Below are 66,120 nucleotides of genomic sequence, written 5' to 3'. Positions count from 1 at the left end.
GTTAATTCGAACCATCATATTCATAGTGATTTACCTTCGCTATCGAATACACGCCACGTATAAAAAAAGAAATCAATGCGAATACCAATCGCAGAAGTAGCCACTGCAATGCATTGCCAACACGCTTCAGGACAGCTTAGTGCTGTTTTTGCTCTCAAGGGCGCTTTGTATAAGACCCTAAGTCAATAATGTTGTGTGAAAATCTTTAGTAAAATATGACAGTGCGATAATGCTTATCGTTAAAATATTTTCTCCTCGCTGCTGTCGCTCACAGATTCGTAGAATTCAGATTATGTTGGTATGCTAGAGAATAATTTTGTGTAGCCCCTGAGCTAAACTTTCTCTTCCTGATACCTTATGTATATGTTAAACAATGAAGAACAAGAAAATAGGTAATATTAGGAGAAAGGATAATGCGTCATGTTTTAAGCAAGGACAATTACCTGATGACCTTGTTTTCAAGCACGGATGCGTCAACTAGGTCGGGAAAAGCGTGCGACACCTCTCTAATGGCTCCTAGCGTGCGAACCATGCAAATTCGCCGAGGTGTTTAGCGCTGGCACTTAATTGACCTAGGCTGTACGTATATATAGCGCACGTCGGTGTCGTCAAACGGTGCACGACTCCCTTGATAGAGTCCGCATAGAGCTGTGGTCATTAGACACGTGTTGAGGTTGTTACGAGCACGGGCTCTAGCGTGTCCTCTCGCTCAAGCGACCGTAAAAGTGTTCCAGCGCGCAGTAATCATGTTCAAATGGGCTTCGCCAACGACAACTATACGCGCACAGCTTGTGTCATTGCAGAACGTGACTGCAGCCATAGTAGGCTTGTCGTAGCGAATTCTCTTTTTGTATGGCAGCCTTTTTTTTTTCTTTTAGAGACTGTGAAGATAGGTGTGGGCGCGTCACCAGTGAACTAACTGCCATTTCTTTTGTCGGAAGTAGAAGAATATGAGTTGTGAGGGCTTAAAAATGTACTACGTGCCAATTATCTTAGCACTGCGCGAATAAATAATTTTTCAATGAGAAAGGCCGTCGAGTCTGAACTAAATACGGGTTGTTTTAAAAGGGTCTTCAGTCATAGCTTCCGACGTTGCATAAGAAATCTAGTTTTTTCAGAAAAAAAAGTCGACGCACTTCCTGTTGGATTGTTTCATTCTAGCATCAGGCAGGTGATTCTACAGACCGAATAGAAATAAAAGATTAGCCCTGTGGATAATGCCACTGAGACGTTAGCTCTAGAATAGCCACCATTCTTACTTATACAGGCGTGTGACGAGACACTTTTCCACGATGCACATGAGGAAAGCATCTGTTAAAAGGAAACGAGGAGAAAAATGTTGCAGTGGCTTAGCCCGGCTATGCCAGGATAATGTAGCGTTAGCAAAGGTTCAGCTAATTATTCTTAGCTTTCCTGATTGTCTAGGATTAGCTTGATTATCATGCTTACTGCTGCTCCAATGACACACACACGGTATACGTATTATGTGGCACATGTATATTTATTTAGCCAGGTAACTTCTTCTGGATCCGAGGAGTTAAGCTTCTCCGCTCTTCTGCGCCGTTGAGCAGCATTTGCGCTCTCCTTCTCCATGGCTATACCACACTGGTAAACGCCAGTCAGAGGCGCTATCAAGCGGCTCCAGCGCAGTGTCAGACGGCGACTGCACAGCGAAGGCGAATAGCTGCGCGCTCGCCGGTGCCAATACGTCTGCCAAGGCTACGACGTCACTCCTCTGGAAAGCGTAGAAGCGCAGACCGGCGGCGGCGAGTCGCGCGCGGCGGCGGCGGCGGAGTGCGCGGAGGTTGCCGGCTCCGGTGCGTGACATCAACGATTCTCGCGAATGCGCAGCACGGCTCTTGCGGATCGACGCGAAACTGGCTCGGCTAGGCCAGTGTAGCTAACGCTACAAAAAAGCAGAGAGAAAAAGACGCACGTGCTTTTGAAAGGGCCGAGGACGACGCCATCGAAAGGCACGGCGACTCCCACTATGCCCGCAGGGCACGGTGTTCGTTTGATTCGTCGGCGCCATGTTAGTGCCCTTTATCTTCTCGGGCATTGGAGAACCAGAGGCATCACCCAACTACGCCTTGTCTTTTTTCGATCTCACTCCCATTCACAAAAATGAACCTTGAGCATTCGGCGGCATCTATTGAGATCACATCTGCCCTATAGTCGCACACAGGATCCCCTCTCCCCCCTCAGTCCTTTTTAGTGCAGCGTTCGCATTGACAAGTACGCGCGCGGCTCCACCGCAAGGGCGGTCCTCCTTAATTGGGAGTGTCCGTGTGCCGTCTTTGTCGCCATTCAGCGTGCGAGCGCATCTCTCTTCTTTTGTCCCTTTGTTATTCGATCCGTGTTCTGCGCGCAGAGTATTCGGCAGTACAACTCCCTTGTCGGTATAGTAGACTGCATGAAGTCATGCGTTCCGGTCTTTCCTCTTGACCTTCTGGGCTGTGCACGCCAGCAAATGAAAGAAACCTTCAGGAGCGCGCCCGAATGCTAATATTAATAAATCGTCGGGGCATTTTCGTGTGGAAGGCGCTAAAGAAGCGGGTTGGTTGTGTGACGATTGCTTTCTGTAGGTATTACCTCATTTCTTGTTTTGTTTGCAAGTAGCAAGCTGAGCAGAGTACGCTAGTACTTAATATAACTTGAGATAGATCAAACCTTGATATAACTTAATTACAGTCGTCTCGACTTACACTTCTGCTCGCGAGCTGTATCAGCAAAAAAAAAAAAAAAATCGAATACCACAGTGCAGGGAGAAAACTGGCAGTTCATTGAAAATCTATGTTAGCCATACTTTCTAAATGCTCCGTGCGGTTTTCAAGCGACGCTCAGAAACATTATTTAACAGAATGTGGCGTCGGTAGAAAAAAGGGTACATGGCCTGTTTACGAATAAGTGGCTTTTTTCATCGTCAAATAATATATTCACACTTTCATAAAATGGACGAAGAAAGGCAAAGTTTTCTCGCGGCTACCATTACTACATGAATTAAATGTGCACCGAATCAGCGCGTATGAATCTTGAGCGTGCTACCACGCTTTATAATGTGAAGCATAAACAAAAACAGTGTTGAAATACCCTTTTAGTTTACTTAGTGTGCCAGGGTGGCCTACAGTGCTTTCAGTTGGCATATATATATATATATTTTTCTTGCATTAAATGTTGAGATCCCATCTCAGTGGGTTCACGCCATATCGGAATAAAGTAGGGATTGCAGAAGCGTAGACATTCATTTTTATGTACCTTTGATCGATTGCGGTTCAGCTCACGTATTGATTACACTTTTTGAGCATGGCTGTACCTTTATAGCAGTATCACACGAGTTTTATTATTATTTTTATGTGTGTGTGTGTGTGACGTGCGTGTAAGAGGTTAATTTGCATCATATCATATGCCCAACAGTAATTCTCGCTTAGGCTAACAGGTCACGGCAAAATGATCCGACATCAAACAAACAAACAAACAAACAAACAAACAAAGACAGGCACAGCAAATAATAAAACCAGCTCTAGGAAGCAAATACACCGCACGAGTTATCGGAAAGGCCCCCAAGCGATGTCGCGGCTTGGATTACCTAGGTAGCTTGAGTTCCATAGTAAATACCGCAAGGTATCGACGAACATATGTAACTGGATTGCCCATGCGTTTCACTGTGAACTTCTGGAATTCGTGATATGAAACTGGTGTGCTCCAAGGAATTCGTTACAAGTCAACACGTGTTGAGTGCTAAGCGCAACCGTTAATTGTTAACTGGAACCGTCAATTCCCGTATGTGCCATCAAGTAGTTACTTAAACACTTCATTAACGAACGGTTAACTCATTCATTACATAATCAATATGTCGTCGATGCGATTATCATTGTAAAAATATTGAAACTCTCCGTGCGCGTCCTCTGACTTAATGTCGTAAATAAACTGATTTGACATTTCAATTTCTAGCGCAACTTATGTCCGCTTGAGTAATTCAGCAACATGACTAAAATTGTGCCATCTGTGACATTTGATTGTCGAGAATTGTGTAAAAGTAAACGAATAGCAGCCGGGATAATAATTAATTAAAGGAAACATATCGGGTCAATAAAATAGCTGTTATAGTACGGAGCACCGCTGAAACAACAGTGGCTAGATGAGGCTGCCAACAGAGCGGGCGTATGTGAAATAAGCCATTGCGCAGTGAACACGTCTTCTCTCTTTTTTTTTTCGTTTTCTCCCCTCTTTTTCTTTCTGTCGCTCGTCGTGGTTTCTTTCTCTCCATCCTCCATCCTACCTGACCAGAAAGCAGGGTAGTCAACCAAAATTACGCCCTGTAAACCTCCTCGCCCTTTAACAAACAAGTCTTAATTCAGTCTCCCAGCTATGACATTTCTAGCTTCCTTTCGCTGCACCACTATATTAAATCGTGAAGGATTCTTCAAATCCCATAATGCGGCTGCCGACCCCTTGGAGATGATTCACTATCGAGGCAGCGAGAGCACGTGTTTCCCTGCAGCGGTCAAGTGTCGATACAGTGCGTTCACCACTCAGGAGCTTCGGCAACTCCTTTTGCTTTCTTAGCATATGGCTATAAAATACGTCGAGTAGATAGTGTAATGAAGAGGCAGGCGAATACGAGTGGGCTTAATGGCTTGCGCGGGCGAGCGAAAATGCCGCAATATTGCAAGTGGTGAAAAAAAAAGAAAAAGAAAACGACCCGAAGCTGTCACATTTCGGAAGCAAACTTCTTGATCAAAATCATATTGCCTTTAATATTGCTGGCAAGGCACATACGGAACACTCGAGAAGTCGAGTGCGTCCCCTAGCCACCGGATATTGCACACCGTGGCTGCGTGGCGTGCCCGCCGTCTCTGATTGGTTGCTCGAGCTCCTGCTTGGTGCCCAGACAAGAAGCGCCAAGGCGGCAGTTCCTGTCTTCCTGCATGGACAGCCCCGCTTCAATAAAAATAGATCTTTCCCCACACGCCTTCAAAATTCGCGGCGGTGGCACCGATTGCAGGCTCCTCGAGAAAGAGATTTCGAAAGTGAATGAAATGGAAGCGCGATTTTTTGTGAGTGAGCTTCTTAAGGCAGTTTGAATTTTATGCATGCGTGGCAGGAGGACCGTGCTGCCGAGTCAAGATCTTTTGAGTTATTAGTTTCACTTCCTGGGTGCATTGCATTATTCTCACCCACGCTGTCACGGAGTGCAGCCATGTCTTTATTCCTGCATTTGCCCGATCCATGCGAGACCAAATAATGTGATCGAATTGCCAGTAGAATTGTAGTCACACGTTTGTGCAAATAACGGGGTTTTGAAGTGCGTCATTATGGCCAGCAAACCATACAGAAGGTCTCTAAAATTATATGTTTCATAGAGCGGGGGGGGGGGGGGGTATGTTTTCGTGCTGGGCAAATATTATATCCATCCACACGCAGTAAAGTGACGCATGCATGTAACTGGCTGGTACCATAATATCAAAGCTTATTAGTTATTTTTGGTGAATTCTTAATACAATTAAACGCAGCTTTTTTTTTTTCATTTCAGACAGAACAGCTCATTTATGAACAATGTAATCATAAACGTATCTCTACCGGATAATTAAAAGGTATTAAATTAACGTCGAGGCAATGATGGTATACGGCGGAAGTGATACGGTAATTATTATACTCTTTATGAGCATATATATGCCAAAATGGGTAAATCCATAAATGGTTTAACTTGTGCGAAATTTTCGACTTCAGTTTGACGATACGAGTTTATTGTTGGTTTATTATTGAGAGTGCCTGCTCACGGATCTGTTCTGTCTGTTGTGTTTTCTGCAGCCTCAAGTCACGGAGGAGGCGGCGGCCGCGCGCCGCGCATCACGGAGCAGCCGGTGGACGTGGTGGTCCGCAAGCACGAACCGGTGACGCTCAGGTGCGGCGCCGACGGCGATCCTCCTCCGCGAATCGCGTGGTTTCACGACGGGAGGCCCGTGCGCAACTCAGCCACGCGCATGGTGTTGCCCGAGGGACAGCTCTTCTTCCTGCAAGTGCAGCACAGTCGCCGGGAACAGGACACCGGACTCTACTGGTGCACGGCCACCAACGCACTGGGCACGGTCCGCTCCCGAAACGCAAGCGTCGAGCTCGCTGGTGAGTGAACCCCCGGCCTTATGTATACTTGCAGGCAGTGGAAGGATTGGTGGTTGATTTGTGCGCGGTCAACGTTCATTAAGAAAGGTAGCACTACCGTTTACGCTTCTGTCTGTCTGTGCTCAAATCACGCTACATTCCACAAAGAGAACCAAAATTTCAGCCTTCTACACGCGTGCATATTTGCCCGGTTGACATTCCTAGAGGACTGCCTTTTGTTGCGATTGCGGTGCAGGGGTTTGTGTACTGCTATAGAAAAGTAGCTCCAGTTCTGACGTCACCGGTGACCGCATTCCCTTCGTTGGCCTGCATGCATAGCACACGCCTTGCAACTTACGAATATCAAGACATCTTTTAAGGATAGAAACGTGCACCATTCGAATGAAATAAACCGGAGTGCGCTGCGCTTGTGTCTCCTTATGGAAGAAATATAGCACTTTCGGTTTTGTTCGTAGAGTAAAAGATATTCTGAGCGTTCCTCAACATTCGAGAGATCGCTGCGTACTATACGATCTATATCGTTCAAGAAAACATTGCGTATTTTCCTTTCCTACCTCAATGGTGGGTTGTAAGCTAATAACACCCAACTTTATGGGGAAGCGTGCATAGTGAAAGTGCTCTCAATCGACGACATATTGCTAGGTTTGATCTAAACAGCGACTTGAAGTTGCATTGCAGACTTACATACATTTCTGGCCTGACACTAGGACAAAAAATTCAGGTCTGTCAAAGGTTTGCTGTGAGATACAATTCTTACGGACCATGATTACGTATTTTGTCCACGGAGGGCCGGTGCGTGCGACGTTATAGCAGCGTGATTTATGCACAGTTCAGCAACCGTTCGCACAGGTGAGGTCAAATGTCATGAAAGCGAAAACCCACTCCAGGTCCCTAACCAAGGTTATTCACGATGTTGACAGTGCAAGAAGAAACGACACACAACCTACGTAACTACACAGAAAAAGCAGTATCTCTGAAAGAGCGTGCACTCACCCACGCACGCTCATGTATATACATGTATGCACGCACGCTTGCATACGCAATCGGAGCTAGAGCGCTTAGGTTGGCGTTTTACGGCGTCACCCGACGCGTCGCGTGGTCGCGACGAGATCGCGCGTATAATCGGCGTTAAAAAGTCCGCGTTGCTTTTTCGTGCGAACGGGATTCCCTTCTTGGTCAGGGCCGGTAGCGGCAATAAAGGAAAAGAGAACAGAGCCCGCGAAGCGCCTGGCCGGCGGTGCCATTATTGGGCACCGATAAGCTGGCGGGCGTAAAAGCGGCTTTGAACTCGGACGCCCTTCTCGTGTCGTACGCGCTCGTTCCGATCGCTTTTTACGACGCCGCCGGTGACGACCTGCCTGACTGGCTGTGTCCTGCTGCTTGCTGCCTTTGCAGCCGCTCATCGCTACACGCCCACTCCTGGAGAGAGCGACCACTGCCCTAATCTCGTTCGGCATCCTTGCCTCGACGAGAGCTTGACCTGCGTACATATGGCTGTGGGGACATGAATACGCGAGCGTACAGATATAGAACGGCTGGTTGTGGTAAAAAAAAAGGAGCGATTCGCGTCGTGTGAACGTCGCGAATGCCTGCGCCAGGCGCCTGGCGTATCTTTTGTGCCGCCGACACAGCGAGCCATCGGCCCCGGAAAGTCGCCGCGTGGGACGACCGGCCGTCGCGAAAATAGCCAGCTAGACAGGTCCGTGCAGGCGAGTGTCGCAAGAAAAATCGCGGTTGTCGATACTTGTCCTCCTTTCCCTCTGTCGACGGACGCAAGAGAGTAAGACGAACGACTGTCAACCAGCGCAGCCAAGGCTGTTTAGGATAGCTTACGTGAACGCAGAAAGTGAGGCGGAATTGCGAATCGAGATAGGAGTACGCATACCTCGCGCGATATCGGTTTTACTAACTGAGCACTAAGGCAGGCGAGGCCATCAAGAGAGGAATGTGCTATTCTCTCATTTGAATATGAGGTGGTGTTTCGAATGGTGCGGTGAAGGACGAAGACGCGATAAAAATGGTCGCAATCTGACAGACTTGTGTTCCGCGCTAACAAAAACGGGTGCTAAAACTGCGGTGTGGTATGTGCTGGACACAGGTCACATTTCTGGGGGAGATAGGCGAATATGTAGTGGTTAATACAATACGAAGCCGCCGTGATTCGTTGAAATCGACCTTGTAACTGTTTGATGCATGTTTGGAAGCAATAGTTTCAAGAAAGTTGCCCTCGGCTCTTATCACTAACCTTTTCAATGTTAGTGATAAGAGCCGTATGGCTCGAATCCGTTTGTATTTAGAATGTCTAATTAACGCACTAGATATCATCTTGTTCTTTGGCTCTGTATGCCATGTTACTTCAGTGTACTCAAAGAAGAAATGGCCCAGACTGCGATCCGCAGTTTCTGTCGTTGCGTTCATGATATGTCTGCGCAATGTCCACCTCAGCGTCTGCACTGGACTCTTAACAAAGGTTTACTCTCTCTCTCTCTCTCTCGCCCCCCGTGTTGCATAGAGGTCAAGATACTAATCGAACTGAAAGCAGTGGTTAATATTCAATAATTAAGGTGCCACAGTGGAAATATTTGCCGGTAGCCTTGTGCCTATTTTGCATCATGAACCACCAATATAGGGGCTAAACAACAAATACGGAGCCGAAATTATAGACGCGCGAAACTTGCATAGTGTCCTACATATATATATAGGACACTATGCAAGTTTATATATATATATATATATATATATATATATATATATATATATATATATATCAAGCCAAAACAAAATTCTAGCCAATTTCACGCCATGAAAGCTGTCGGGCAGCGAAGCTGTTGCCCCTTTCATTCGGTCCCTTCAAGTCTCTTTTTCGTTTTGCCCAGTTACTTCTGTCATTTCATAGATGTGTATTTATTTAAGCTGAATAAGGTCTTTAGTTCCAGTCGACGGCTCTGGTCGGTGTGGTTTACCCTAGACTCTTCTCTCTTTCTGCTAAGTGTTTTCCTTTCACCCTCAGTCTGCCTTCTGCCACTTCAGGTGCAACAGCACTCCTCTCAATCCACTGTTCGAATCGGCCGCCTTACGTAAGCACCGTCACAATCATTTCGTTTTATTGAGTTCTTTACTCCACCCTCTGGTCACGTGATCTGCGTGACACGCCTACTACTTCTACTGCTACGACGAAGGCACAGGGTAGAATAAGACAGCTTGAATGTAATATACTTTCTGCGAGTTGTAGGCTGGATACTGCTCCAGGAAACTGAGTAGTGGGTTGGATATTGCTGCCCCCTTTGCTGATGTGACCTTCGTGACTACTACTACTACTACTACTACTACTACTACTACTACTACTACTACTACTACTACTACCACTACTACTACTACTACAGCAAAAAATAATTACAGGAACACACGACCGCATGATCGACGCCCGTGCACAGAGCCGACGTCTATTGCGCAGTGAGCGGCCGCCATCACGGCCGAGCCAGGGTGCGCATTGCTGCGTAATTTATGCGGCGACCGAGCTCAAATATTGTTGCCGCAGAGGATTTTGCGTGTTTTCACTTGGCTGCTTCTTTCGCTCTCTTTTCTTTGCCACCGCAGCTCCGCGTGAAATATGAGGCCAATCAGTGAGCAGCAGCGAAGAACATTAGCGTGTCCGCCATCTGCGTACACGCGCGGGACGGTGCAAGGACCGAGGGAATGGAAACGGGCCCGCATCTCGCGGGCTCGCGTATATCTGCCGGAATTTAGCCGATTGCTTCGCGCGTCGCATACGTTATGATAGTGGGGCCGCCCATTCTCGTGTTTATTTCTCCATTGAAGAGTTCTCGCTCGTTTTCCTCGTACCTCTCGTGTTTATTTTGTGTGGAGAATATTCACTTCTGGCGATTATACCGATGACACAAGCACCGCTATCGCGTCTTATCAGCTGGCTTTGACTAGAGACCGGGCACTATAATTACCCGACAAGTATCGTAATCTTTCCTGCTACCCGGAGCTCTTGCGGGATGGCGTAGTTTATATACTACACCTGCTACCTCTTGGATCTGGGAATTGGTAACCAGGGACGCTAGAACGCGCGTTAAGTGTCCACCTGGTTGCGCACTAAGCGAAGTCTTATCAGCTGCTGCAGTTTTACTGTAGGAGTGTAGGGTCCTTCCGTGCTGATATGTACGTGTTTGGGTGGAAAAAAAAAAAAAGGCTGTTTGCGTGAAACGCGCGGGCTCCACCTTTTCTCCTTCTACGCGTAATGGTGGCGGAAACCTGAAAGCAACAATTTATTACCTGGAACCAGTAATGTCACGAGGAAGGACGAAGGACATCTTCAGCGAAGCCAGCGCGAGAGCGTCGCATAGTGTTCCAGCCAATACCGTACGTATCAATGTGGATGGGTTATATATTGTGGCATCTACCGGTATTGGACACGAGACATTCATCGAGGTCTTGAGTGAATGTGTAAAGGTGGACACTTGTTTTTTAATGGACAACAAACTCGGAATGTATTGTTGCAGTACCTCCATTACAAATGACGTTGACTTGATGTTCTGTCATACGATCCCTTACGCAAATACTTCGAACAAATATAACAACATCTGTTTAGCCAGCAATATCATATGAAATTGATCATATCGCGGTGCACTTTGTACTGAGCAGTACCGAAATCAGACAGAGCTCTATATTCCGTCGCATATTTCGCGAGCACGAGATATTTCGCGAAGCTCCGCTGAGTTGCACGGAATGCTGAAGGGCGAGAGGCCGTATCGGGTCGGGGCCATTTCCGAGATGTACTGGGCATGAGGATAGAGGAAGCAAGAAGGGGATATCGGCCTTCTTTAATTAAATGGGAGGAATTTCAAAAGAGAGAACAATGACGTGGGGAGCGACTCAGAGAACGAGGTATGCTGAGTGAACGGTAAACGGTAGTAACACGCTGATGAGAGAGAGAGTATACGACAGCAGAAGAGTGCACAGATTAGGCGTCGTCACCGGCGGAGTGAAATGTCTAGCTCATTTCAAAAAAAAAAAAAAAAAAAAAAAACGACGGTGGCTCTTGGAAAGCCAAGAGAAGAAGGAACCGCAGCTCAACCTTTCAACGGCGCGCTGGATCGCGTGCCTATGGCCCCGAGGGCGTCGTGGCGACCGCCTAAGATTTACGGCATTAGAGGAACGCTTGGAGGAGTAAGAGGAAATGAGACCAAAAATAATAAAATAATAATAAAAGAAAATCTCGCTCACTGCGCGGCACTTTAGTGCTTGAGAAAATGAAAGGGACAGGTTTCTGCGTATGCCTTTGTTCTTCTCTTCCTCTTCTTCTTCTGTGCCTCCACACTTACGCACTTCTATCGTTCTCTAACGGAGTGGGGCGCTAAAACGATATTAATAGGCTTACGCGTCGAGACACGCGAGCTAAGGGTGAACAGCCTCGCCGGATTCTCGAAGGAAAATGTCCGGATTCCGCCAGCTTTACGGCGAACAAAGCGGTATTTTCGGGATTTTCTTAAACGGGCTTCGGCTGCTTTTTACATTACGTGCGTGCGTGTGTGCTCTGAGATGGCGTATGAAAGTGCTTGGACCAGGACGGTGGGCACGTCCTCTCTTACCTTCCTGAGATTTACCGCCTGAACGACGGCATTCATTGCGCGCGCGTGTCATCGTACCAGCGTGGCACTTTCCTCGTGGCCTATTTCGTGCTAAAGAAATCAGCAACGAGCACTGGTGTCTGTAAGTAGACGGTGGCATGAAAGTGCCTCTAACAGGAATTTAAGAGTTGCCTCGTGCTCTCTGGACTGTCCCTGATATTCTTCACGCGGCGTCAACCGCGGCTTTGAATTCAGCGAACGTTAGAGCTTTCTCCGTGATGGAAATACTCGCAGGGGGCGAATAATTTTGCAAAATGACATTGACAGAAGTAGTTTCTGTAAGAGGAATTAGCTTTTACTACTATAGCTTTCACGAACAATTTGTCGTTCATCGCCTTGGGACACGTAAGAAAAGCCGCAAGCGTCGCCAGCCGGGGAACCATTCTGACTATCTTTCACTGGAATTGTAAAACGATGAGACTCTGAAAGCGTTAGTCTATACGCTCTGAGGAATCCGGCAAGCCTATAGTGTCCGATTTAATGAGCGTGATTATAAGTGGGTGGTAATAGTACTTTAAGGGACATCATGGGATGGTCGATTTTATGCCTGTGTTGTTTGTCGTCTCTGCTTTTTAGGTATACGGTTTTCTGGCAACGGGGTCGCTTAGCTGTTAATACGTTATTGGCGAACAGTATTAAAGGAGTACGAGTTAGCTTGGTATTAGGCTGAGCTGAGAGGCAGGTGCCTATTCTTTGAGGCGCGCCTCCCTAAAACGCTACTTATCCAGCTCACTTTGGCATTGCGGCACATTGGACATTGCGCCGTGAAGCTGTTATATAGATGTAGAGCGAAAACGTGAGGAGGAGTATGGAACGCACAGTACGTCGAACACAGATCAAGGAGAGCGCGTCTCATTTGACGAAAAAGGAAACATCGCTGTCAGTTTCCATAGACAGTACGTATTCACCACATGGTTTAGTGGCAACTATATATATACTGCCGCGCGGATTTCGGTAGACTAAAAAAAGCCAGTGGTGCAAGGAATGGAAGATGAGGACAAACCTGCGTTTCTGTTTCATTTCTTTTGTATTTCTCCGGGTGATCGTAGAGCGACCGAACAAAAACACTCGCACAAACACGCACGTGGGCTCCATGGGAACATAGAAGAATGCGCGCCCCATCGAGAGGGCCGATGCCGGAGGTGGTCTCCGGGGGACGGCAATTAATTGCGTCTAATTGGCGCTCCCAAAAAACGTCGGCCCACTTGCTTCACGCGGAGAACAGCCCCGACAGGGCGCACATTGGAAGGGAGATCACCTCTCTTTGTTTTGTCTCTTCTATCTCCACTTTTTCTTCCTTTATTCCGTGGAACGAAGCAACGTCTGTTCTCGCGAAGGCTGCAGCCCGCAGGGTCGGCTGCAACCAGAGGAAGAACTATCGTTATGCTTTCCACACACGTAGGGCACGGTGTCCACGAGCACACGCACACAAAAACACACATAACGCGGCGCTCGAAACTCCGCCCGCGTGTCGGCGGCGGTGGGCTCGTTCTCGGGGCGGAGTGCGGACCTCGGCACTCGACCACGCAGCTCTGCGCGGCCACGCCAATTTGGCCCACGTATACTACCACAACGCGCGAGCCCACGCACCGAATCTGGCCTCCTCCTGAATGGCACAGGAAATTGCGATCGTATAGAAAGGTCGCGGCCGTGCGCTTAGGTTGCAGAGCAGCTGCTGCTCCAATTTCTTCTTCATTTTTTTTTTCTCTTCCCTCACTGAGCGAGCAACCGCGTTAGGAAGAAGGCGTGCAGAACGGGAAGCAGTGTTGTTGCTGTGGCCGCGTGTTTGTACGAGGAAAGCGGTACTCACTCCGCGCAGCGTACCACCGACTCTGTCCAGCGACAACGCCTCCGGGCGTGCACACGAACATACATCAAATGGCTATCACGCTCATCAGAAAAGGCGTGTCTCTGCCCGCGTGCGGCTGATCTCGGGCCCCCGAGTCTCCCAGATGTTTCGCTCTTCTTTTCCGTGTATACGTACACGGCGGGTGCCGCGCCATGCCGCTCCGATGGGTGCAAAAGCCTCGCGCGTGCACTCGTCTTCTCCGGGCGCGCGTACGCAAACAAACACGGCGTTCGCCATAACGGAGGAGATTCATCATACGTGGTCAGCCACGCGGGCGTTGAGCCCGCGCCGCGCGCTTAGAATGCGAGCCGCGTTTCACGTGCGGCACGCATGCGCCTATGCGAACACACACACCACCGCCCAGCACTGATATCCTTCCACCCTCGCGTTCGAGCCGCACCGCAGCCATCCCTCCATATCTCTTGAGGCAAGAGGGCGCTGCCAAGAGCATCGAGTCTCGTTTAATTAGCGCTCGCGTCTTTCGCCGGCGACTGCAGCCCGCGGGCGATCCGCAAAGCTAAGTATACATCTTGGCCGCGTGGAGAGCGGCGAGCGGCTTCTTCCTGCTGTTTGAGAATTATATAGCGACCCAAAACGCTGTCGTTTCTGCGATGGGGCGTGTGTGCCGCATGCCTACTCTTAAAGGCGTTTATAAGGGGGCAAATTTTTGCTATTTTTGAGCACGACGCATTTAGCCAGCTGTGAGGAATCTATAGGCACTATGCTCTTTACGCGCCAGCCAAAGAGGGATGGTCATTAGCATATAGGAGGAACGCTTGCAGCTCTGCACTTATTAGCGGAGTTGTCGGCCTGTATATTTTCTCACGGCCTTACGTGGGTGTCCGATGGAGCTACCAAGATGGCGCAAGCATTGAGCAGTATTTCGGTCGATGACCGAAAGTTGTCGCACCTTCAGGATCTGCACCTCGTCAGGAAAAGCAACATCTGTGCATGGTCGACACTTCATAGCCTGACGAGAGGGCATGAAAGCCACGTGACGAATGGTTTTCCGCATTCGTTTTGAAGTGTCCACGCGCGCATGCTTATTGTAAGAGTGACCGCTTAAGTTGGTATAACAGACATGTTTGCGTCTAAATTATGTTATTCCAAGAAAGGGTGACACTGATTTATTTTATTTTATTTCTTAGACATCTAACCTTTTTTCTTTTCCCCTTCGAAACAGAAGTGCGGAGTTCAGCCTATTATTGTCAGTCGCACAAAACAACAACATGCAGTTCATTAGGTGTTCGGATACCCATCGCCCAAAACGCAGCCCGTAATTACTGCAAAGCAATGCTTTAAAATGAAACGCAATGAAAAGGCGTCTCATGGTTGCCGATCTGCGCGCAGGAAAGGGTATGCATTCAAGGTTGCCCTCCTTCTTTCCATTATAAACACGTGATCACAGCGATCACATTGCAATTCGAAGCACGCTACATCTGATACTGGTATACTGCCAAACTCGATGATAAAGGACCCTGGAAGTCTTTGGCTAAGTCCGCGGAATATAACCCGCGGGTAACCGGTCAGCCACGCCTAGCATCACCATCCCCTTCTTTCTCCTCCTGCTAGTCTTAAGCTTCTAGGAACTGATCCCTGGTCTAGCCGACTGCTTCCTACGCCACTAGATCACAGAAGGCATGCACGCGGAACCTGAAAGTGCGTCCAAGGCAGTAATCTCCGTTCACAGATCACCGAGAGGGCTCGCGCCAACGTGTGGTTTTCACGGTGCTGCCTATACGAACCCGACTCTTTTCAAATCGATATCCGAGAGCTTCGTGCCGATTGAGCCCGACTGCCCGCCTGAGTGCGCGTGTTCGTACGCGCTGAAGACCTTATACCACCGCGTTCGCGCATCGGTAGTCGTGGCCTGTCTTCACCCTAGCCGCTTTATACGCCGCGGGATCAATCGCTCCCCGGCACGCAAAGAGCCGGATCGAGAGAGGCGCCGCCGCAACTGCGGATCCTCCCCCTTGTGGGGATTTATATGGGAGCCGAATCTTCGCAGTGCCGAGGACGGCTGGGCTATGGAAACTTTCTTGGCTTTTCGGGCTGTCGCTATTACTACCCGAGATACGCCCTGTATGTATGGCCGGCAGATGGTCGGCGAGAACAGGTACTGGGCAGGGCCAGGAAGTTCCCTAGGCGCCGCGGCGCAGTGTACGAGACCGGGAGAGCGCAGCCGGCTCGCAAGCATGGGCTTTACCGTGTCAGCGGTTAATAGGAGCTCTTAGTGATACGGCCGCCATCCGATGAGAAATTGAGTGCCCGAGTTTTCATAGTGATTATTGCCATCCACCGAGCTTTAGCGTGTCTTGCCATTTTCATGTTTTCGAATGCATTACGGTATCATTCATAATCTATCTCTAGTATTTCATCTCTCTTAGAACTGACTACCCAGCGGATGTTTAATTCCATTCGTGAGCGTTAGCGGTGTTGTCGACTTTCCTTTAGTATGACCAGGAATTTAAAAAAAAATAATAGTATGGTCAGTGTGGGTTTCAGATCCTTGCTGTTGTGTTTTTCATGAAATATTGATGTCACGAGAGGCGTTGCAGTTTAACTAAATTGCGTTGCAGTATTTGCACCAGCTCTCGTTTTTAATAACCTGAATACTGAATGTGCACGAAACTATACAACGAATAGAGCGAAGTCCTGTTGATTGAACATGTGTCCAACTATGTGTTCTAGGAAATCAAGTTTCTGGCACATTTGCTGGCGCCATTTATTTCTTGAACTGAATTTTGCTTGATATATTAGAAAAAATTGGCCTTTTTCCGGACGTCAATGTTTCTTTTCGTGGTTATTGGGTGCCGCACATCCTCCCGCAGGAAACAGGTGAAGCTCCGCTCCTGAGGCAAGCACTGGTTTAGATTCTCTGCTTACCAGCCATCTTAAACTTTTATATCTCAAGTAACAAACCTGCAGTAACCAACTTGGAGTCACAAATGTAACTTCCCGAGCCCTTGTTATAATCGTCAACGTCTAGAGACCATAACCTGGTTCGAAATAATTTCAGACGTTAAGGTGGCATTCATAAACGACCTCATATCAACGAGTCGATGATACACCAAAGTATCAAAAGTGAAACGCAGCGGACAGCCACCGCCCACCCAGCTGTACACGTAATCTGGGCTTTCATCTCCAATATACATGCCAGTATGCTGCGCTCAGATATGTATCCCACGCTAAAACGAATGAGATGGGCGCTGGAACCAGTTTATTCGTGATCGATCAACTAGTGTCTGAATCGACGCTTGCTGATTAATTTCCTGAAATCGTGCACCTGCTGCGCAAGATGTGAGAACTGGTGCGCAACAGAGCACGCAGCCGCGTCGCACGAACTACTGCCTGTCGTTACAGGCCGTGAAGCGAGAGCGAATGTGCTTGTATGCGAGCAGCGTACGGAGAGTGCGTGCAACGTCCTATTGTATGTAATTTACTGCTCGTTTTTCTTTTTTTGCCCGAAATTTAAACTCGGACGTCAGTGAAACAAAAGAAAACGAAGAAACATGACGGATAAACCTCCACAGGCTTTGTGACGACGTGATAGACCTGCGAGTACTTATCGTATTGTGAGGTGGTTCACTTTCGTCGCTCATTCCGTACCCGAAACTAGCAGATGTATCAAATGTACGAGCGGTTGGCAGTCAAATGGAGTGTGAAACGATGCAGCAGAACAACACGCGTTGTTTGTCAGTGCTGGTTGTGTCAAGTAACGGCGATGCAGCTTAACAACGTATAGTGACATTAGAGAGTTTTAGAATAGGGTACGCAAAGCCTTGCGTTAGCGTTTGTCGCCACTGCGCAAGCGTCATACATTATCCTCTTGGGTATCCACGTCAATTTACGAAAATAGCGTAAGTACGAAACGAACGCTACCCTTGCGTACCCTATTCTAAAACTGCCTATTGTGCTGTCGTTCGCAAGTAACAGTGATAAGTGCGCTCGCTCGTGCTCGCGCTGCTTAAGCAATACGAGTCTGTGTATTCTGTATTCCAGTCCTCATATGCGGCTCTGTAACCAGGAAAACGTGGGATTTGTAATCGCAGTAATCATACGATACAAAACGAATTTGAATTGTAATCTCGCTTTGTTGTCTAGCAACGTTGGCTTGTGCTTGTTAAAATGCGCGATAACTATGTAATGTCATTGTGAAGCTTACCCGACTATATGTGAAGAGGTTGGGAGCGGCGAAATGTTGTGCTGGCGCTGGCGTCGCGTGCACACACAGGGAGAAAAATGCGCTGGCAATAAACCTCGCGTGTTCAGTTCTTCTACGCCACCGTTGTGTTTTAGTTCTTCTACGCTGCGCTGCACCAAAGCTTTTAAAAGCCGGCTTTTTGCGCGTTTTGCTTCTTTCTTGCTTTCTATTCAGGCTGCCGTTCCACTCCGAGTGAATATTTGCTGACGCAAAGGGAAAATTAAAAGCTTGGCAAAAATTGGAGAGCAGAATGAGGTGTACAGTGTACATTTTTTGTTGTGTTGTACCAGGCAAAAAACGTGCGTATATACGCTGCCGCCCAGCTTCTCGCCTGCCCTTTCTAACGTTCCCATTAGTAACCAGATTTCTTTATTTGGCCATGTTATTTTATACTGCAGTGAAGTTTAATACGCGATGGCGCCTCTGTGGATGGTTGTTGGGGAGCGATACGTTACAGCAAATGGAGGAATAGTACACACTTTATTCACGAAACAAGACGCTATAGTCAGTAAACATGCAACACCCCCCCCCCCTTTTTTTTTGTTTCCCATTGTACTTTATTTTTTGGAATTACTTGGTCTCGTGACTGTATTTCATGTAATTCATCCCTTGCTTATTACGTCGCTGTTATTCTCTCTGACACCAGCTGGTGGCACTCTCGTTCTTATGTCACCGGCCTTTTGTTGAAACTTCCGTCTGTAGACTATACGCCATGCCCAATTCGTGCAAACTGGCTGAACAGTTACGTGTCTTCCTCCACAATTAGCACTTGGTGTAGGCATACAGGCTCCAGTGCCCCCCCACCCCCCCTAATATGTGTCCTTGGTGGGCTCAGGTCGAAAGGAAAGAGTGCCCATGAATATCACCACACGCCTCAAACAGCATAGCATGGCGTGGTTTTGGTCATGTCACACCAACGTGCCCAAAACGCTACGTTACACAGCGTGGCATGTTCTCTAGTCATGCGATAGCTTTGTGACGTAGGGCGTTCCAAATTTAACAGTTTTTCCAACGGCCGCCGGCCCTTATTTCTCGCAACAGGCACGCCGCATCGTAGCGGTTGGTGTAGGCTCCGGCCGTACACGTATTACACGCGCTGCCCATTCGAACACGCTCTTGCGTGACGAAGCGAGCACTATAGAGTGCAGCCTGGGCGTGGCATGGTTCCTCTTGGCACGTCACTTATCCACGCGCCTTTAATTGCAATTGAAGTTCGAGGCACCGCCGATGGGGCATTTCTTTCGATCTTCGTGTTCGTTACGCCAGATCACGTGGCTGAGTCTGTAGGGCCCTGCAGTGGCGCTGCTGTTGTCCAAAGTTTTTTGCGTGGTGGAGGGAGCAGTAAAAAGAAAGAAGCGTGCTTGATACGAAGGCTAGAGAGAGAGAGAGAGACAGAACGACTTGGTGCAGTCGTCTCACTTTCACGGGCGTGGACCCCCAGGGGTTCTCCGCATGCGACGTGCTGCTGCTGCCAATGCTGAGCAAGGAGCGCCGCACAGTGCGACCGTAATCGACAACAAATGAAGCGGCTCGTATACAACAACGAGTCGGCGGGGAGGAAACAAGAAGCCATCGCTTCTCGCTAGAGGAAAAAAAATAGAAAAGAAACAGAATCGAAGTCGATTTGAAGCGTGTGTATCGAGCTATATAGCGCAGCGCGTGCATTGAGGCGACCGGCGGCAACCGAAGGGCGGGAAGCCCCCCGACTCCGCCGTCGGCTTTGCAGCTAGACGCTATCGATCTCGGCCACACCGCGATCTTCGGCAACCGACCAAGTCAAGAAGGAGGCGGAGAGGGCGGGAGAAATATGAAGGGCGGCAGACGGGCGCTTCCGCCCTCCTTCCCGTTGCTAGCATGCCGCGCGGTGGCTAGACTGGTGAGAGTTGGGCCCCCTGAAAACGCGCTCTCTACCGATCGCTCCGGCTTTCGGCGGAGAAGCCAGCCTTCCAGAAAGCAAAACCCGTCGGTGGGCCCGTAATTACATAGGAGGTGCCCGTCGCGGGGAAAAGGAGCAACGGAGCTGCGTCAGCCGGATTCCCGTTACCGATGCCTTTTCGTTCATTCCCTCTTTTGCTCTCTCGTTACACCTGGTCAGGCACTGTATGCACGCGTGTTGAAAATCATCAGTTGTTTACGCGCATCTTTTGTCTTGCCAATAATACAGCCCATAAGGTATCTGCACGGCTGCCGGCCTTGGTATCTGTCGCATCGGGCTATCTAACAAACGATTCAGTTCATTACTTCAAAAAGCAGAAGGAATGGTCACATTTGGAAAATAAATGAGAAATACATGGGAACGGGCTGAAGCGCGGCTACTGTCACCGTCACAGGCAAGCATTCACAGTAACCACTCCAGAGTCGACGGGCACTGGGCATTATACTTCATCTCTTGTTTTTCTTTTATTTGCCCCGAAGGCCCATCGGACATTACATAGGGGGGCAGGGGGTGCATTTTTGTTCACAAAACACTGAAAATTTTATGCACGTGCGTAACAAAGATTACAGCGGCGCCAATAATAACGATTGTTTTCCTTATGCAATGCGCCTAGAATATCACAATAACATACGGAAAGCACTTACAACAAACAATACAGCAATTTGCACATGCAACAGCCACAACAACAACAAGAACACGGCGACAACAGTTGCAACATGAGCAACAACAACGAGCTCCTTGCAGCAATGCTTCTGTCCTTATTCGTTTGGGTGCCCCAATCCTGGCGCCGCGGCTGTTGAGTCTCTCGCAAAGCAAAGCCCACAGCGAGTGGCGGGCACCAGTAGCGCCGCAGTGGCGTCACGGTGCGGCTATAAAAATCTGTGACAGAGCCAGGCACGTCGCCCACGGGTGAAACGCTCCTGAGCCAGTCTCTCTCCCGAAACCGTTCCCGCATTTGCCTGCTCAAATACCTGCTTGCTTGCCAGTGTGTGCCCCACCACCCCCGGCAGAGAGAGAGAGAGGTGGAAGAGGAGGAGAGAAGAGGATTCAGGGGAAGTCGGGGACACAATACGTGATCTGCATTGTCTAGCTCCCTGGAATTTTGCTTCCCCTTCATCACCACTCCTTTTTTTTTTGTTTTCTTCGCCGCCGCCTCTCATTTTTTTTTTCATTGCTTTACTTTAGCGTCACCGAAATGATCGTACCTTCCGCAGTCCGTACTGCATCGTCTCATTTTTTTAGACAGGAGGGTTATCTTCTTTTCGGTTGACGCCATAGCTTTCTCTCTCTCTCTATAACAGCCTCGTTCTTCTGCCTTTAATGGGGCACAGGAAATAGGCGAGGAGTCGTGAGCACGGTTAAGAGGATCGATACCCTCGAGTTGCTCTTGACGACGCCGTCCTTTGCTGTCCGAATAGTGTTTGCTTCTTCCGGCGGGAATATGACGTTATTTCAAGCGGGCCAAAGAAACAACGAAAAAATCGCCGAAAATGGCTAGAGCAAGAGGAATTCATCGTTCCATGTATGCGTAGGCATTTTATGAAGTATTTTGTCCATGCTCCCAGAGAAAGATGAAAAGGTCAGACAGAGCGAGCAGACAGACACCTAAAATGACCTCACTTTCGATGATCAAGATGAATAAAATTTATTTGAGTGGGCTGACTCAATGGTACCTTCAGAAAAAAAAAAAAAGAGCTCGGAGGCAGGGGCGCGGGAGGGTTACAGGTAATGATAATATCGGGGTTTGTGATGAAAAAACCACGATATGATTATTAGGCACACCGTAGTAGAGAGCTCCGGAAACTTCGACGATCTAGTGTTGTTTAAAGTGCGCTGACATCGCACAGTACACAGGCCTCCGGCATTTCGCCTCGATCGAAATGCGACCGCCACGGTCGGGATCAAACCCGCGACCTTCGGGTCAGCAGCCGAACACCGTAACCACTGTACCATCGAGGTGGACTGGGTTACAGGTGCTACGTAGTGAGTGTCAGGTGAAATCGTATAGAGGGCCCTAAAAGGGCTACAGGTTTTATCGACCTGTGGTCTTTTACGTCGATACTGACATTCTGGCTTTGTTACGAACGCTGCTTTACCGAGTCCTAATATTTCGACAGTCTGTAATTCCAAGCGAAAGCTTTACCCATTGATAGTATGAGAGAAAGAATAAATGCTTGAAGCCGTTTATCATTACGGACTAATGAAGTGCCTTTGGATCGTCTTCAATCTACGCTTTTTCTTGTCATAGTGAACAAGAGATATTTCAAGACTTTTGTTGCTAGTACTTCTACGCGTATTGTTATTCTTGTGAACCCTACGCCTACATGCGAATTACTTGGGCTACGCTACGTAAATTTGCCGCTAGTTGAGGCAATTTGAAAACTGTAGTCGTAGTTTTTTTTTTATGCGTAATTTTTTATGGGCAACGCGCTCTCGCAGAGAACGCTGTAACTGATTCTCGGTGTGGAGTTTCATATCAAGGAAACAAACGAAAGGTGCCGCAATAGGTAAAACTATGAACGTCATCTAATACACAGAAGAAACAAACCGGTAGATTTTTTTTTTCAATTAGTACCCATCGAAGGAGCTGGCCAATGAATGAGCACAATATCTGAATTTCCCAGAAAAGATGCACAAACTGCGTAAATGTTCTTTGCAAACGCTGTCATGTTGTGAAAATCGTATCGATCCTGCTAGCAAAATTACTATCAAACAAAGCCAGCCGCGAAGGCGCCACGCAGTACTTGTCTAATGTCGCTGGCGCTTCATCTTGGCGTGATTAAATGTAATTTGTCCTTCTCGACGCAGACTTTCGATCCAGTAGTGGGGCATATGAGTCACAGAGTTGCCTTGCCGCTGCACGCAAATCCAGATAGAGTCCACCTAATGTCATTGCCACCGTCCCCCTATTCTATACGAAACGCGCAGCAAACATGCCGGACTGTGTATATACGAGGCGAGACACATATATAAATGGACGGGGCTCCTCAACCGACCTCTTCACCGGTGCCGCCGTTCATGGGAACGTCGGCTACCGTGGAATCGAACACCTGCCACGGTGGCGCCGTCTCTTCTGCTGTTGTTTGTGCAGCTTTCATTTGGCCCCCGGTGATGTCATCGCCATGGCGAGCGCCGAAACTGCGCGCATTGGAGGGAACAGCTGAAGAGGGATGGTTACGGGTGTACGGTTGCTGCAAAGAGCGTTTGAGCGGCACTTTATCTCGAATTCTGAAGAAAACACCAGAGCGGTCCTTACTTATCGTTTAACCACTGAATTCTGAAACGCGCAAGCAGGCGGCTTTCGAAAAACGAGCCGTATACAGTAACTCTGCAGAACTTGTTGCTGGGCTAGTTGGTACATAACTTCGAGAAAAAAACCTAGACGCCTAAGCGCCACTTAAGTACAGTAACTCTATTGTTGGCCCAGAAGTCACTTTATCTCTGCCTTCGGAGAAGGCCACGCAACATGGTTCACAGAAACGTGGTGGCGCAGGCGGCGGTCACCGCTCTCAGGCGCCACCACGCCGCCTAAGTTAGGCGATTATAAAGCATTTTGCCAAGTCTCCTAAGGCAAGGAAAAACAATTTTGAATAACCTGAATGAATGAATGAATGAACGAATTTGCGCTACTACACCATATGTTAAAATGAACGAACGGGTATTTCTTTTCATCTGAGAGTCTTTATCAGAGGAGCAATGGTGAGCCATTCTGTAGTGCGCTTTCTTCTCCCTTTGCGTAATTGTAGTATTTGTAGCGCATTCGCCTCACATTCACCTTGCAGTAATGTGCGAAGTCCAGCGTCCACGCAATTCTTTACTTTCTCGAATTACCTCCCTTACCAGTATTTTTGCCATGTTCTTTGCTCAGATCCCCTGTTTCCTTAGCAGTTCACTACTTATACTAGATTTTTTCTGTTTTGTTTCTATGAATTAATATTACCAAAGACAACAATACCCAGCCGACATTTCGCCCAGTAACACTGCTGCGCCGACGCAGGAGGATCCGTCAGTCTCTGCAGCGTAATGCTTCTGTACACTCGATGTTGTTTATTTTTTCCAAGCATATGCGAATATTACCGGAATCATTCCGTTGAGCTGTGCAGGCGTTGCTTCAGCGCATATACAAACAACTAGTGCCTTGCTGCGCGTAATGCAGCGCGACAGGCGTTTACCACCGACTCGGAGGCACTTTTTCTCTTTATTACGCCACCACGTTCGGCGAAAGACCGGCGCCGGCTCTTCAAAGCCGCGTGCCGACAGGAATAGATCGTCCGGAACGGCTGCGGGTGGCAGGTGTGACAGCTTCCTCTTCCAGGCGTGTGTGTGTTTGTGTCTTTGCGTGTGGCATGTGTGCGTGTTTTGGTACGTGCGAGGGCGTGGGCTCTCACCGGCGCAAAGCCGGTGGCGGTGTGTTGAAGGCGCCACTCTTGAATCTTGATGTCAACCGTGCAGGGACTTCAACCGACTATACATGTCGGCACAGAGTACAAAGGGGACCACACTGGCTGCTGCATAGCCTAGAAACACTTAAAAATTCGAAATGGCACCGACACATGAATGGTCTTCGTTGCGCGCATGAGTAACCCTCATGATAATGCGCATCAGTTAGATTCATACACTCCGCGTGCACATATTTATGTGAATTTCCTTGCAATACCCGGCGTTCCCCGAACGAAGGATGTGTGGCAGTGGCATGACTGAGGGATTCTCTAGGAGGAAAAAAGAAAAACCGCACAACAACCTTGACATTGGGCAACAGGAAATGCTCCTGAAAATACAGGAAAACGTTTTGAGAAGCAGAGACTCACACAGAAGGTTTGGTGTGAATGTCACTGATTGATTGATTGATTGATTGATTGATTGATTGATTGATTGATTGATTGATTGATTGATTGATTGATTGATTGATTGATTGACTGACTGACTGACTGATTGATTGATTGATTGATTGATTGATTGATGGAAAAGAAAGGTAAACTAGCACAAGTCGGTACAAACAAATCTGCACTCTTTGGTCCGGAAATTCTCAGTCTGCCCTTCGAGACAGTGGGAGACCTTACTAAACTAAAGCGATGTGAATTCCCGTGAGCGATAATTGATATGTGAATTCTCCGGAGAAATTACTAGTTATGTTGTCAAGAAAATTTCTCGGGCGCACCAGCCACATAGCCATTAATTCGCTCATACAGGAGAGCTCGTGGTGTCCAGACCTGATTTGTTATATCGCTGCCTGCTTATTCTCAGCCAAGTATTTTGCTCGCTCTACATTTCGGTCGATGTTTCTGCGGCTTTCGCCGATCGAGGAATCGCGCAGCGGATCTCCGCCGTCCGTCATTCCTGAGGACCGTGCTGAGGACACTAGACAAATACAACAGCAGGGTGTGCCAGCCACTAAGCGTGCTGGTGCACTGTGTCGGCGACATTCTGCCATCTTCAGTGGTAACGATGATGCCACGTCGAAGATTGTCTGCTGTCATTTCAAAAAGACTGAAGCCCCCCCCCCCCCCCCCAAAAAAAAAGACAATACAATGAAGCTCAACAGCGCATAGCTTCTGAAAGCGCAACTTAAACGACACCAGGACAGAACACTGACAAACTCTCACACAGCAGTTGTGTGTTCTTTCGGGGTGTCATTTAGTTTGCGCTTTCATAAGCTATGAATCAGTACCCCCTATAGACCGAAATCACTGCTCTTTTGTTTAGCGGGTGTCTCTATTGCTTGTCTTAAAAACCATGAATACGACCATCACACATGGGCTGGCTTCAGGACAATCTTCACGGAAGTATTCGGCCGATCTGTCATGCGCAAGCTTCACGCAGGACAACGCTCTCGCAGCCGGTTTCAACAAACTATAGTGGTATGTTCATCAGCTAAGCCTAACCTTTGATAATCTGGCGATGACAGAGGTGGAATAAGGAGGCCCCATCTCGTACAAACGGCATTCCGGACGATGTCCTTTATATGATTCTGTCAAAAAAATCCTGCGAGTGTTTCTGAGACTACTAAGCTTTTCCGATGAAAACGTACCAAGTATTAACCTACAGCCTGTGAGTATTGGGCTTGCTGTGCACCGTCAGTAGTTAAAGCAAGGACGACGGAGGCTTCAAATCACAACAAAAAAACAACAGTTTATTTACAGCTACAGCTCATACGAAAAGATCGGCCCAGGGACACGGGACAGGGAGGCGGGGTCCATGATCTCGGGCAGGAGCAATCGGCCAGCGCGGCTGACAGCGTCTGTCCTTCTTGGCAGCCCACACGCAGCGCGCAGGATGCCCCTTTTAAACCACGAATATGGGCCACGCGCACCGTAACTGCGCAGAACGCGGCGCTATCTCGAGATAGCCGGTGGACGTGGTTCCCACAAGCCTTAGCGTTTTACTTCAGCGGAGTCTGTACAACTTCTCAAAGTCAAGTCATTTAATTTGAAACATTTATTTTCGCTTCATCACAAAGAAATGCTGAAGAGCATGCAGTTTTAATCTATGTACGTGTGCTTATAACGTTCTGTACCTGGCGTATCTCTCTAACAGCGACCGTCCCTATTATATTGCTAGGGACGAGTTGTAGGCTCCGTCTCACGCTTTCACTAAACCTCCGCCCCGCTCATCTTCCAAATTGTTGACCTTTTAACCTTTTTAAACACAGTCTTTACACTGCAACGAATAACATATAATGCATCTCCGCGCATTGCAACTGTGCAGTATTCGAGCAGTTACGTGCAGTGTGATGCTGCAAGCCAAAGCTGCTTTCTCAAAGGTGCGTGTAGGGCTGAGAGAGGCCAGCGTAGCCACTTAAGACCGTGAACTCCAGCTTCCTACAGAGCCGTCAGGATCGGTTGCGGCACGTCTAAGGACTGGCCGCCGAAAAGACGCTGCGTTTACGCGCCGTGTGCGCATTGGTGTCGGCATACGCGCCTAATGGAGGCACGGTTATTACGACTCGCGTTTCGGCGTTACGTGGGCGAAATCGGGCACTCTCCGCTGCGAAAGTGCCGCGCTCGTATAAACCCGCGTGCGTGTTGCGGTGCTCATTCACGCAGTGAATTCAGGTTTTGGCGTGGTATGAAATCTGACGTTCGTGAGAGAGGAGGCGTTTCCTATAGGTAGCTTTCTTGTCTACAGCGGTGGCGCCCCCGTGGTTCGGGCGACGGCTGAAACGCGCGTTTCATTATTCTTCGGCCGCGCTACGGGTGGCGCCGTTCGTTGGGCCTATGGGTGTCCGGCAAACAGCAGGCAGGCGCCGCCGTTTCATGCGGGGGCGACTAAAAGACCAGCGTGGTTGCGCCGCGCGCGCCACGTGAGGCGCCAGGGCGCGACTCGTACAACTCATATACACGGGGCACCACCACCGCCAGGAATTAAACGTTCGCTCGCGTTTCACGCGGAGCTCCGTTGGCTTAGCAGTGCGCACTCTGCGATGCTGCAGCCGGACATGCCCGTTCGTGCGTGCATGTACGGTGCGAGGTTGCACTACACCGCTGCTCCTCTTCCGGAAACGAAGCCGCCGGTGGCCCTTTCCTTTGCCCTCTGGTGTTAGCCGCGGAGTGACCTGCCGCAATCTCTTCACTCTGCGCCGCCCTCTGCCCCTATCGTTCTGTCATACACTCTAAGCCCGGTAACTCATACTGCAACCCATACGCAGTTTTAACCCATAAAATAAGGGTTACATCGAGAGTTGTTTTGACTTTTTAATGTTTTTCGCGATGTTTAAGGGATACGGGGTCCATCTGCTCAGAAAATATAGGTTTCGGAGCGCTTTTATAGGTTACATTAGCGAAAACTAAAGTGTAACCCTTACACAGTAACCTATAAACGGCGGCGCAACGTTCTCACGCAATAAAAGCGCTAGAGAGGCGCGCTTGCTCCCTCTCGAAGGTTCAACAGGAGACGCCATTTTGTCAGTTTCATCTCTCCTTGATGCTTTGTTTTCGTGCTTTATGGGAAGCGTGCTATTATGGCGGCGTGACGGTTGTATACGTTTCGCGCCTCGTGTATTAGTTTTCGGTGGTTTGGGGTACCTCTCTCCGCATCCATGGCCTTCACGAACAAGGACATGTTCAGCGTTTTACGAGGCCGATGTAACGAACAGGTCTGCGACTGCCGGAAATATGCAGTGACTGGTCCGTCGGAGATAAAATGCGAGTATTGCGACCATTGGCCCGGCGTCCACGGGAAGATACTCGAGCTTGGTAAGTGCCGTTTGTTCAAACTACATGTGCTTGCGCGTAGCATTTCGAATGTCGGTAGCACTTGCAAGCTCTTCTGTGTTGTGGACTGCGTCCTTAACTCTTACACAAATAGTTTCTCTAGTAGCACAGTGCGACATTGCTATGCACCGTAGCCTTTTGCAATGAGGCTGTGTCTATTTACTCATGGCGCACGTGGAGGTGGAAGTGGGCGCGCGTTTACATTTTCGGCTTTTTGAAGACGCTGCCACCGGCGCCCTCCTCACTCGAGCTTGGTAGATAGAGTTCATTACGTGTTGCGTGTCCGTTTACAGATAAGGTTTCTGTATGTTATGCCCGCTCGCCTATCTTTGCGGCTCCTGCTGCTTTTCGAAGCGGAGCCGTCGTTTGCGCCTGAGGGTTATGCAATTACAAAATGCCTTCAGAATCTCCTCTTGCCTAGATGTAATATGTATCTTGTTGAAATTTTCTCTGTGTTACTTTGCACAAACTCATGTCCTCATCATTACCTTTTGCAATAAAGATTGTAGTATTTGTTCAAGAATTCCTGAAGTGGCTGCCTGAAAGCTTGTCATCGTTTTTCGGAATGTGTACAGCCACTGCTGTAAGGAAAAGCTAGTTCGGAAAGCCAACATGAAAGGTTGTGTCGCCAGCTTCGAGCTGAAATTGCTCTATGAGTAAGTCGTATCGCTTTGATCTCTGGTCTTCTAATTTAGCTGTGAATTATTACCTATCATGACCCGTGCGAGTTATGTATTTCTTGAAACTAACCCAGAAACGTTATTTTTATGAAATATTGAGTTCATTGTATTGGACATTTTCAGTGAAAATCAGATTATTACGAGCTGCAACACAGCAGATTGCCGCTGGCAGTATGATGCGCTTGGGGAGGCACTTTCTAAAAAGTACCGACGGTTCATGTGGGAGAATCCAAAACCAGCTAGCCGTCTTCAGCAGACATGAAGCCATGTCTGTGTAAGTCAAACACTAAACACGAGCTAATAAATGCAGTCACATGCAAGTTGGTTAACTGAGTTTGTGCAATATTAAATTCATCAATTTTCAGCTTGAATGATGTTTTCCTGAAATTAATCTATTTTTTAAAAGTATTCAACAGCTATGAATACCAGTGTGTACTTGCTATTTCTCATGATTTTTATGTGTCCTTTTATTTAATTTTAAAATAGCTTGCAAAGACTTTAGAACACCCAAAATAATTGATGGATGTTTGTTTTGCAGAGTATGTTCATACGAAGACTATCAATTGCACGCAAAGCTAGAAGCCATAGGGAAAAGAAAAGAACAACAACTGTCCCAGCCTCCACAGACACCTTTGTCTTTACAAAGGAAAGTGCTGCCTCTGAGTTGCAGGTTCGTTGCCTGGCATGTTTGCACAAAACTTTTGAAGCGCCTGGCGTTGATTAACCATCCGCACATAGCATGAGGTACTATGCAGTTGGATTACTTGACATGGTACTCACAGAAAAATTCATGAATTTCAGGCATTGGATTCATCTAGCTTGTCTGGTGTGGTATATGATATGGCAAGGATGAGGCGCCTTCTGGAAATAACGCTTCCTGAACGTTGTAAGACACATGCGGATCCCTTTCCTCGGTACTTCTTCGTAGAATAAATTGCAAGTAAAGTGTTGGTATTCCTCGAGTGTTGAAAAATGCATATATTTGCGTATAAGGCTTTTCACTACTCTTTTTAGAGATTCAGAATAACAGTTGCTCACAGGATGGGTTAAAAAACCAGCCTAAAAAGAGATGCTTCTTGTGGAATTTGAGGTTTCCCAGCTCTGCTTTATTTGATTCTTTTTGCACTTCGGAAGACAATATTAAAATAGCTAAAAGGGTGCACATTTATTCATAAAAAAATGTCCCCTGTAGCAAACTCTGAAAAGGATACTGTGCAAAATATTTATGAAAGTTTACCCAAGTTTAACACGTCAACTACATCTCATTATACATCATCACTTTTGGTGCTAGGTTCTATCCCCGCCCCCCCCCCCCCTCTCTGAAATGTCCTTGAAGGCGAGAGGGACACGGCAAGAAGCAAGTTCGAACTTCGACGTCAGTTTTAACTCATCCCCCGAGGAAGGGAGGTCTCCTCCCGAAACTGTTGGGAAATAAATATTTATATCACTGTTGACAACGCCTTCGTTGTGTTATACCCATTACTCGAGAAGAACTGGCCCATTGAACCATTAATAATAATATATATATATATATATATATATATATATATATATATATATATATATATATATATATATATATATATATATATATATATATATATATTATATATATATGACTTTTTTCAAGCCAAGAAAGCAGGGGCACATTTTTATCGTACTTTGAAGTGCACAGTACTGTTAGCATAATTTTTACGTTACTTTGGTTTCATTGTAGCCAAGCTAATCGCTGTTTCTTGTTTGCTACTTTTGTCCTTGGGACTAAGTTAGACCTACATAATTCTTGTTGTCTGCGATTTTCCGAATAAAAATCTTTCGATTGTGTCACTTTGAACTCTTTTTTTAAATATGTCACACATCTGTGTGGCAAATTACGCAGCCTATATACTTAAGCTGAAATATTTTATGTGGTATATTTGTAGCAGCATACAATACCCTTTCACTGCCGCAGCATTTTCAGCAGTCACGTGGAGTGCTATTAAAAATTAGAATTGAACTCCTGATGTTCAATATATATAAATATCTGCTTATGATTGCTAGATACATGTCATTAGTGCTTTGTGTGCTAAGGCCACCCCAAAGTCTGCAAAGGTCTATTTCGATAAAATAGGCCGTATTTCAGGGCATGATAAGCAAAGCATTTATCGAATAAAGTAAAATGTAAATGAGGTTTGTCGAAAGCTGACATCCTTCTAAAGGCGATTCTTCAGTCGGGACTCATGTTGTAATTTGTCAAGTCTGAAACAAAGGAATGTGTGTGTTTGTACGAAAGACATGGCCGGCAGCTTTATATATCGGCACTTCGGCAAAACACCAAAGAAATTAATTGAGCGAGATTTTCGAAAACTATATTTCGAAGCAGTGCCCACGCCTCACCATGTTTTCGCTATAGAAATAAGATGTGACTTCTTGGCAATATCGCACTCGTTTACGGCATTATTTGAACTCAGTTCAGTGCTTCAATACTGGTGAAACTTGCTGACACATTATTTGTGTTCTGTGTACTACCTGCCGTTTTTACGAAGGCCGGTAGAAGATTGAAAAAATCATGTGAAATTTTACGCTCGTAATTGGCGCTCGAAACTGCACCAACGTTTGGGCCGTTCGCCGCCCAAAACATTAGAATATTCTACAACAACCTTGGCCATGTGTGAAAATCGTCACTTTATATATATATATATATATATATATATATATATATAGCGGTATAGAACCTACCACGCATGACGAAAAAAATGTAGCACAGATTTTCACAGAGGACCTTTGTTTTTTAAGTATTATTGCAACGTTTTGAGGGGTGAAAGACCGACAAGTAACCTCTAAAATGGGTATCTAACACGTACAATACTAAGGGTTACATATTTTCCTGTATACTTATAATAAGGGTTACACGTATATAAGTTACTTTTTAACCTTTAAAATATAGGTATACTAGGATTTGAAAATGTGCACCTATAGTAAGGGTTACCCGGCTTAGAGTGTATTCACGGCGCGTTTCGAGACCCCCTGCTGGAGGTTGTCCCGGGAGCTGTAGTTGTACGAATAGGAGGGCATGACCTGTAGCTGTCGACCAATTGAATCTCTCTGCTTGGATTTCCTCTGCATTCGATCAGTGTCAAGAGGATAACGGTGCTAAAGCGAGGTGAACTGACACGTTGACGCCATCATGCACAGCGGCATTAAATGACTGTGAAAAGTAATTTATGTAGAGTTGTAATGTCACGGTCACGTTAGAGTTCGAACGCACAGTCGTACAGAGGTGAAAGCTTATTATGAAAGGAGGATGGATCCAGGCCAGCCTCAGTGTGTATGCGAGTGTGGGAGCTGGAAGGTGGTGGAATAACTGTAATAAGGGTTACCAACAGGCAATCGATATTCGTGCTTGTTATCTATCCACAAACTCGTTCAATACCGTATCCTAGTTCCTTGGAGTGATAAAGCAAATTTGGGCTTTTGATGTGTCATCCAAAGAAAAATGGATTATTACAACGCTGGTGCCCAGATTTCTTCTGCTAGTAAAAGGTTCACTTTCTTCTCACGTGGTTCAAGTACCGTAATTACATTGAAAAAAAAATGTTTATAAATTCATTCAGCAGGACTCCTTTGTGGTTAGGTGGTATGTTTTGGGCACCACCACCACCACCACCACCAAAGCACAGGACCGGGTTGATTGGCGGAACATGGGAGAGGCCTTTGCCCTGCAGTGGGCGTAGACAGGCTGATGATGATGGTGATGATGATGATGGTATGTTTTTTATGTTAATTTACTGGGAACATTGGCTGGCGCTGTGCCACCTATAGCATTCCAGAGTCTTGCGTTCCGGGGACGTACCAGGGATAAGCATATTCACTTTCCATACCTACGCTGTAATAGCCCCACGTACAGACCAGGCGCTGCCTACACCATAGGTCAACATTCTTAAAATAGAAACTGAAGCCACAGATACTGCGGTGTCGCTGTGTGCCTTCCAAGCATGCGCGAAGTAAATCTAAGATGACTTGTACGAACGCGGCCCCGAACCGATAAATTTTCCTCTCTGTATTTATACGGTGCCTCTCGGAGCGGTGTACCTTTCGGTGTTTCTCTAGGAGCAACGCCACAGCAGCCACAGGCATACGTCGTCCACTGCGGTGTCAGGACAGCCGACGCTGGTTTCTTAAGCCAGTTATATTGTGGTCTTCAACCTTTGCCTTTCTGTCTAGTCGTGTGTATTTAACACGACCCTGTTCTTTCCAATAACCGAGGCCTTGTAGTTCGCCGCTGCAACCATCCGGCTATAATTGATTAGGGGTGGAGAACGTGGACTCACTGACTGGGCCGGTGCCTGTAAACATCTGTGTGTGTGTGTGTGTGTGTGTGTGTGTGTGTGAGCGCGCGCACACACACACACACACACACACACACACACACACGCGCGCACACACACACACACACACACACACACACACACACACACACACACACACACACACACACACACACACACACACACACACACACACACACACACACACACACACACACACACACACACAAGCTGTAAAAAACATACATACAATGCAGGTGACTGCTGGTGCTCTCAGAGCCCACGAACATGCACATGTCGTATTTTCCGAATCTTTAAAGCGACAGCTGTCGAGTAAAGAATATACGGGCCCATGATTTGCGGCCAATGTCTAACCCCCGCCGTCCGCCCCACGCCTGTCAGCATCTATTATCGCGATTCTGCAGAGCTTTCTCGGAGTGTGTGATTGGTGCACCTTATAACTTAGGCCAAATGTCGTGACCTTACCACCGTCTTGTCGTTCAAAACCACTCTATTGTATAGTGCTGAGGCGCTGCTGGCAGCGGCAGCGCATCGGAGTGCTTTCCATCGGAGTTCAACCGACGAATGTGTGCTGAGAGTAGGCGTAAAGTGTTCCGCGAAATTATCCAGGATGGAATGAATGCATTGACCCGAAGACCAGTCGGGCCTAAAAAAAAATGAAAAGGAAGTGTCTTTCGTAAGCTTGCATATCGGTGTCTACACTTCGCCGCTGGACGCGCAATTTGATGGAAGATGCTAAACAGGAATGCTAGCAATTTTGGCCCTATAACCTTGGTAATTCGCGTATTTCACTCTAGTTGTTTACGTTGTCATGAGCCATATCTGCAAACCTCATGTACAAGGAGTAATTTTTTGTACATAAATAAGAGCTGTTCGGCACAGTCATTCAGGCTCTGTATTAAACTAAGTTAAAACTTTAAGATTGTGGTAACTATCCTATAAATTGTAGAACATTGTCATTTCTTTTTTTAAATTGAGATGGAGAAATCCAGAGATACAGTATAATAGACCAAATTCTTGTCGTTAATCTAGACAAATGGTCACCACCATCTGGCTTTTTGTTGTTGTTCGTTTGATTTTTGTTGGGGAGGTATCTGAATAAAATAATTTGAAATGATTTATCCGAGAACTTTAGGCGAGTTCGTTAATCACTTATATATTCGATTTACGCAACTATATCCATAGAGAGCATCCATTAAAGAACAAAAGCTGTCGCTTCTCAACTTACATAAGCGTCGGAAATGTTCTCTCAAGTCAAGTTAGAGGTCTTAGAGTGTCGTCTAAGAAAATTGTTTTATTGATTTTTCAGTAGCCAGCAATTTACATCTACGTTAGCTACAACCCAACGTAAAATTACAAATTTTAAGAAGAAAAAAAAAGGTATTACCAAGGAAATGAGTTCAACTGCTCTTTAGTAAGAAAACTTCGGCTTTTTCCAGTTGCTCGAATGGGGAGCTTAGCTCATTAGCTGCCTACTAGAGGATACTAACTGCGAACACTCACGAATTATGATTGTCCCCGCCTTTGCGTTTTCCGTAGTGGCCAATGAGCTCGACTCCTTCGTTTTCGAAATTTTTAATCCGGAGCGAAGCAGCCTAGGAATTGGGGAGAGCTAGATGTAACGAAACAGTAATAGAAACTATATAAGATTACTAAATATTCACATATATATGTGGAACATGTTATAACTTGGTATAAAACAAGCAGTGACTTCAAGCATGAGCAGCAGGCACGCAGGGCGTGAGTTTATTATTAATCCTCATGAATAATTTACGTCACCCTTCTCTAGCTACAGGGCTAGCTCACGGAAGTTGTGGATTGTGAGTGGCCTGTTCTACACTGTTTGTGCGGAGCGTGAAATGAACGGGTGTGGTGAATTTAAAAGATCAGTAAGAAAGTGATTATACGCGTCACATGTTAACGGCAGGTTGAGTTTCTACGCTGCTCATATCAATTTTCATGCACGTGTGTTTGCCACTGAATACTTGTATCGATTGCTGATAATTATTGATTCCTTATATTTAGTTGAGTGTCGACGCTAAGCGTTCTTTATCGAGTTTATGAGCCAACAGATCGTGTTGGTCTAGCATCTTTCTTATGCTCATTATGTTTAGCATTCCTAATTGTAAAAATTGTAGAAGTGAGTAGTGTAAATGCGTTAATAATAATAATTGTTAGGGTTTAAATTCCCAAAACCACGATATGATTATGAGGGACGCCGTAGTGCAATGCTGCGGAAATTTCGACCTCCTGGTGTTCTTTAGCGTGCACCTAATTCTAAGTACACGGGCCTCAAACATTTCCAGCTCGATCGAAAATGAAGCAGCCGCGGCCGAGATTAGATACCGCGACCTTCGGGTCAGAAGCCGAGCACCATAACCGCTAGACCACCTTGGCGGGTGTATGTACATGTGTTAAGACACGATGAAAAATTGAAGGATTCAAAGCGAAAGACGTATTTGAAACTATAAAAAGTATAAAAGAAAATAACTACTTGGAAAAGCATGCGAGTGCCCTTTTGTAGAAGATGTTCAAAGTGAATCAAAGTTAGTCAAGCTCTAAGAAATTGATGAAACCATGAGCAACGTTTGGCACAGTTGCAAGCCATTTGATTTCTCTAACGACGAACGCAAGCTGCACAGAATAAATGCTTATATTCACGCAAAAATCGAGAGTTTAGGCGATTCATGCATGTTTCCGAGTAGCACACGCACGAGAAAAAGAAAAAAGAAAGAAGAGACATGTGGGTCGGCCAAAAGCAAAGGAACTAAATCTACTCTCGGGCATCATTAGACATTCTAGGGAGTGCCGTGGGCTCGCCTGCAAGGCTGTACGCCATGTCCAGAGAAAATAGCATTGGAGATCGAGGGGGAGAGCAGAATCACTGGCACACATTAAAAGAACGAAGCTGCAGCTAAGCAAAAAAGAAAAGCCGGACTCCTGCCCACCAACCCCAAGAAGTCTTTAGGGGCTCTCTACCGCCGTTTGGGCGCCATATAAGTTTTGCTGCTTCACGATGTACTTTGGTCGCCGGAAAAAGGCCAGCAAAGGCGAATATATCACCTCTCAAAAAGACTCTTCATGTGATTGACTGCTTGTTTTCCATGCTGTTTCGTTTTGCGTCTGCCTGAAGAAACGGGAAGAGAACGCGACAGTTTAAGAGGGGCGCGGAAGGAGGAGAGGGCATATAGGAAAGGGAAGAGGGGTGGAACGATGTTGGGCGAGCAGGGTCGCGGCTTCGTTCGTTCTCTGGAGCGGACTCAAGCCCCGGATAGCCTGAAGGCAGCATTGGCCAGGAACTGCGAACGATAGAAACAGTGCTCGCTCGTGCCCTCTTGGAAGAGAAAAGTTCTTGAAGATAAATTTGCTACAACTTTTTCATGTTCCTTTTATCGGTACATCAGGCGATAATCGAAAACCGCAACGCGTGGTTGTTATTTAGAACCCGTTGCTTTAGACTTTCGTGTGTTTTTTTAGGGTGCAGATGAAAACAAAACGTAGGAAATGCGAGCGAGTAACGCTTGGCTGACCGACAGACATTCCCGGCGAATACCTCGCCCAGCAGGAACGCTGGCAGTCCCCAACTGCGTTGCCTTCTACCCGAAAAGTTTATAGCATTCATATGTCCTCCTCATAAGGGAGTGGCAGTGTGTCTATTTCCTGTTGCGGCGGAGCTGCCTGTGACGGACGCGACGTGGTCTAAGCTTCCAGTCGCACCCGATATGTTCCATGGTATACATTCTATGGTATTTCGATATATTCCATTCCGCTTACGGAAGCATTGATCAGCGAGAAAGCTAAAATATCCTAACACTTCGGCGCGTACCGCCTTTATTACAGAAGCTGCTTGTAATTCAGATGCTACAATACTTAGGGCTCTTGGTGCGCTATATTGCTTCAGCTATAACGCCTATAATGCTCTTGAAGGGAAAGGGTGTTTATGTAATAAATAAATAAATAAATAAATAAATAAATAAATAAATAAATAAATAAATAAATAAATAAATAAATAAAATATCTGCTACCACAACAATAAACACGCACAAACAACTGCGGCATTTTCGGATATCTATGCTGCTTGTGAAGGACTGTGACTATAGGAAAAACAAGAAACTGATTATTTGTAACCTTTGAACAAAAGTCCCTTCTAATAAACGAACACAATGTCATGCAGCGCGAGCCGACATTGTTGTTTCACGATGCGTGAAATGGTGGCCTCCGCGGCGGCTTGGTCTTACGCTGATATTTGTGAAGAGAAGTAAAATAACTTCAAATACTTCATTTCAGATTCAAGATGCAGCATTCATGAAGTGCTAACAAAATGTTCCGCTAATACTGTACAGCCATAGTGCGTGGCTATGCAACAACAAAACCTCAGCTCTAATGAAAACATGACTACGAAGACATAAAGACATGACTACAACCTACATAACGGGTCCATCTGAAGTATATTTTCGTCGTATTAGAAGCTCGGTCCATCGCTTCACCTTCAGGTGGCAATCAGCGCCACGCAGTCACGAATGCTGTTCGCCGTTTTAGGTAACGTGGCAGATTTGATTTTTAATGCGTTATGTTCCCATAATTCCGAAACGAGGGGGTATTATAGACGAAAATAACTCGCTCTCATTTCGGGGCTCAGAGCCATTCTGGTGGGGCTCTCAGCGGATGAGCGTCGTAAGAAGAAGCTGTTTTGAAGACGGAAGCAGCAGCTCAACTCCATAGTCTTCGCGCTAGCTCTTTTCGTGCGAGTTTGGTTGCCCCGCGCGAAATAGATTACACCTTTTTGTTTCTCTCGCATTTTCTCTCGACGGACGTTACTGCGGGCGAGGCCCGCAATCGCTGTCGCGATAGCGCCTTGCCGCTTGTTACGTTTTCGCGTTTATGTGTATTTGCTTCTGAGGTTGCCTTCTTCTGTGCCTGATGTTTTCTTTTCTCCACCAACTTCTCACACCTTCTAGCGCGTCCTCAAGTCAGCTTACCCTCCCATCTCTGCTCTAGCTCCACTTCTCACGGTTCTTGTTTTTTTTTAAAGGTTAGCACATTTCTTCGTTTCTTTCCGAAAAGGAAGGCGTTTGCATTCACGTTTCTAATAGCTGACTGAGTTTGATTGGACATTATGTCAACAGTGACTTGATTCTCGTTTGTTCCTTGGAACCACGGAACAATTACAAAAAAAGAGTATATAACGTATTCTGGAGTGCATTTGTTTCTTTTTCATTTTAGCAAAGCTACAGGTGTAGCGGTATTGCAGAGTCTTTTTAATTGACCTAAATTGCACAACCTTAACGTCGATGACTATTCTCTGTTTTCACAGTAGTGACAATTTTCCGTTTGTCTAATCTCGTGCACGCACCTGAGGTTCGAGGGCTCTGTACCCCAACTGGCGGTCGCCACATATTCACTTTTATAGTCCAGTGTCCATTGATGCTTTGCGGTAATTCTGGGCCATGGTATATATTTTTATGCCGACTCTCGCTGAATAACTTCAGCGAGGTAAATCGTCACATTAAGTTCTAGTGCGGTGATGAGTTCACAGGAGAAACAAGGTTAGCATTTTGAAGAAGCTTTAGCGCTCAACGCATTACGATTGGTCAGAGTGGGCGCACCGAGCGCGGCGCAACACGTGAAAACTTTTTCAATTGTGCCACAGAATCGTTCAATGTTATAAAAAAAGTAACATGGCGAGCTTGGAGGCCGTCAGTCTGACCAACGTCGGTCTGACTTAGATACGCATAAAATTCACGAAGTTTTTTTTTTTAACCATCGCTATTTCCTTATTAACCGTGAAATATGGCAGTTCGGTACCCCAAAGGGCCGCTTATTTTTTAAGATATGCGAAAACATCTGCAGTGCACATCAGCTATTCCTCAACGCTCAACACACTCACTCAGCGGAACATTTACTCAGAAAAGTATTTTGTTTTGCTGGCGCTCGTTTTCCACCGACGCTTGCGAGTCATTTGTGACTGCAAACGATGTGACGAAAAGAAAGCGCGCTACGTCATAGAATAACCAAAATTCTGGCAAACGCGAGTGCTGCACGCTCTTCGAATAATAGCGCACGTGATGACCCCCCCTCCCCCACTTTCTAACAACTTTCCTTGGTCGGCCGGCACGCGTCAGGCCACGTCAACGCACACAGCACGTGTGTGCTAGGCGCCTCCGCTGCCAGGTTGTCCCGTCACGCCCGGTGCGCGGCCGCACCTCAATGGCGCATGCGCTATGCCATCTGCATGCCCTCGTGCTGCCGCGCCTGGCAGGAATGAATGGCCGCTGAGATGGACGACCTGTCCGACGCTGTTTACATGGCCCTGAGTGATGCGCATTTTTCCCGCCTGCCGCCTGCTCTTCGACGTTTCGCAGCATTTGATGACATCCCCCTTGCTGATCGAGGATGTAGCAACACCAATACTTCATAACTTTGCCTATGATGTTCCTACCGTGTACTGGGAAAGGGTATAGTAATACTGTGAGAGAAGAGAAAGTCCGGTATTGATGCCGCCGATGTACTAACAGTTGTGAGCTCTTTGTTACAGATGGTCAATCAGTATGATATGTAGCGTTTAGAAATAATAGCTGCGCTATTGTGGCCTTGTTTAAGTGCGCCGCGCGATACCATGGTGTCAAGATCTCGATCATTCTGAAAGCGCTTCCACTTCACTGATCTAGAGCTGTGCGTTCGTCAAGTCTCATTTTCGAAGAGGCTCAGGAGCGGCCCGCTTCGGGCTAGGAAACTAGCACGACCTATTGGACCTCAATAAAGTTCTTTCATCCATCCATCCGTCAGTAGCGCACGAGCTGTTTCATAACTTAATAATAATATCTGGGGTTTTACGTCCCAAGACCACGATAGAATTATGAGAGACGCCGTAGTAGAGGGCTCCGGAAATTTCGACCATCTTGTGTTCTTTAAGGGGCACCTAAATCTAAGTACACGGGCCTCTACCATTTCGCCTCCATCGAAATGCGACCGCCGCGGCTGGGATCGAACCCGCGACCTTCGGGTCAGCAGCCGAGCACCGTAACCGCTATACCACCGCGGCACTGTTTCATAGCTTACTCGACACCGTAACTGCGCCTATTTGCAGCTGATCATACATGCACCTGATCGAATTTTTGCCAATAGATTTAGACAATGCATGAAGCCGTGCAGCAACACGGTTGAGGGAAGGCGGTTTCTACGGCGCAGATATATGACTGCGGCTAACATGCTTAGTATCGGAAGCGTGCTGCCGAAAGCATCATTTAAATAGTTGTAGTTTTGTGTTATTCAAGGCTAACTGATGTATGTAAACTGGTTTCATAATCGTAAACACAACAAGGTGCTTAAGTTCGCAAAGTACTCAGATTTTGGAAAAACTGATTGCGTAAGTCAGAAGATAAAGAAAACAGAGAAAAGCAATATGTTGTGATGAACAAGAATATAATCTCACTCTTGTACGTTACGTTGCAATGCATATAAATTCGTCTTCGACGGGCACAGTTATTTTACTTATATGTTTTTACTTTCGTCACTGTTGTTGTTTTCGTTATATTTGACGATATGTGATAATGGCCGGTCTGCTCGAAGAGGCTGTCCAACACAGTCGTTTCGCGTTGCACGCACGTTTATCAGTCGTTTGTGGTTACCATATTTGTTTAGCATAGCCATACGATTTCTTTTATATCTTCTCCCATTCTAGCGTAACATGTATGGATATGGCTCCATTGCCTTAGGAGCCCTTCGTCCAAGGGTCCTGAGACACTGGCCGACTCCATTCTCAGCACAGAAGGCTTCGAAAGCATTCTTGCTCTTTTTGCGGACAACTGGTCTTAGAGACAGACCTTGAGCAATATCGTCTTGTCGTTTCGTTTCGTTTTTTTCTTTTTTTCGTGTTCCTCCCCGCTCCCTTTGTTTTTGTAACACCTCTTGTCTAATATCTTTTATTGCCCTTACCCCTTTTCGAAAGAACAGGGTGGCCAGCCGGTCTGAAACTGACTAACCTCCCCGTCTTTCCGTCTATTTCTTCCTTCCTTGAGTTACTTATGCAGATTTCACAGAAACACGTCGGTATGTACATTGCAGGTTGCATACGCGACAAAACCCATGGACGTATAATTACGTTCGAGTGTCATATATTGTGTCCCTCATTCGCTTTGTTCTGTTTTACATTCGTAGCGCTTCGCGACGAGTTCCGCCAGCTTCCAAAGAGCATCCACGTTGCGGGTGGGGAGCCGGCGACGCTGGAGTGCGTTCCTCCCAGGGGCCACCCCGAGCCCACAGTCACCTGGTTCAAGGACGGCGCCCAGGTGCAGCCGGGCACGGGGCGCGTTCGCCTCCTGGCCCAGGGCGCACTTGTGATCGCCGACGTGCGCCCGTCCGACCAAGGACGCTACGTGTGCCGGGCGGCCAACATGCTCGGCACCAGGGACTCACCGGCGGCACTGCTCTCTGTGCACAGTAAGTGATTTTCTACTTTACGACAAGCTGCCATGGTGCGCATCTGGAGGAGACGATCATGAGGCTTCTGTTAGTGGCAAGAGCACCGGCTCTGTCGTAGTGCTATATATATATATATATATATGGCACAACAAACGACAGAGCCAGTGCCTGTGCCACTCCTGGGCTGACTCACTATCTTCTTAATTGACTCGCTATCTTCCCCCACTATAGTGTGGGAAGATAGGGAGTCAGTTAAGCGAGTTGGTCGAGTTCATTTAACGTGATGATTATGGGAATACATTTAAAGGACGTGAACGATAGATGCGCTTTGTGTATCTTCTTCACGTATCGTCCACGTCTTTTAAGCACATTTCCATCATCAACGAGATAATTAGTGTTAGTGTCTTCAAGAGCCTTCCAACTTTTAAAAACAAAGAAATTTCGGACACCTCAGAACTCCGGAAGCAAGGTGTTTGAGAGTGTCGTGCGCTCAGTATACAATGCACTGTGTCACCGGTTAGTGAGTATTGACTTTCCTCCACAGCGAAGCCATATTTCGTCCGAGTCCCCGAAGATGTGACGTCGCTGGCGGAAGAATCCGTTGAGTTCCAGTGTAAAGTGAATGGGGATCCCAAACCGACGGTCACGTGGAGGAGGCAGGATGGCAAGATGCCCGTTGGCAGGTGAGTCATGTGACCAGCAACACTTGAGCAGCATGTGTTGGTTCATCAGCCTTACAACTTTTTAGGATCGCTTGTCGCGATGCAATGATATGCATCAGCCTAGGGCCATATATGTCTGTTTTGCATAGATATGCTACTTGTAAGCTCTTATACTTATACACAAGAATTTCTTCAGTCCACAAAAATTGCAAGATATAAAGCAGACTCGTTGCTGTCTCGCCCAGAACCAATTATTTATGAGGGCTGATTTTCCACATCCCGTCACGCACGAAGACAGCAAAAGCTCAATTAACAAATGTGCTTTAACAAATGGAAGGAAAAGAAGTGGAAACGCGATTCATTAGGCTTAACTGGTGATACCGGCGTAATTTTTTTTCTAGCTATAGCAGAATGTATTGGTGAAGTGGGCGTTGGCGTCCAATGTGAGTGTTCACATGTTCTACAGTTGACCTTTGAAATATTTGCTCTTGCTTCTCTGCAGTAGTACCCTCTATGCGGCAAAGCCATCATGCTGCTTGCGTATAACAAGATTGGATTGGGAAATAAGAAAATAAATACATCAACAAAACAAACATCTTGCGTAGTGCTTGTTGAAAAAAGGGAAGGCGATCTGACATCTATTGATTTTCTTTCAGGGCTTACGTTCAAGAGGACAAGAGTTTGCACATCAAAAATGTCGCTCTCGCAGACGAGGGAACATACATTTGTGAATCAGAAAACATTGTTGGCTCAGTCTCTGCGTCGGCGACATTGACAGTGCACTGTGAGTAGCCACTCCTTTATTTGAGTTCAGCAACATAAAATTGTTTCCTGATTTTCGATAGAGTCTGGCGCAACGACTCCGTTGTTTGCTTCTAATTACTTTTATGTCTTAGCCCTAGTTGCAGAGTATGTTTTCGCGCCGTGTGCAGAATCATCGTGAATACTGATACCTGCAATGCACATCCTAAATCAATCACCTATGTAGCGAATGAACTCCTCTTTGCGTAGAATTACGCAATGTTCAGAATAATTGTTATTACAATTGACAATAACAGTCTGCTAAGCCTTCAATGAGTCAGAAAAATGAGGGAAGTTTCGCAGATGTTTTCATAATGAAGTGGATATAGTTGCTTCATAATGTACAATTAATCAACTCTAGCCGATGGCCGCATCACCAACAAATGAATCGCCTATCGTCAGTGTTTTTTCACACACTGTTTCTTACATTGCAGATAATGAGTTATCATAGCGTGTAGCGAGCTTATCAAAATGTTCCTTGCGTTATAAAAATTATATTGTGATTCATGCATGCAGCAAGTCTGCCTTCAAATACAACGACGTTGATAATCGCCCCCACTAAGAGATACTGTCCTGCCTGTACATTTTTTGTTGTTTTCTGTCATTTTGCATAAATGTAGAACGGGGAAATAAATAAATAATTATTCTCCTTATTTGTTAACATCTGTCTCTACGAGCGTTAACTATGCTGCTTTATTACTGCTCGATTAATTTTCGGTGCAAGCTTTGGCATAACTTCGCTTTATATTGCCCTTCCCTAATACGAGCCGAAGCGTATGCCTACAGCCCGCTGTTGCGCAATATCTAGATTGCAAGGCCTCCTCTAATCAAGTAGTTGGAAATGGTTCCAATCAGTTACAGCTTCGTACACTATGCTTAACATGTAAACTTGCCGTCGACAAAAATTATCCGCAGTGTTCAACGTCACTTCTGGCATCTGCTGTGAAACAATTCGCTACTTTGTCTAAAGATCAGAACGTAAAGCTGTAATTTACGTTGCTCTCTGATGATTTTCTCCTGCTAATATTACGGGAATACGAAGTTTGAAAACAGCTAGTTACATTATGGTAAAACAACGCGGACCCATATAGACTTCAGTTTAAACGAGAAATCCGCCGAATGATCCCTAAACTCTTGTTTAGTGAACCATTTACAGGAAGGCTGTGGATACCTGGTCACAATTTTTCTTGTCTCGTTTCAGCGCGTCCTACATTCCGCCTCACGCCTCAGAACCAGAAAGTGGGGCTCAACGGTGTCGCCAAGTTTGACTGTCTTGCGACAGGCAACCCCCCACCTTCCGTGTTCTGGACCCGAGAAGGCAACCAGGTTAGGATCATTACAACTCTGTCATTCTTCTTATCTCACTAATCCGTACAACGAATAGGAGGCCATTTTTGTCACATGCCAAATATCTCTAAATGAGAATTGATGCACGCTGAAGCGCAATGCTCAGTAAGCTCTGCACAAGTCAACATTAGTGCGCCATGGGAATTGAACTCGCACTGATGAAGATTTATAGACGGGAACAGCAGATTGCCAAGTTTTCTGAAGCTTCACAGAATACGTCCGAACTGTCGCACGATTGCAGGAAAGAACCGCTACTCATCTATGTCGGCTTGGACTTTTGCGTCAAACAACAAGTATTCCGTGACTGGTCACTGAAAATTGACAGTTGTCTGTGGGCTAACCCAAAGATGGCGGTTTCAATACAATTAAGTAACAAAAACAAACGTTTATCGATTCTTGCTGCTGTGCCTTTAGTCTAAATGACGTACTAGCGCCGGTGGCCGCAGTTAATCAGACCAAGTCCCACGTGCCAGCCTAAAACCTCGCCTCCCCAATTTGTTGCCATTTTACCCGCGCAGGTGCTGATGTTTCCGGGCAAGTCACATGGCCGCTTCTCGGTGAGCAACGAGGGCACACTGACCATCAGCGGTGTGCGAAAGGAGGACCGCGGCTACTACGTCTGTTCGGCGCTGTCGGTGGTGGGCTCGAGCATGGCCAAGGGTCACCTGGAGGTGACCGCCCTCGCCGACCTTCCACCTCCCATCATACGACTCGGACCCGGCCAACCAGACTCTGCCGCTGCACACGGCCGCCCAACTGCCCTGCGATGCGACCGGCACGCCCAAGCCCACTGTGCAGTGGCTCTACAACGGGGCTCCACTAAGGATTGAGGAGAGGCCCCGATACACCCTTGTGCAGTCCGGCACCCTTCAGATACAAGGTGAGGGCATGGCTCCATCGAGAAATCTCATAGCATGTGCAAAGGAAATACATAACTACATGAAGAAGGTTTGCGGGTGGCTTAGTCGGGGAGGCATTGTTCTTAAAGGGGCCCTGCAACACCCTTCTTAGTTATATTGGAATAGTCTCATTATTGACGTATGACTCTTCACGAGTCATATGCCGCAAAACATTTTCGAATCCGTCAAGTCTAAGTGGTGTTACCAAATTATAGAGATCACGTTCCGCAGCTTTCTTCCTCCACTCAACGCCGCGAGCGCGCGGAAAGCTGCGCGGGGCGTGAAGGGAGGGAGGACGGAGGTGCGAGGAGGCGCCGAAGAGTTACGTCAGCGCCGGCGGCATTTTTTTTCTTCATTTTTTTCTCTCTGGCGTCTCGGCGCAACCACGTGGTCTGTGGCGCCACTTCCGGTCGGCTTGCGTGGACGTCGTCTCCATCGCACGGTGTATCGCGCGTGCTTGAAAACTGCGAGTCGGTTTGGTAATGTTGGGTGTGCACCTCGAACTGCCGTAGTGTTTTCATCGCTCTGCCAGCCATGGACGCAAACCTGCGTGCGCGTTTGGAACGAATGACAGCTGAGATTCAGACCGGCCGTGCCTAAACAAGCCGGCGCCAACATTGTTATCGGAGAAATGCTGCACCGCTGCCTCGGTCGGTCGTAAGAACGTGCCACTCTCAACGGCAACCGGCGATGGTCAAAAGCACAGAAATATTCACGATTTCGGCACTGCGCATGGTGAAGAAAACGCCACCACGCAACTACGAGCAGACGAGCTGTCGGTGAGACCGGAAGTATAATATTAATGTTTGTTCGGTGTTTTAACGGCATAACACAATATAAACATACATATTATCTACTCATTGAACTCAGAATTGACAACGAAGGTAATAATGAGGGTGTTATCGTGATTATAACATCAGCGAATGGTGGAACTGCCGACAATCGCGTCATATATTGCGGACTAATACATCACTTGTCGAGAGAAGAGGGAGAGATTTTCAGCTGACTTTTAGAATTTATTGTAAATTCCAGGCCGCTCGCTTCGCTATAATATTTGGCTCGCGTGTTCTCGGGAGCCTCGACTACCGATTGGCAGCGCTTTTTGACCCAGCTCAAAAAGTGTTGCAGGGCCCTTTAAATTTGCAACACAAGAACATGAAAAAGAAAAGAAAGAAGAGAAAGCACTCTGTCCTGCCTATTCCCTTTTTCGGTTTGTTTTCGTGCTTGAACAGCGTAAAATACAGGTCAGCATAAAACATTGTTACACCTCAGATGGTAGTTATCTGACATTTAAAGGCTGCGATGGTTTCCTCTTAATAGTCTCAATTATATCGCCGTTGTTAGAAACCACTCGGAAAATAAAATTGGTCTAAGCTACATGTTGAAAATTAAACATATTAGTTACTAATGCCAACATCCTTCTCAGCGTCATAACAATGGCCAACTGGTAAAACAACCCCACGAGGGGCCCCTTTATTCGTGCCATTATTTTTTCCTTCAAAGATCTCCAAATGCTGGACAGTGGAGCGTACACCTGCAAAGCTTCGAGCGAAAGCGGCGAGACATCTTGGACAGCGTCGCTCACTATTGAATCTCCGCATAATCCCAACGTGAATTTCCACCGCTCTCCTGACCCGTCCACGTTTCCTGGCCCTCCTTCTCAGCCGGTGCCCGTAAACACAACAGAGACATCGATAACGCTTGCCTGGAGACGCAGCGAGAAAGTGGGTGCGTCATCACTCAAAGGATACACAAGTGAGTTGTCGTGAATCTCATATACGAAATGTAACAAAACATATTGAAGAAACTGGTAGTAAATGACAGCCATGTTTCTTAATGACCAAAGTGAACTAATTGTTTGGTTGCAATTTTCACATATAGTGACGGTATAACAATAAGGTATAATGAGATGCAGTCTTAGCTTATGCGTGACCTCATTAAAAGTAACTTACTAGTATTCACTGGAATATCTTCTGGAAAGACCACAAAATGTAACGTGCCTCCGCTGTTTTCCATTTGCAGTTGAATACTACAGCAGCGACTTGCAGAGCGGTTGGGTCCTGGCAGCCCACCGAGTGCTTGCTGAGAAATACACCATCCAAGCTTTGCGTCCCGACTCACGTTACGTTTTCATTGTGCGAGCAGAGAATTCTCACGGGCAAGGTGTCCCTAGCCCTGTGTCTGAACCTATACGAACTCTAGGTGAGTGAGATTTTCGGCATAAGCTCGCTATGTTATTGGAGGTAAATTAAATTGCAGGACTATAGCATTCCTCTAAACCGCATTTTGACTAATGAGGAACATCGTTGTGAATTGCTCCGTATAAATTGTAACGGCTACTCGTATGCAGACTTACGTGAACGCGCTTACGTCTCAATTCCATCAGAGCGGGGACACCGCGGCCGCGAACTTAATCTGATGCATCAAGCTCAGTAGAATTCCGTAGCTGAACATTTTCCTCGCACAACACGCCCCATGAACTTCAGTTAACGATTAGACATTGCCTAATGGGCAGCATCATATCGATTTAGGAAAGTTTTTCAGTATCGCTGTATACTTTTCAAACTATCCAATGATCTATAGATGCACGAATACACTGTCCCACCGAAATATCTACAGTCGGAGACAACTTAAGAAAGTAGGATATTCTTAGTCTGAAGTGAATACTTGAAATAGAAATGAAAGCCAGAAAAATGTTCGGTAAGTTGCAAATGATGCACGGTACACATCAAGACCAATCCGAACGGTGGAACCAAAAGGTAGTTGGTGGGCTAGAGAAAATAGATTCCTAAATATTTTTTTCAGTTGTCTTAGTAAATCTGTCAATATAAGTAACCAACTTCCATCTGTTTATCAAATACCAAGATTGTAGCGCCTTGTAGTTCGTTCAACAATGATTATTTTATTTGGACATGGACAGTCCACTTGATGTAAACTTTGAGCATGCAGCTCGTTGTTTGAAAAATTTCCTTGCGCAAAAAAAATATCTGTGGCTCGGAGACAAATTTTCGCTTTTCATCGCAATCGCTATAAGCGTAGATTAGGTGCGCGACAAACCACGCAGTGCAAGCAACAAATGTAGGCACTGCCGCGAACCTTAGGTTAACGTAAATTATGACGTATCCTAAGTATCTGTCTCAGGCGGCTTGCAAACTTTTTCGGTGGTCAGTATAAGAAAACGGCAATATTTATGACGCGCAGCTGCAAGAAACTTAGTGCTCAATGAGCATGAAATTTTCGTCGGTCAAAATAAGACCGTTAGCGGGAATGACTCGTTTGCATTTTTTTTCAGGAATGGCGCCACATTTTCTCCCCGAGTTCAACCTTGACGAGGCACGTGCAAAGCTCAGCGCGTGCATTGTGTCCCTGCAAGACATACGGGCTGCCAGCTCAACAGCCGTCAAGCTCAACTGGGAGGTACGCCCTATTACTTCATGAAGCTCCAATGTCGTTTCATTTAAGACACTGTATTTTAGTCTACGCAGAAAGAGCTTGAATTTCAGTATACACTAGCGATATGTTTGTCACAAATCGGGGTACCGTATACATATAGTAGAAGGCTGGTACTTCGAGGAAATTGAATATAACGGTCAGATGTAACTTCAAGTGCATGGAGAAATGTGTTGCAGGCACCTTGAAGTGCGCTTACATGAACACATGCTTGGATTATCTGCCGGTGGCACACCTCCTTTCCGATATATTGGACCTGTGCTGCAACTAAACGCATTTAGCAAGGACTCAAAATTTTGACGCAGTGAGTGAAAGGCGTGGCATATTTCTTTTGTAATGAGTGTGCTGGGAATTATGCTGATGTTATGCATCTTTTGAGAAGTGGATTTGGGACATGTCATTGAAGTGCATCAAAAAGCAGGAAAACCCAATTAAAATGAACATACGTAGACGGCCCCAAATACAAGTTCTTTGTGCAGCTAGCTTGAGTTCGCGCCGTTTCTACATTGACACCGTATCCTGCACTGCTGAAAAGCCGTTCTGTCCGCCTTCACAAATCGCTGTCTTTCTTTGCATCGCGCAGATCCAGGGCATGAGGGACTACGTGGAAGGCTTTTATATTCGGTTCCGAGACATGAGTGGCGGCTCGCAAAAGTACAACATGGTGACTGTGCTCAACGGAGGAGCACTCTCATACGTGCTCAACGACCTGAAGAAGTTCACGAAGTACGAGTTCTTTCTTGTGCCCTTCTACAGAAGCGTCGAAGGCCCACCAAGCAACTCGAGGAGTGTTCAGACCATGGAAGATGGTAAGTACGAAATGTTCGTTTACGCACCATGTATGTATGTATGTATGTATGTATGTATGTATGTATGTATGTATGTATGTATGTATGTATGTATGTATGTATGTATGTATGTATGTATGTATGTATGTATGTATGTATGCATGTATGTATGTATGTATGTATGTATGTATGTATGCACGTAGCCAGGATATTTTTTCGGGAGGGGGGGTCCAAGGCCTAATTGTTCGGAAGAAAGTCTTGCCGGGGGCTGCCCCCCCGCCTTGCTTGCGTGCCTGTAATATGTATGTATGCACATTTGCACTTCCTTCCAGTCGTTGTACAGCTTGTTGCAGATTGTAACTGCGCTAACTGTTATGTGCGTCACGAATTCTTTGTGCGGGTGTCACACTTCTCGAACATCTTCACGCGTAGGCCTTGCTTATGCGTGCTAAATAAGGTGCGGCCGGATTACGCACAGTGATTGGTTGGCGTAATGGGGATATAGGGTTGACGACATTGTGAGCAGAGATGAGAAGGAGCAGGTCAGCCGACGTGGATTGGTAGGCTGAAGGTAGTATCGAGGAACTTTGTGAAGGGTTACATGATAAAGCCCTCAATACGAAAACCATGTACGGGTGCAGCCAGGCCCGTAGCCAGTAATTTTTTTTTTTTTGGGGGGGGGGGGGGGGGCACTTGTTGAAAACCTTGACTTTTTGAGAAAAAAAAAACCTATTTATTATTTATATTGGTAAAAACACATACTTCACCAAAATTTCGGGGGGGGGGCTAGCCCCCCCCCCCCTGGCTACGGGCCTGGGTCCAGCTAAAGGCAGTCGAATCCGCGTGACTCTACTGTATCCTAGGCAATAAATAAATAAATAAATAAATAGTAAATAAATATACAAATAAACAGAGGAGGCCATGAAGAATAATCCAACACTGATTTGTCTGAAAGTCGATCGCGCTCGGAAGTCATGCCGCGTAGTTCAGAGCAGGCCAGTAGTTGCTCGTCATTCAAGTCCGCAGTTAGCCTACTGTTCGTCCCAAGGAAACAGCTAAAGGAGCAGATTGCTTACTGCTGTTACCGAAGCGCCAAATTACAGCATACCACGTGGTGACGTCACACGATCTCTTTTCGCAGTGCCCACTGCACCACCCGAAAGTGTGGAAGTGCAAGTTGTGAATGGCACAACGGCGACCATTTTCTGGTCACCTCCGCCACCTCAGCACCGCAATGGAAAACTGAGAGGATATAACGTAAGCACTTTTGTCGTCCGGTCTCGAATTTGATGCATGTTCCACGCCACCATATACGCATATTTTACGTTAACTGCATTGATTTTATTATGTAGTTAACGATCGTAAGTTGTAGATGTCGTGAACTGCCGTTATAAGCAACCAAATAGAATTCATGAGCTATTTGGTTGCTTTAACGGTATTCATGAACTTGATATTGCGCTTAAAAGAAACAACCATGCATTTCATTGCTGTTGATTCATCGTGAAATGACGAGAACAGGTAAACGTAATTAGGAGCGAGCATGTCAAACAACAACATGAGAGTGTTTGAACTTTTAAGGCTAAAAGAGACATTAACTTGTACACAGGTTTACGTGGACGGAAACTCTTCAAATATTCACCTGAATCAGAGCACGAACTCTACGACTAACAGCCTTACGCTAAACAACCTGAAGACAGGAGCTTCTTACGAAGCACGTGTCGTGGCGCTGACTACAGTAGGTGGTGGACCAGCCAGCAGTGCCGTCCAGTTCAAAATGGGTGAGCTGTGGTACTTTCCTATAATTTTCTAAGGGTACCGTGAATAATTCATTACGTCACCTTTCGTGCGACGGGAGTAACGTGAGCGTCAATGTGGCTCTCGAGGAACTTTGCAACACTTTTCCAAAAGATCATAGAATGGCTTCGTTAAAGGAGTTTATTGTCTCACGAATCGACTGCCGCAAAAATGTTTAGACTCCGTCGAGAACGAACGGAGTTAGAGAGATTTTTCACACGCATTGAGCGTTTCCTCTCTCCTTTTGTACCAGCGAGCGCCCTGAAAGCTATGCAGGGGGAGAGGGGGTATGACAAAGAGGCAAGAAGGGATAAGTGGCAAGTGGCAAGGCCAAGGCTCCCGCGGCCATGCGGTGCTCAGCGTCTGTCCTGTCAACTTCTTTCCTTCTGTTCCGGCTGTTTGTGCGCCGATACAATTTACAGTATGTTGCACCAACTGGCCCAGCATACCACCATTTTGAACTACGTCTGTTCGTCGGCGCGCATCATGACATTGAGAAATTTCTTTTTTGTTTTTTTCTTCGAACGTGCGACTTACGTTCAATGTGATCATGAATGCGCGAGCGGGCACGTGGCGGCATCCCATGGCGGCCACGTTAGCTATGCAGCTCACGATGCTCTAATCAGCCAATGGCCGTGGACATTGGGTTTCTAGCGCGGTCATTGGGGTTTATGGCATCATTTGTCGAGAGACGAGTGAGCTATTTCTAGCTGACTTTGAGAATTATTTGGAAATTCCTGGCCTCGCGCTGCGCTCTCATGTTTGGCTCACATCTTCTCAGGAGCCTCGACTACCGGTCGGCAGCGTTTTCTGACCATGCTGAAAAATTGTTGCAGGGCCTTATTAAATGCTAAGCGGGGGATATTCTTCTAAAGTGCATTGCGGTCAGATGGTACCACACAACACGCACACTCATGTCGTGGGCACTGAGCACTCGACTAGGTTACAGTGTAGAAAAGATGGAGGGCGCCTTACATTCTAATGGAATCATATGCACGCCATATCAAAGTGATCATCACAAGCGACGCGACGAGCGTGTAGACTCTACATCACAAGAAGCACTGACCAGTTTTACTTTTCGCTGCTAACGTGCCGCAAGGCCAAGGCTTTAACCCCAGTGTACGAGATCAAGTTCGAATATGGCGTCATCAGCATTGAAATAGCGTCGCACGCTTCCAGCGGTAAATGCTGCGGTGCCATCTTGTAGATGGAAATCAAGCACATTCATGTCTCTAGGTGATGTCGTAGGCTGCGCACTGACAACACTAACTGGGGATCGCAACAGAAACAACAAACGTTGTGGTACAACTAATGGGAGGCTTTGATTTTAGCACGTAATGTTATTGTTGTTGCTGTTAACGTAACGGAGGTAATTAAGACCGAAGCAGGCCACATGGATTCCCGCCCGCTTCTATCGAAATTACATCTTGTTATCGAGATATTCCATCGAGCGCGTGTCGATTTTTGCAGGCGTGCTGTTTGGTGCGTGCTCACTCATAGCGCGGAATTTGGCTCCATAATTCTCAGTTAAAGGTTATGGTCGAGAAGAATTACTGGTGTGTATTGACGAGTCGAGCTGCCAGGCAGTATATTACAGATGTCCACGCTACTGATATGGTTATTAAATGCGAAGCATTTCTAAGCGAACCTCAGGCACTTTGGGCGTTTCTATCTACGTATCTATCTATCTATCTATCTATCTATCTATCTATCTATCTATCTATCTAGCCGCCTACGTCTGGGCCCTCTTCTGGTCGTCTCCATAACTTGTAATATACCAAAATTGGCTCAGCAGGGGATCAGTGTATGACGAACACGATTCACTGGTCATGACATGAATAACGCAAAATACCTGTCGCGTACGTCATGAAACCCTTTCTCTCAGTCACGTGTGGCACATACCCACATACCAGAGTACAAGTTATCTGGGTGTGTGCCACAGGTGATACAAAGTCTCAACCAACACAGTAACCGCGAACACATACATTGACATGCAAAGAAATTCATAATAATTGTTGGGGTTTTCTGCTCCAGAACCACGATATGATTATGAGAGACGCCATAGCGAGGGGCTCCTGAAATTTTGACCATCTCGTATACTCGAACGTGCACTAAGATCGGACAGTGCACGGGCATCAAGCGTTTTGCCTCCATTGAAATCCGACCGCCGCGGCCGGGATCGAACCCGCGACCTTCGGGTCAGCAGCCGAGCACCGTAACCGCTACACCACCGCGGCGGACGAAAGGATAGTGAGGAAGCTGAAGACAGAAGAACCCTAGAAGACGCGCAACTACCATGCACTCGTTCACGTGGTCCGCAACGTGGACCACGCCGTATACGCAAAAACCGGGTTCAATGCTTCCTAAAAACAAACCTGCCGAGAGAACCAGGCCTCTCAACATTACCGGTGACTTCAACATTGATTTATCAAGACCCACCAACGCCTGGTCTTTATACTGCGCGAAAGAAGGCATGAATATGGACAGGGCATCAAGAAACCTCGCTGCCACCTTCAGGACAGGAGGCATCATGGATCGTTTCATCGTAAGAGGCATCCAGGATTTCCACCAGCTTTGCTATACCTCGCACTTCACTACACTTAGACCCCTCGAAGCCGCGATCACGAACGGATCCGATTAACAAGTCTGGTCCAGCTGCTGGTGATAACTGATCACGGTGATGATGACCTTGTTCAAGAACTGTCGAGAACCCCTGCTACACATACACACGGGTTCGTGAAACGTGCGTGCTTTCTCCGTCATAACGGACAAGTATAAGCATAACAACTGCAACGCAACTGTAACAACTGCAAGTGTGACTGCAACGTACGTTCAGTGCACCTGCGCGTGCAACTCGGCTGCGTGTATATCCAGGGAAACTTTCCTGAATGAAGCTTAGTTGCGAGTAACGCCTGTCCTGTGCATATGTGTTTCTTCTTTGTGCTCTTAGGATTCGCGCTATCCAGTATTGAAGAATATAAGCGCTACATGTCAGCTTACCGCGTCTGGTGTTGGTAACACCGATGTTGCTGTTGCCATCGTTACGGAACTGTAAACAACTGGTGATATAATACTTATGCGACTCTTTAACATATGAGTGTGCGTATACCACTCCCACATTTCTCCAGCGTCATTCCGTCGCGCTTCGCTCAATGTAAAAAATTATGCCACAGTCACCATCCCGCGCATGCTTCGCATAACATCGATTCCCACGGTACGTGGGATCTGCCGAATTTTTTGTAGTTGCAGTGCAACGACTAAAAGTCTTTCACTACGAATTCGTACTGTGGGTTTCGCTGTTCGGCGCATTCTTACGTACTAATTGGGAGGTTTTTAGTGTCGGGCATTTCCTGAAAGCCTTACATTTTATTTAAGCCTTCGTTTATTTTCATTATACCATTGTGCCAAAATGAAGATTATCGTAATATAGACCTACCATGCCTCAGACCTGCAGCCATGTCAAGAAAGGAGATGCGGATGGTAGAGGAGTCACCCGGAAGACAATCGTCTAGTTACGCAATTAGGGCATAATTACATCGTCTGTAACAGCAATACGAAATCGCAACTAAGAAATTTGGTACTGAACATAGCGATAGCTTGTCAATATGGCCAATTCTCTTTCTACCTTACAGAAAGCCCAGCTGCATCGACATCACTTTCTACGCCTTTCCAAAACATTGTAACGCAGTCATGGTTCATTGCACTGTTTGGATTCTTGCTACTTGTGGCTGTCACAATTTTCGTCCTTCTTTTGATACGAAAACGAAGGCTGCAACATGCAAAGTCGCTCGCAACAGGTAAGCACGCGAGGGCGAAAGAAGAGTTTCTATTATATTGCTTTTTTTCAACCTCCTGCCTAACAGTGATATTACATGATCCAGCAAACGCTTTTTCTTCCTTTCTTTTTTCCTGATCTGATTTTCTAGAATCTTCCCGAAAAAATTTGTGATGAAATAGTTGAAAGCACATGCGCCTATCTTCTGCATATTATCAATCAATCAATCAATCAATCAATCAATCAATCAATCAATCAATCAATCAATCAATCAATCAATCAATCAATCAATCAATCAACAATCAATCAATTTTACTAAGTAGATATGCCAACTGTCCCTTAACATCTCCACACATTGATATCATGAAAAACGTGACATATCTGTTCTTTGTCTACCCATATCATCTTGTTTTCAATTTACAATTCACGCTTTTCTTTCATTTTCCTCCTAGTTCCTGTGCATAAGCAAGAAGACATCAGGTGGGTAGTTCTGCTTATTAATATATTACGTTTGCATCACTGCTTTGTGTTCACGCTGACTTACACATTGCATGTCTGTTGCACGCTTCGAGAAAAATTGTGGTGCCAAACCAATCTACTGAAGGTAATAAAAGTATTGGTTTCCTTGCTCCCTACTTCAATCCCCAGCAACTGCTTCAATTCCCTCAATGGCCGTCCTGGCCTCAGTCCTCACGAAGCCTTGTGGATTAACCATAGTGCCTGGAGATCCTCTGACCAATCAAAGGACCCCTTTTGTGAAACCAAGCTTCTTAACAAAATGAGCTGTGCTACGAATGATCTTAATTACTCTAGGTGAGTTGCTTCGAAGCATGTCATTAATGAGCTTAATGCTAGCATGTAACAGTAATGGTAACCTGGAACTCGTTAGTGGAACTCATTGCTATGGCATAAGCAATATCGCACAATATTTTCGGTTGTGTTCTCAGAACGTTTCACAACGAAAATCGATTGCTATCCAGAGGTGCTTTTCAGCTGAAATTTTAGCCTACAGTAAATTCACAAAATGGAAGAAGTGAGAATTAAAGTATGCAAGCTTGAAACATAAATAAATCACTATAACCTGCTTAAGTGCACCTGGCGGTATTTGTTTCAGCTAAGATTTATATATGCATCAACAACTCCTGAACAAACAGAAATAAAATCAAAATATATGTGTTAAAATTCACAAAACAGAAGAACTAAGAATTAAAGTATGCAAGCTTGAAACATGAAGAACTAAAACCTGCTAAAGTGCACCTGGCGCAATTTGTATCAGCTAAAATTTATATATGCATCAGCAACTTCCCGACAAACAGAAATAAAATCAAAATATGTGTGTATAACTATTTGTACAAACTGATAACATTTTCATTGCTTTCCTTTATTTGCAGTGTCTATGCACCTCTAAACTGTGGGATCAATGCGCCTGACTATGCAGAAGTAGACGCTCAGAGCATGACAACTTTCTACAAGAAAGACCTTCCCTCAATCCCGGAGCCCTATGCAACAACTACGTTGATAAACCCATCGCTCCAGAAGAGCGTAAACGGTTCTGTAAGTAAAAGATTACTGTCGCATTATTTTATTCAGGAAGTGCTTTTGTTGGAACGATCTATGATAAAAGAAAGCATGACATGGAAAAACAGTTGTGAAAAAGAAATCTCTAACGTACTACGGGCGGGCTGAATAACTCTTGAAAAAGACACATTGCACAGTTACACAATTTTGTGTAACAAACCTGCGTTATATATATGTGTATGCATTTCTATAGGTTTTCTTTAAATATCCCGCACATGAGCATTGAAACAGGCTGCTAGACTGCTTTCTATGTTCTTTTAACAGATATCGCAACATCCTAGTTTTGTTATATTAGAAAGGCACGCTAATGATGTCGTTGAGAGGATTCTTGAATAATGGTATTTCATTTCTGATCGTGCACATGAGATATATTCTCAAAAGGTGTCACAAATATTGCCAGATTGTGGAGGACATCCATACGTACATTTTAACTATTTTGCTTGAAAATATTGTGAAACGGCGTAAAAGGAAATATTAATTGCAAATAGGCCTATTCATATTAAAAAGACAGTAATTTAGTTTAGGTAGCAAGTTCACTTTTGGGAGACAAAACATTTATAGCGCTGCGTGGAAAACTCAACTGTCGTAAGACCGAACTTTTTGGCATGGCTTTCACGTCTGTGGATTTCTTCCTGCTCGGCTATTATCGTACGCCGTTTTTCAAGATCTAAAGAACCCCAGGTGGTCGAAATTTCCAGAGCCCTCCACTACGGCGTCTCTAATAATCATGTCGTGGTTTTGGGACGTTAAACCCCAGATATTATTATTATTATCATTTTTCAACATCTATATCTCTACTGACCGGCTTTTATGCACCAATATTGAGTGCAACTTGTCTAGACTTATTGGTTGTTTTTGCTGCGCATATTTGTCCGCTTTGTCAATTCCAATTGCATGAACCTGAGACCGTTATTTGACATGATGCCAATAGAATGAAGGGTGTTTGCTAATGTTTTTTTTTTTCTCACAGGCTAAGGATGCTCGCAGTGGGAGCTCAGCCGAGGAAGGAAGCAGGAAATCTGAGAAGGCCTTTTGACCTAGAGCTCGCGCGTGCGAGTGAAGGTGAGAATTTGTTGTGCGTTTAATTTTAGCTGAGTGATTACGCTAAAGAATTGCTTAAAACCAGTTCTATCGTTAGCAGGGCGTGCTTGAAAAAACCGACCAGTCATTGCTTTGATGATTTTTTCCAGATGGCATTACAGATCGGCTGTTAGAATCTGACAAGCTTGCCAGTCCAGCTAGTGACTCGGGAAGCTACACAACAGGTAACGGTTTTGTTTATGATACGTCATAGTTCACGTCAACTCTATAAAGCAGAGAAACTTGAAGGCAAAAACAACTATTTCTACTGAAAATTACATTATAGTCATCTCAACTACGAGAGGTGCTATGCGACTGTAAGCGAGGATGGTCACAGGGGCAATACAATTTGAACTCTTCCGTATAACTTTCTTTTAGTGCATTGAAATTTTGACTGCCAATTGTTGAAAATAAAAATAACCCATTTATGTTTCGTGATTTTTTACTGCACTTCCTTCCCTGGGTTGGTTTATTTTCCGCTTTTCTTTATCTTCATTGGTGTTCGAAACTAAGAAAAGTTTTTATTGTAATAATGTCTTAACGGTTATTATGGCGGTTTTCATCTAGCTGGTCATTATTTGTACCACTTGATAGCTCAGCTCGCCCTGAAAAACAATACAATGCATCTGAACATAGACATATCGGGCCGGCTAACTAGAAGCACAATCACTGTGGCCAGAGACAATGCGGTAATAGAAGCACTTTGTAGAACTCCACGGCGTCATTGTCGTTTCAGATGAGTATGGAATGCCAATAAAAAAGTGCCGCCAAAAATTTTCTCGGGGAGGGTCTTCGTCCAAGGGACCAATGATGAATTGGTCGGAACTTATCCCTCCGCCTCCTGAGCAACCACCCAGTGAGGCTGGGTCTCCAACAAGTACTCCAGCGTGCCTCCGAGGAACGCCACCTCGCAGTGTGCAACTCAAGCAGAAAGTGAGTGCTGTTTGAATAAGTGTATAAAATATAATGCATGCTGTCTAGACTCTGCATTCGAAGCTGTAACCAAGTGGCATTCAACAACTACCTATTCCAATATAAAATTATATTTATGAGTATTTCGTACTTAGCACATTTATTCGTTTTTTTATACTTGAGGTCTGCTTGCGTGACCTAGGGATGCCCCTCTTAGCTCTTGTGTTACGCCACTTTCAAGAGAAGCACCGGTGTATGTTATTTCTCACATTATTTTTGTCCAAACATCCTGTACGCTTACGGCTTTTTTGTAAGGGAAATTTTTAAAGCGGCTTTAGTTAGAGCTATGAATAAAATAAGGCGCTTATATAGAATCCAAGGGCTTTGTGGAGGGTGGTTTCGCCTGAGGGGTATTTGTGTATATTGTACGACTGTGCATAGACACACAGGACATATTCCTACTAATGCATCGAAGATAGGTAGAAGCTAAATCTTCTTATTATGCAGCTGGTAAATAATAAAAGGCTCATATTTGCGAGAGCTTTCCAGTTCACTGCGGCGTCCACTGTGTGCTTGACCTACGAAACGAAAAGCATCTCTCACCTCCTGTTCATTTCGTCATCTTTTATGGTTAACTATATTATAGCACATCAAACGATTGTTTCGTTTTTCAGCTTCAGATAAACGGAGCACAGCCAATGTCCAACATGAGGGGAGCGCATGGTCAGCCTCGAGTACAAACGCACTCTCTAAGAAGCACTCTCAACCAGTCCAGCAACAGCCTAGGAAACTCCTATGGAGATTCGTATGAAAACGTCCCGCCATTCTTTCCCAAGGGACAAAGGTCCCTTCTCAAGCCGCTGCAGCCTCAGCAGTCACATCAGCAGCAGCAGCAACAACAGCTGTTCAGCAACCCTTTCATAGACAGGGGAGTGCAGTCGTCACTACCATCACTCATCAATGAGCCCCGTTCCTCCATCCCTGCTACAGAACCAACAGGATATCGGTTCGGCGCCGCCCAAGGTAAGCACGAACACTGAATTTCATTGAAAGTGTTATAGTATGCTCATGTATCTCGACGAGCGAAACAGTCGTGTGCTTAACAAACAATGAGCTTCGCATGTGCATCAGCAGAAACATTCTGAAAATGAACTGTTGCACCGACCCTGTTGCACTTACTATTAAGAAAACTGGTAGTTTCATCGTGGAGAGCTGGGACAGACTGTTTATTGTGCATCGTATGTGTCAGAAATGTGTGAATGTGAAAAAAGAAAAGAAGCGCTAAAGTTTATCCGCGTCACATATCACTGTTTCATTTTTTATAGGCTATATCTACGAACCAGCGAATGCTGACTCGGATGTGGAGTTAATGACGAGGCCTCGATCGATAGAGTCCAGCATTGCCGGTGACACGGATTATGCTCCAAGCCACGGTAAGAACTTGTAGCCACAGAATTTAGTATGGCTTGACATTTACGACCTACAAAGAGCAGAGCTTGGGAAAACGTGGGGAGGTTTCATGGACTGATAGCGTCGCCACGTGTTTTGATTTTATGTCAGATATAGACTTAATACTGTGAGAATTTCTTCTTGCGGGGCAGCATTACCATTCCTTATTGTTGACTTGAGTACAAAGCTCAAGTTTGGTTGTCGTAGAAAAGCAGTGTTATTGCGGCGTTTTTTTGCTAGAATTATTTGCTTTTTAGAGCCAAGAACCGTTCATTTACAACCCGGTTTCGACTGAGATCAGTGCCCGTTGAAAACATAGACGGTTCTACAGATTTTATTAAATGAACGTCAATAAATGTAGGCCAATCTATGTCAATGTCGCCTTTGGAAGTGCGCTGCGAAGTAAGATGCAAAGTGAAGAAAAAAGTCATATTTTCGCCTCAGTGAATGCGATAATAACAAATTGGAATGTTGTACGACGTAAGCCTAGCGGCTAACTCATTTAGCATCCGATCTTGCGTAAATCTACAAACCGCTAGCGTAAAGAAACGCGGCCGCTGCAGCGATGGGAAAAACCTTCGTGGTGCCGATAGCTTCAACGCAAACTGAGCTGTGAGAACGTAGCACGTACAAGGTATGTGCCATCTGCCGATCCCTGTCAAGACAGGGCGTGCGACCGCGCCCAGCCTTTCATAGTACGCAGTGACTGCTGGAGCCACACAGACCCGCCCACCCTACCTCTGGCATAACGCAGTCCCTCCCCCTCATGGGCCTTTCGCGCGGAGGAAGACGTCCGAAGCGTTTCCTTTCCGCTTGAGCCACGATCGTCGGCCGCCCTCGCATAACATAAGAACGCATAGAGCGTAAGGCGTGCTGCGTGATGTTATGACTCTTGAACTCTAATATGGAACATCATGGCAACGGCGCCGATGATGACCAAAAATGCGCCCGGAATGTCCATGTAATTGTTATCGCAATAAAAGGCGACGGAGTTTGTCATGTGAACGCAAGTCCCATTGATCCGGCAGATGGGAAAACGCAGAGAAGGAATGCCACTTGCGAAGGCTAGCCGAGGCAAACGAGGAGATTGTCAGTTGACACTGACGCATTCCTTCTTAAGGCATGGTAACAGGACATTTGAATTCCTTCTAAATCTTCCAATAGCGAACAGAGTCGAAAAGTGCTCTTGACAAAATGTTCTCTAAACGACGCCTTACACCTTCCAACAATTAAGTTTCGAAGCGGAAGGACGTAGTAATTGCTCAGCAAGATACGTTTTATAAAGTTGGCGGGAATAAATGCAGGTATGAGATTGATGGAACCGAAGCCTACAGGCGTAGGTAGCAGTACATCATCAAGATAGACTAGCATGAAGAAACAAAAATAAAGAAATAAAAAAGGTATAACAAAGACAAGATGGCTGTACAGAAAGTAAAGCACTGATTATAACAGGCATTCTAGGTGGCTAATGACTGCCGCAACCGAAATGGGATGCCAACAAAGATAATTGCCATCCCTTATAATGAAAATTGTTTGTGGTGGCTCGTGATGGGCCCTTTAATGTTGATCTTTCATAACTGCCCGATGAACAGCTTCTGTCAGAGGGGCCCTAAAATTATTCTGACTGCATCAATACACAGCGCCATCGTGGGCCAGCACAACGGAGAGGAGCAACAGCTCTTGCACCAGCGGCCGTTCCAGCCGCGCGAGTTCCTATGACGACCCCGTCTACAACGAGGTGGACTTTGCGAGCGCCGTAGCACGAGCCGCACAAAATGCTGGTTTCCAAGTGAACGGCTCAGTCATCTCCACAACGACGCCGACACCAGAGCAAGGTCAGTTAGCTACGACTTTGAAAGAGCCTCTCCGTACTTAACGCCTGAACTGATATCAACGGCGATAAGGTTTGCTAACAGATAGTTACCGTAGATAATAAGAGGAAATTAAGAGGTGACACACCTGTGCTAACTGCGAACTCGGTTTATTTGTTAAAGAAATGTGTTTAATAAGGAGAATGATGTTATTTTACGTTTGGCAAAGCTCGCACCAGTATACGTACTCACGAGATTAAATCTTCGGCGTAAGCTTAAAGGCAGAATAATGTAGTTCCTTTGGTTCTACTTTAAAGGGAAGCATGTGCTGTCTCGTTATTCTCCAGGTGCCAAACGCGGCGTCCACGAAAAACAGCATAACCAGCAAAATCAAAAAGTCACGAACTTGCCGCAGAATGCGAGCAAGACGTTAACACATCAGATGAGGAATACTGGTAAGTATGACAGTATGAAAAGTAAAAGAGTTCCCGTGGCCTGAACAGCGTTATCGTAAAAAACAAGTTCCATGAACTTCAATACCTGCATCTTTTTTTCAGAAACACATCCCCAGAATCAGCTTTTCTCGTTAAGCCTGCCTAGTCAGAGGACGTTAGAGGACCAGCGTCCTGAACACGATGAAAATAATCAGCCTATGCAAAGCAATGATGGTAAGCACTCTTAAGCGCCCCATGAATATTTCGCATGACTCTAATTGGACGCGCGTGTAATGTAGGGAGGAATATGAAGTGGTTTATTCATGATGACTGAGCATTGAAATGTCCTCTAGTAAAAGATAGCAACTCATTATAGGCCCCATTTGAACGAAGAGCAGCAGCGTAACTGCAAAAGAAAACAAAAAAAAAACTGCACATGTCATTGCCTTTTATTGAAAATAGGCGTTATGCACTTCTTGATGCTATGCATCTCCACGATAACTGGTGAGAGAATATTGATTGCCTGTTTCCTTTTAGATGTGAAGCATCTTATAGCGGAGTTCCATCCGGTGGTGGTGGTGGTGGTGTGCGGCGTGACCACCCTTACTGCGCATGCGCAAACCCTCTCCACTTCCCCTCTAACACCTCCCATCTCCCTCTCCACTTACCCTCTCCCCCTCACCCCCTTCTCACCTTATCCCCCCTCTCCACTACCTCTCTCGCCTCCCGCTCTCCTCTCCCCCCTTCCCTTTCTACTCCCCCTCCACTTCCACTCCCCCTCCCCTCCCTCTTCCCCTCCCCGTCTCCTCTCCCCCTCTCCCATCCCCATCTCCACTTCCCCTTTCCCCCTCACCACTCCCCTTCTGAAACGCGGGCTCTACATGCCGAAACACTGCTTCGCATCGCCTCATGGTCCCCTTTAGCGGGAGATGGCGTGATTTTTCGCTTGGTGCAAATGGTAAAAGTTACATTGGGCGCATAGAAATTGACTTCTTAACAACTACAAGGTTGGCCTGAAAATATGCCAACTTACTACTGAAAGAATTATGAGACCAAATATTTTAAGTGGCGCGTTCCCTAAAAGTCGACGGTGTTCAGCGGCAGCTGAAAAGCATTCACTTGGGCGTGTTGTGTTAAACTTCATAATACACTTCATTATGGGATCAAAATGCGATCAACCCATATATTTATACTTTCGCAGAATGAAAACAATCTTTAGCGCTCATAATTCCCGGGAGATGTTTAGGGCAACTACGCACTAGGCGCCCGCGCATACCAATGTGATAGTACCTTTGCATACCAGCCCCTGTCTTTAATATTAATGAGTGTCTGTGCGAACGCTCCTAACTGAGCTCGTAACCATTATAGCGCACTCGGCTTCCTCTACTCACATACTTGCCTTTTTTATTGTTGTGCTATTGAATTCTTAATAATTAGTTTGTTAATTTTACGTTATCATTCACATGTGTGCACGTGCATTGAGCTCGCTATTTATTTATTTTTAGGCGCACCATACAAACCACCTAGCTTCCACATTTACCACGATCCTCCCCACCTGGTGACACCTCCTGGAAGTGGAAGAAAGCAGTGGAGAGCAGTGAGCCGGGATGGAGAAGTCAGTGCTCAGCTTTTAAGGTGAGGAGTAAATAGCCATGTCTTTATAGCGTTGTCACGGAGCGACGTTTTTGTAACGGAAAATTGGCCTAATACGTGCTAGAAGGCTTCCTTATCATGCTCTGTAGCCTGCATAGGTATGAGGGCACATTTTCGAAGGTAATTGAACAAGATTGAGGGCAGGAAATCTGACGGTATAATGAGATGTTGAGAAAAGCTTAATCGTGATACAGAAGCATCGTTAAAGACAAAACCTGAGCAATGAAGGCATCATTAGACTAGTTTGCATACGTATAAATCTGGATGGCCCACGTAAGAAGTTTAAGTCTGAACTTCAGCTTAGTTATGAGCCTGCATACTTCAATGGCGTTCTTATGCAAGAAATTCGGTGTTCCACAGTCACAAATGCCATAATCCCATCGGAAGCTTCACGGAATTCCTTTTTTCTTTGCATGCTTCCAGTGGCCATTTGTACCATGGATCTACATGAAGTGTGTCACTTCAACACGAAATAAAAAAAAAAGAACGAAAGAGGCACTTCCGTTCCGTCGAGACACAATGGCGGTCCTGCATCAGGACCACCGATCAAGATCCTGCCACGTACACACGGATGCAAACACAAGAAGTTAGCGGAAAATAACTGCTGTGTAAACGCGTCGATGTGACTTGCCAACCAAGTTCCTTCCGTTGCTGCCTAAGAAGCAGCTCACTTCAGTGCGTCAAGTCCGTCAAAGTATGCAAGTGGATGTGATGTGTGCCAAATATGGATATGCCATGCAATAATTAGAAGAAAATCAAGACACCTCGGGCATCAAGCCTCCCGTGTACCGCAGGACGAAGCTGGTGTGTTTGTGTTTTCGTGCGCGTGAGTGCTTGTGTGGTGCGTGTGAACTTAGCAAGAAATGTAAAAAAAAGGTATATATATATGCAAGATTTTGTTTTGTAGATATGCACGCGCGAAGGCGATCGCAACCTTTTGTATGTGCTGACTTCAAGCCTGTACAATGGTGGACATCAACAGCGCCTGGCTCACTCTTACTGTGCTGCCGTTTCAGAGCATATCACTACTGGACTGAGCTCTGCATATTGTGATTGTTGAGTGGGCGCTGCGGGACACTCTTCTTACGTAGCGCAGCTTTCTCCCGAAGTCTTCAGTGATGATCGCCGATTTGTGTACAGACGACAGCATCCTTTCCAGCGTACCCTCGCTTTTTCTTTTATTTATTGTTGAAGACTTTACTTAACTTTTACTTAAGATGCGTGTACAAAACCAGAAGACAGAGTGAAGTCACAGAAATAAAAAGTCACTATTGTTTACCTGCTGGAAGTCTGAGAAATGTGTTACTCGACAATAATAGCTTGTCTTCTTTTTTCTTTATGTTGTTCTGAGTTTTGACGACTTCTTTAGAAACATTTCTTTTTACTTATTCATTATCGTGTTCAGTTAATTTAACTTACGCTATCAGCCAAGTGCTACTGTGTTGTGACGCTTTCCTTCTTTGTTTTATTAGTGGCGTGAGCACCCAGTAACATTCTTTGCTATCTTACCGACCCTGTCTTGCGCCGGTGCGAGTTGTCCGAAAATCCTGATAAAAATAAAACCGTATATAAAAGGGATGGAATGAGTTAAGCTAAGGGTTGTATATGATAGAGTGGACATTAAGGTATGCCGTAAGTTAAATCTGCAGTCATATAATTAGTAGAAATTACTATAAACAGTAATTACACCCCAGAAACCCATCCGATGGGGCTCGCTGCGCTAAAGGACCGCGAACATCTGGCGTGTTGACGTCACATCTTTACGCATGTTTACCCAAAAACCAGTGCAAGTACCACTCCCACTCCTAGACACCAAAGTCATGCATAGGGTAGCTTTAGATTTTTTTTACGCATGTTTGCTTTCCTGCAACAACGTAGTGGCCTGGTACTGTTCTCTACGAATGCGTAAGTACTGTTGTCGTTCATTATTAATCCACGTGTTTGTTGTTCTTTTGGCGAAATATTTAGCAGGCTTGGTAATTTACCGCTCTGTATATACATAGTCTGTCGTATTACACCTTCCGATTTGAAAGAAAGCATAGACGTTAGTGACATTGAGGAAGGGAAGCAATATTAGGAACGTTGGAAATTGAGAACGTGTCAGTGTCGGGCGAGAGCCTTTTTTTTTTCGCTCTTTCATGCATGTTTTGTGCATTGCAACTCAGCTTATGTGCGTATGCCCTCTATATCCTTATCAGTTTCAGGTCGAGGAAGCGTTGCCTGCGTTTTAGTGAGTCTTTTTTTATTGTTGGTGCCCACGCGTTAGCCTACATTTTTTGTCAGTAAATGTAACGACAAGA

General features: G+C 46.0%; 1 pseudogene; it reads left to right on the top strand.

Annotated features, from left to right (window-relative positions):
- Nucleotides 1-5,812: 5,812 nt before the first annotated feature.
- LOC119394265 (roundabout homolog 1-like) lies at nucleotides 5,813-64,971 on the top strand (annotated as a pseudogene).
- Nucleotides 64,972-66,120: the final 1,149 nt, after the last annotated feature.

The sequence above is a fragment of the Rhipicephalus sanguineus genome, chromosome 5 (genome assembly GCF_013339695.2).
Source record: "Rhipicephalus sanguineus isolate Rsan-2018 chromosome 5, BIME_Rsan_1.4, whole genome shotgun sequence".
NCBI lineage: Eukaryota > Metazoa > Arthropoda > Arachnida > Ixodida > Ixodidae > Rhipicephalus > Rhipicephalus sanguineus.
The sequence above is the reverse complement of the archived record's forward strand: the minus strand, read 5'-3'. Positions and strand labels throughout refer to the sequence as shown.